This window comes from Tasmannia lanceolata, unplaced genomic scaffold, assembly GCF_043159265.1.
Source record: "Tasmannia lanceolata isolate RefF3 unplaced genomic scaffold, GAP_Taslan_0.1 ptg000008l, whole genome shotgun sequence".
Taxonomy (NCBI): domain Eukaryota; kingdom Viridiplantae; phylum Streptophyta; class Magnoliopsida; order Canellales; family Winteraceae; genus Tasmannia; species Tasmannia lanceolata.
The window spans coordinates 5,581,836-5,653,530 of record NW_027518685.1 but is presented as its reverse complement, the minus strand read 5'-3'; the positions used below and the strand labels follow the sequence as shown (position 1 = coordinate 5,653,530).

Here is a 71,695-nt window from a genome sequence, read left to right as displayed (position 1 = left end):
AGAAAAAAAATACAAGAAGAATAATAAGAATAACTAGAATTACGGAGTTATTGTTTCTAGTAAGATGTAAAGGGGTTGCTGAGTCCCAGTCATAGTAACTTCAAATGGAACATGGTTTATGTAATGGAAAGAAAATGCGTGCCGCATATAACCCAGTTCTTCTTTAAAAATAGAAAGGAAAGGAAAGGAAACTTACAAATTGAATGGCAGCTCCTAAAAAGAGGTTGGAGGCGTGACATGAGACTTTAGTCTTCCCACTCCAACATTTGAGGAGCTAAAGAGTAGATGTTTCTAATGTATAAGCAAAGGAATACTGAGGAGCTAAAGAGTTGATGTTTGTGGTGGAAAGAAAACTTACGAATTGAATGATTATGAATGGGTTTAGATTTGAGTTATTAAAAGATCAGATTGTGCAGGATGAGCACTTTGGGTAGATCATGGCAGCAATTGATACTGATAGTAATCTGAACAGGACTAATATTGGTCAGGTGAAGGTTGGATTCCTGGTCTTCTATTGTACAACATAGGTTGTTTTGACTCATCAGAACCTCATCAGTCTCAGAATCTCCTCAGTCTCATCGCGGTTAGATGAACATGAGGTAAACTCTATAATAATCCAGTTTTCCCCTATTCCTCAAGCTCAACTCCCTGTCTAAAATATATTAAATGCAGATAGACCCAACAATATATTAAATGCAAGCTCAACTCCCTATTGGATTAAAAATGGTGAGACTTTATTCACATTACAGAGAGACCCAACAGTATATTAAATGCAGAAAACGCATTATTTTGATGCTAATAAATCCAGGAAATGGCTAAAATACAGTGGTAACAAAGCTCTGAAGAAACAACATTGTTTCCATTTCCAAAAAAAAAAAAAAAAGGTCTGAGAGAAATTAATCTTCAAAGGAAGCTTGCATCAGCATCAACTTTTGGTTGAAGTCGAGAGTAGACAACCGGGAGGAGCCATGGACAGGGATGATCGACAGATCTGCTTGGTGAAGGAGCCACTCGATCGTCCGATTAACGAATTTGTGGCTGCGAATCGGATCAGCAGTCGGGGGTGTATCTTCACGGTTGCGGCTGACAACGGAGACATAATCTTCTATCCAAATGGAGAAGATGGTGAGGGGAAGAAGTGATGAAAAACATCAATGGATTAGATCTATCAAATCTACCCGCACGATATCAATGTACTTACATTGGGATTTCAATTATGTCTTCTTATGAAAAGAGTACCTGCAAGAAAGGGAATGCAAAAGGCAGAACTCATTATTAAATAAGAAATGAAAGGAATTGAAACTTCTCTCATACTGATTATGTGGTTTTTTTTTTGATTGGTAAGCTGGGGTTAGGCAGACTCCTACCAGTATATTGATAAAAGAAGGATGATACAATAAAAGGAACAAGACCCCTCTCCAATCCTTAAGACAATGCCTAAAGGGCAGAACAACCAAGGACATGATACCTTTTATAACTAAACTCAAAACAAGAGAGAATACACATGAACTCTAGACTTGATCCCCATACTCATTGGAAATTAAAACCCTAACGATCTAAGAAGTCTTTTATCTTCTGGCTAAACTTTCTTGCTCTCTGACTCTTTCCTCAACTTCTGAACCTGTGGGGATTTTGATTTCCTTTGATGGAGGAGCAGTGCTTTCTTCTGATGAAGTTGGTCTTCTTCACTAGCTTCCAGATCCGACTCATCCAGAGAGGAGGAATACTCTGTCTCAATCCCATAGCCCTATGTTGAGAAAATCCGCTGGGCAATCTGTGGACCCCGATCCGAGGACGGTGCCGAGGGACGCGTGATCCCTCCTGCAATCCTCTAAGATCTCCACAACGTGAAGGAGAGCTCTACCAAGGAACTCTCGAAACTGTAGCCACCCTCACAGCATAGCATGAGTGGCGATATAAAAAGAAAGAGATACATCCTGATCCGGAGCCAGGGCTCGAAACCAAGATATATCTAAAAATAACTCAGAGTCGCCATCCATGGACCCGCCATGGAACCAAAACAAATGCTCTGTTTGCAATGGATAACCAGAGATACAAAAGGTCTGTGCCTGATGACGAATGGAGAAGGTCCGAAGAGCGCCCCCAAATCGCCCGAGTGCGAACACTTGGTCTCTTATGCCATTTATTATTAACCTTGAAGAGTTTCAAGCGAAAATCATATGAAATGGGAACACACATCTCCGAGAAAACGTCTATCTAATCATGCATGTCTCGGAGATGAAAATAAGCACACACAAAAGAATCGAAATAAATGATAACTAGGTTATGAGTGATATGCCTAATGGGTGTCTAAGTTCTGATGTGCAAACACATGCAAGCTACAGCTAAAGGTATAGGATCAGTACAAGAGAATAAGAAAACACATCAAAACATACAATAACAACACAGCAAATCCTAAGACTCTAAATGATTAAGCCCGAGTCCTCGGATGGCCTGGTATTCATCCAAAGAAGCCTACGTATCCCCGCCTCCACGAGAATCAAGGCAACGTAGTTCTTCGCACCTATTCTAAACTATGATGCCTAAGACACCTAGACCTCTATTCTAGACTCGATCTAAAAGACCGGACCAGTTATTAAAGTTTCTTGAACGATTATTTAAATTCCAGTGAATTGTAGATTTTAGGACACCCTATATGCCCTAACTAAATGCAGGTTAACCATAAGCTAATGCAGGTGGTTCCTACAACCTATGTGTAACTAGGCTGTGTTTCCTAAGGAAAACGATGGGATCACTAACGCATCTTATTCTAGTCATCAGTCGGCGATGTGGATCGCCAACTGACCGGACGGAGGCGCCCCTAGAACTCTAGGACAAACCCCTAACTCTAAAACAAACACACAACAAACAAACAAATCAAAGACAAAACCAAAACTCTAAAACTCTCTATCTAGGACAAAGCCCTAACTCTAGAGGAAGATTTTTGTTAAAAATAAAGTTTTGAAGAAAAAAAAGGTTAAAACATTTATTTACAAAGTTTGGCCGGACCTGAGATAAGAATCTCAAGCTGCACTACGTACCTCTTAGAAGAGGATCAAGCCAACGTAGTTCGAAACGAACTTTCCTAATACGCTATAAAACTCAATATTTTAGATTTTTTAAAAGTTTTTGATGTTTTCAAATGTTTTTGAAGTGCTTTTATATTTTTGACGATTAAAAGGTGTGTTAACACCCTTCGGCTAAAGGGGATCCGATAGAAGAGCCTCCTTACCCACCATATCGCGGTATATTTGGAGGGAAACGGGATCCCTAAAGCCTAAGGGGAAAGAAATCAAAACAGGGAGGACTAAAAACCCAAAGAAAAGAACAATCTCGAAGAGACGAAAACAAAACTAAAGAACCCTAATCAATCTCCAAAGGAGACGATATCTGACTCGCGAGGGAAAACCCTAAACAAACAAGGGATGAAAAAGCTTCTAACCCTAAGGGTAAACTTCTAAACAAAAGGGGACAGATAAAAAACTCTAAAAGAAGATCTACTAAACGATCAGCCACTTAAGAAGGGTCCTAACTGGCTAAACACTCTAAGAGGAGAGAAATCCTTAACCTGCGAAAACTCTAAGGCAGGAAGGGGAAGAGGCTGGCTCAAGAAACGTTCCATCGTTGCCAAAGCCCGACAAAGTGTTCCCAAAATCGATGGCGATCCTGAAACTCGAAAAGGATCCCGAGGAACGTGCGAAGAATAGTCCCGAAAAAGGATGAACCCCTAAACACTATAAGCAGAAATGACCCGGAAGAAGATGGAATATCTGAACCTTCTAGAAAAAGGAGGAATCTCTAAACCTCATGAGAAATTCAAGTATGAGAAGGACGAGAAGGGTAAAGGGGTGCCAAGTAGTCCCCTTGCCCTTCCCTAAAATTTCTCGCAAGCTGAAAAAGTGTAGTCGAATAAAACATGACTATGGTAATATCATTTCTCAAAGAAACAGACAAAAGGGATTCTCCTTATCATCTATGGGATTTAGCAATTTGGATTAGGGGCATAACCAGTCCCCTGAATTCCCAGACTTACTTGACATCCGGTTGTGCTGAGAAATTGAAGCAAAAAATGGCAAAGCAATATAAAACCAGAGACTAGCAAGACGGGCATGAATTTCATTAATTTTTAGCAAGGTCCTTGCTATTGAAAAGCATTTCCTCGATCAAAACATCAGTGACGAAATCCAAAATGTAGAATTTGAAGTTCAAAAACCAAAAATTAGCGTACAATGAAACAACAACATTGGTTTTGGAAAATCAAATAACTCGATTAAAAGAAAGGGAATTAACAGGGTGATGAGAAAATTACCTCAGAAATGATATGGTCCTTGGTATTTAACAAACTGTGAAGATATTACCATAATTCTCAAAAATCAGCCGAAGGAATTGACAAGCATGGATTAAGTAAGCATCAGAATGTGATTAGGCTAGGTGAGGAAGCGGTGCTAACATTACCATCATGGTAAACTGAGATTCCTGAGGTGGGATCCTTGGCTTCACGATCAGCTTCAAGGGACTCTCCTTCTCTGTCATTTCTTGGCAGCTTGGATTTCCATCTCGTCGATAGCAATCATGATAGCCATCCAAAATGCATGAATTATCAGAGCCCTCCACACCCTTCAGAATCTCTGCTCGAGCTGCTAATAAACCATAGCGCAGGTAACTGTGAACATAAAGATAATATTTGGTGCCCTTAAGAAACAATTCCTTCACATATGAATCCTCCCCATCTGTCATTCTTGGAGACTTTGCAGCATCCTTCTCTGAAATAGCATATGCCATCTGGACAGACCCACCTCCAAGATCAACCACTCCAACTGTATTTGAGTATCTCTTTCCCAAATTCCCTAACAGATAGTTTATAGTGACCCACTGAAAGGCGCCTTCCTGAGTTCCATCAAGAACAGTGACCCAGTCTGATTGGAATTTCAATGAGCTCTTGTCTTCAAGAAAATCTTTGACCGCTTGCAAAATCTTATCAGATGCATCACCTTCCAATGCCCTCAGACCTGCAGTTGTCCCAACTCTGACTGGTGTCTTGTGACGCAACTCTTGTGGAACAGCATTTTCAGCTTCCACCAAAAGAGACTTAAGTGACTCTGCAGCAACCTGGGGATTGCTAGCATATGCACTCAAACCTGGTTTTAGCTGTTTGAAGAACTCAAGCTCTTTGCCAATAGGAAGTAGATCCAAATTCTCATCAAAGCAATAAATATGAACCCTGCTTCCAGAGCTCCCAGCATCAAATATAACAGCATAGCTCTTGGACGCAGCTCTCCGCAACGGCCTTCGGCCATCGAGGACAGACATGGAATCATCAGAAGAAGAGGAGGAGATTATACCGTCGGGAATGCGGGGTATGAGGAAGATGACAAAGGAGATGAGGAGGGGAGGGATTGAAACTACGAGGATTACGCTTCGGAATCTGTAGATCTTGTTTGGGAGGGGTTCTTGACGAGATCGTTTCATTTTTTCCTGGTGATCGGAGGAGGCGAATGAGGAAGATTGGGTCTGGTTTTCGAGTTCTAAGGAGGAGGGAGATCGGTACCTAATCTGGCCGTTGGATGGAGCCTTTAGGGAATGGGAGAATTCCTGTAGAGGCTCCAGCTTCTTTCTCGGATTTTAGCCAGAGTATTGTGGGAGAAGATCTGGATCTTGAATTTTGAAATTCCAATCTCTCTCGAATCGATACAGAGAGAGAGATAGATTGAAATGAAAGATAGATTTTTGAGAAAGGGGGTGAGATACTAAGATGCGATCTCCCTCTTCTGCTGCAACGAAACGAGGGAGAGGGGTGGGTCGAATTTGGGCGGTATCGTTGCAGGAATTAGGGTTCGGGGAGTTAGGGTTTGGGAGAAGAGAGGAGATGGGAGATCGGATGGTGTGGGTTTGATCGGATTCCGGCAAGCTTGCCGGAATCAATGGGTTTGCCGGAGGTGGAAAGGGGGCAAAAACAGGGGACAGGATTTGAGGGTTACAGATGGGGTGGTGGAGGTGGTGCTGATGGCCGGAGGTTTGGTGGGAGATGATGGTGGGTTTGCAAAGGAAAATGATGGATGGTCGGATTCCGGCGAGAATCCGACCGGAGGATAAGGGGGTTTGGTGGAAAAAAATGTGGCAGAGGAGATGGAGGTGGTGGTGTTCGTGTTGGAGCTGATGGGTGGAGAAGACGGGTTTTCTCCTCTTCTCTCATCTATGTTTTCTGCAGCTAGGGTTTCCTCTCCCCAAAAAAAAAAAAAAAAAAAAAAGAAAAATCAATCCCCCTCCTTTGCAACCCTAATTCGATGGGTTATGTAAGGCAAATGATATATTTGAGCCCCCCCCCCCTCCCCCTTTTTCGTTTGGACAACCCCCTTCAAGGCATTTCTCACTATTTTTTTTATATTAACAGGGGGGTCCAAGTAGAAAATGGGGGCAAGAAACTTCTCTTCTCTCTCTTAATCTAAACCCTTTGATTTGATCTAGTGGCCATAAAAGATTGCTTGTGAAGGAAGCAACGTAAAATTGCTAAGAGTGCCCTCTTTTCACATGGGAAATGACGTATTTAACCCCTCCCCCTTCTGAACTTGCACCAAGACACTGCCTTAGCTCGTTCGCTAAGCAAACGTGCATAGATCTTGACGAAATTTTACAGGGGCCCTAAGCTAGCCTAGGGTGTAATTTGGGGTCCATACACATTGATTTGAAAAAGTTATGCACAAAACAAGGAGGTGCAGGGCACGGTCAAAATGGGGTGTCTACAGATGCCCCTCTTTGGCAGAGTGTGCTTGTCACACGAATGGCAAAGCTGACAAGACAACACATTTTGGCCGGCCCGAAAATAAGAAAAAGCAAATTTTTGGGTTTTGATTTTAAAATGGTATTCACAAGGGTAAAACAACAGAATAACATTACGAGACTCAAAGACTGAAAACAAAAGGGAGATAACCTTTCACCGACTCTTAACTCGGTGCTCACAAAAGGGTCCATACACATTGATTTGAAAAAGTTATGCACAAAACAAGGAGGTGCAGGGCACGGTCAAAATGGGGTGTCTACACAATCCGATCCGATCGTGCACAAATTTAACGGAAAAGATAAAAGTAAACAAATCAAGCCACAAGATGAACACCAAGATTTTACGTGGTTCGGCCAAGCCTACTCCACGGGCAAGAAACACGATCTTCCACTATGAGAAAAATAAAATACAAGGATTACAATGGATTAATCTCAAACCCACCAACCCGCAACCCTTTCCTTGCTTCTCAAACCCAAGACCGTACAAGAGTAACCCGAGAGAAACCCACAAGAGAAAACCCAAGAAAAACCCAAGAAGAAACCCCGAGGAAGAAACCACTTCTCTTCTTCTTCTTCTTCCTTCCTTTCTCTCTCTCTCTCTCTCTCTCTCTCTCTCTCTCTCTCTCTTTCTCTAACCTCTCTTGGGCAGCCGACACACCCAAAAGAGACTTCACTCGTCCTCTCTTGCCGTCCTTCCCCAAGAGAAAACACACGCTTTTGGTATTTAGGTTTTCCCCAAAACCTAAAAAGGTAGCTTTCCTTTTTGCCTCTTGACTTCCCACCCAAGTAACCCACGGTGGGTGGGAAATAAGGCAAATTTCCCAACACCCTGCCTTAGATTTTCCTGCACTGATATTTCAATTTTGGAACACTCACCTCCATTTTCCCCTGTGGTTACCAGTCATTTGCAGGATAAAAAAGAGGTTGGATGCGTGACTTGATGCTTTTGTCCTCCCACTCCAACCCTTCAAACCATGCTTCTTCTCCTACGATTTTTTCAAGTTTCGGTGAGCTTTGGTGTTGGAGGCCTCGTGCTAAGTTCCAAGAGAGAAGATTCTTTAACCCGTGGCACCCTTAGATGGTTAGGCGTCGTAGGTTTTGGAAGGTGAAAGGATGTAGAAGTGTAGTTGAAAAGATAGTCCCGTACCGGATGAGAGAAAAGAAAGAGAAGGGCTTATAAAGCACTACACTTTTCTATTACTTGTTTGATTGCACATTGGGTTGAACCCATGGTTGGACCCGCGGGACGGTGCAACGCACCGTTCGCACACGCGCACGCGCGGCGTGGGCAATGGGCTATAGGGCGCATAGTGGCGCTTTATTGGCGCTTTTTTATGCGCTTTTTTAGGCAACGGTCAAAGAGTGTGATCAAATGGGTTGTGTCCCTTCCCCCAACGGTCAAGAGCCAAGGGGGTGCGATCCACACCATAGATGGTTGATCTAACGATGACTGGGTTGGAGAGAGGTTTTACTCAAACCAACAGTCACATCTAGGATCGATCAGGACCGTTCAATATCAATGGGTGCGATCTAACGGTCAGATTTCAAACATTCTGGAAAGGTGCCCTGTAGAGGTGTTTTTCACACTGAAAAGACACCAGGTGGTCTACAAAATGTGCAGAATTCGGTCATTTCATATAGAAAAACGAATTGACAATTCTGACAGACTTTACACTCTCTTCTACACTCCTACAAAATCCCCAAGTATTTCTACATACTGTTTTTCTTTTCTTTACTGTTCTAGATACTGTTTTTCTGCAGAAACATTATCTAGAAATTTCTCTAAGGCTTGAAATTTCGGAAGGGCATTTCGGGTTTGATTCCGCTAGTGCTACGCGTCATCAAACATTAGTAGGGCTTCCCTACTAGGCTTCATTGTATCTTGGAGGCAATTCGCGGATCCCCTTTGCACACTACTAGTGGGGGCGAATCTTGTCTTAAGGAAAGTGATATCACGCCTTGAAGCAACAAGTTTCTGTTTTCTATCAACAACAGTACCCTCAACTTTTTCCAACAGAAAGTACCTTCAATTGTTGAAGGCTCTGTGCAAGAATAGGGGAGAAGAGGCATCTCAAGTTCCCGCACTCAAATACATGGAGCTTTATTACGTTTTGGAGGGTTCCAGTTGGTGGCATGACCCCCTTCCATAAACTACTAAGTTTGTGCAAAGCTATTAATTCAATTTCTTCCAATGTAGAGAGAGGCGGTGTAGGAATAGGATGGCTCATTTCTATGATCCCTCCTCTAACTTATCCGCTCGACTGATTTTCAAAAATTGCAATCTCCCAAAAGCATTTGGTCGTACGGTGATATGTTCCAATTCATCGCAGCCGTAGAGATAGAGGCACTCCAAGTTGTTAAAACGACGACCTTCCTCAACTAGGAGGTGTGTAATATTGGTGCAAACCCCTTCCAAGATAATATTTTCACTTCTTCCCAGTAACACCTTTACCCACTTACAAATAGGGTTTGACATTATCTTAATATCCATATAATTCTCGAAAGGGAAATGATATCTGCGCCAAGCTGTTTCAACAAACAGGCGCTCCACTTGTTTGTCTTGTCGTAGTGTAAGGGATTTTAGAGGATATTACGGTTCTCAAAAAGCTCTTTAAACCCTTTAAATACTACACGACAAACAAGTCGAGCGCCTGTTTATTGAAACACTTGGCGCAGATATCATTTCCCTCTCCGAAATCATCCATATCCACTTTATCATCCAACACGCAGATACCAAATTTCTTTAGATTCTCCCAAGGGCCCGAGAAGTCTAGAAATACATTTTAAGTCTGCAACATCAATGTATAGAACGCTTAGCCGAGATAAAGATGCCACCTCATCAAAGCTAGCATTACTTCCATCACCAGTGCTACCTCTCACCTCCCACTTATTAAAGCTATTTATCACATATAATTCTTCTAATTTACGCAACTTTGATATCACATTGGGCGGCACCCTTTTCAGTCTCCTGGTGCCTTTAAGATCCAAAAGCTTCAGATTTGCCAAATCCCCTATTTCTATTGGTAGTTCTTCGATCCCAGTTCCTCTTAGGCTAAGGATTTCGAGATTCACCAATTCCTTTATTAGAGATGTGTTATATAAACTATCGCATCCATCTAAACACAAAGTCCTGAGGTTGGATAAGCATGGTAGTGACCGTGGCAGTGATGAAATAGCAGTCCCACTTAGATCCAAAACTAAAAGTTTTGTAATTAGTTTGAAGAAATTATTTGGGACTTTCTCCCAAATGTGATATTTTGTACATAGTAATAAGGTTTGGGGAAGTGGGCATATTGGCTGTTCAGGGAGCACACGAATATAGTTTTGCATCAGTGAAAGCCTCTTGCAATGTTCCAACTTTTCTGGCCATTCCTCCAATTTTACCCCAGCTTTAACTAGAAATTCATGCTCTCTTCTTTATGCGATCGATATGGCCACATCTCTGACCACATCATGCATTTTTACACAGCCCTCTTCATCACTGTTTAACAGCAAGCACAAATCCTTAAGTTTGTCAACCAAAGTCTGTGTTTTATACCATGCTACTTCCAAGTTGTTTACATTTGTGAAAACTCTCCCACCAAGTATCTCATCAAATAATGTACTTCGATGTCATAATCTTCAGGAAAGAGACAACAAAACAAGAAGCAGGATTTGGCTTCCTCACCTTCTATGTAGTTGTAACTCAGCTCCAGACGAGAGTATAACTCTTTATCCACATTTTCTATGTTCTCAGGACAAGATGTTTGTAATTCTCGCAATGCATTTTTCCAAACATGTGAGCCCTTGCCTTTTAGTGCCCTTGCAACCGTGACAATTGCAAGAGGCAACCCCTTGCATTCTTCAGTAACATCCTTTGCCAAACTCTGAACTTCATCAGTTTCAACAACACCGGCTTTCTCTTTGAACAGATTCCATGAATCTTGTTTAGATAAGACTCTGACTTCAATTATTTTCCGGAAATTCATCTTGGTACATACATCTAATCTTCGTGTTGTCATTATAATTTGGCAGCCCTTATGGCTATCTCTGTAGGGGATTCCTACCTTAGTTAAGTCCAATCTATCCCATAGATCGTCCAAGATTAAGAGTATCTTTTTTTCTTGCTTTAATCTATCCAACAACCGACCCGCTCTTACTTCAACATTCTCTTCTTTAAGTCGCATGCCTAATTTCTCAACAAGTTCACCTTGGATCCTCTTTAAGTCTTGGTTCTGGGACACAGTCACCTTTACAACCACATCATAGAGCTTTTCGCTATGTGTTCCACTAGGGTCGTCTTGCCAACATCTCCTATCCCAAATACCCCGATGATGTTGATTCTCTCTTTTAATGCCTTTTTTACCTGATCCATAGCTGATTTTGCGGATTCAAAAGCCTCAAATTCCCCAACGGGCATGGATTCTAAGCTCGGAGAAAGGCGAGGATTTGATACGCGATTGAAATTCCCTCGTTTTAGGAGGTCATCAACATCAGCCATCTTCTTCTTTGCTTGTTTACCGAGAGAATAATGGTAGCCCAAATCGGGACACCACCCCTTGAAACATCTCTTGTTCTCTTTCACTCCATCATCGAATCTCGACACCTCTCCTTCAGTATTAACTACTTCTTGTACCCACAATTGCACTTCACCACTCATTTCTTCTCCTCTGCCACACGCATCATCTACTAATTGTTGTATATCGTTTCTCCTCACCTCTAATATTTTCACTCTGTTTGTAAGATTCTTAACATTCGTTTTATAATGAACAAGATAACCAACATGCCGTGCAATTGGAGTGAATAATTTACTTCCAATATCTATAATTGTAGACAAAATATATGGCGTGTGTTGCTTTTGGGGGGAAATCGAATGAAACGAAAGCAGCAAGAAACGATGCAAAGAACAGAAGATAGACAGCAAAAAGTAAAATAATGGTGGCAGGAATCGCAACAGGTAAATCAGGAACTAACAAAACGAAAGATGAAAGAAGAAAAGGAAGAAAGGTTTTGGCGTACCTATTGTTGTAGATCAACAGAAGAGAATCTTAGAGCATGAGATATAAGAAGAAATACCCGAACTTCACTAGCAATGGAGAACGGTCGCAGGAATCCAAATTAGCTAGAAGAGTCTTGCACCGTGTGAGAGAATGCAAGGATGATGGGATGCTTATATAATATGAGAGGTTCAGCAAGAGGACTTTACGTTTCTTCAATTGCTCTAAGAACAAGTAAAGAACTCTATAAAGAGAAGGAAATCTTCCATGAAGTGCAAGTAAAGAACAGAATAAAGAGAAGAGAAGGCAATCTTCCACGTAGTGCAAGCAAAGAACTACATAAAGAGAAGGAAATCATCTAACGACTGCAAGTAAAGAGCAACTCAACTCAACTCAACTCAACTCAACAAAGCCTCTGTCTATTAAAGTTTACTTTTTGGAAACATATTTTGTTTAGTTTACTTTTAATTTATTTTAACTTCTGTGAGATGTAGTGAGGATGATATTGTAATTTTGTGTCCAAGGGCATTTTGGTCATTTTGTTGACCTATCTTGCACATGTGTGAGTCACACATGTTATCTCCATCCTTTCCATCTTTCCTCTTACTTCAAATTCAAACTCTACTTGAAACTCTAAGCCAGAATCAATTCTCATTCTTTGGAGTGCTTCTATAATTAGAATCATTTTTTCTATTTTTTGGAATATAGTTCTATTCTCTTATAACATGAGAAATTGATTCTAGAGCCCCATACTTTTCACAATTACAAGGCTATAAGGACTAAAAACTTCCATTTATCTGAACTGTTGCCAGCTCCTCTTATAAAAATTTCTTCCCAAAGACGTCACCATTAAGATACCTATGTATCAACTAAATGAGGTGTCTTGCTCTCCTAAAATGTTCCACCCTCTAAGTCATTGATCATAACATTTTATAAGGAGATTTTTATGATGAATGAGCAGACATGCTCATATTCAGTGTATGACAGATGTACTGCCATTGATATTTGATCGAACAGCAGCATCTTAAAAAATGTACTGCTGTCGGATCAAATATCAAGGGCCAGATGATGAATACTAGCGGGTATATGATGCTTCAGTATATGGATTATGTTCAACCATACTCTGTTCTAATTAGTTTTGTTATTTTTCTGAACTCCTAACAATTTTCTTATTAACATATTCATATAAAGACCATAAAAATCAGTTTGATTAAGCTATACATTGTTGGAGTGGTGTAAGTTTCCCTAGTTGAAATCACTGCTAAATATGAATGGAATGCAACAGATGGGATACTTGTGTCCATATCCATGCTCTAGATTTTGGTCGCGAAAAATAGTTTTACTAAGGCTTTGTATATTGGACATAAAACATATTTTACTCCCATTTTCCCATTTGAAAATAGGTGTAAAATTTGTGTTACGCCCATTTTACATTGAAAGAAACAGAGCCTAAGTTAAGAATATAAATGAACAGAAATTGGAATTACCAGACCTCGTGGGAAAATGACTTCAAAAAGAGTCCAGTTTTATGATGGGAACATTCTCATGGCAGCTAATATATTCCTCTGTTGCAGTATTTCAACTATATGGGGATGCTTGCTGTTGAGGGATCATACGATAAGATGGAAACTCTCTTAAAACAGAACATACACCCAGTAGATATCTTGTTGATGATGGCTGCCTCAGAGGGTGACAAACCAAAATTGAGGAGCTATTGAGATCTGAAGAAAATTACAGTGTCAAAGATGATATGGAAGGACCGCAATTCATAGAGAAGAAAGTGATGAGAATTCATCCTTGAGTTTTCTGTTCAGAGTGCATGACTTTCAAGTTTCAGCTTCTATAGTTTAGAGTTTCCTTCTTATTTCTTCTCTTGAGATTACTCTTGTACCATGTAGTTGTTGCTGGGTAAAATGTAGCTGAGATTTTCTCGTACATTCCCACTCTAAATACCAATGTTTCCATTTGTTTTGGAAGGATAAGAATCTTGAAGTTGTTGTTTCTTCAGGAATGAAATGCATTCAGAAAAGGTTTGTGTTTAGTTTCTGTTGGCTAAGATGTAGGGAATCCCTTTTACTTGCTAAGGTGGGATGGGGCTACAAGCACATTGTAGGTTTATGACCCACATGGTTTCTTCGGATCAGATTTGAAATGTTATTCAGATCCTACTTCAGAGTGTCCTAGTAGGTCCAACTTATTGCAGGCATGGTAAGAGGGAATCAATTGGGTGAGTCGACGATGACACATGAGAGTTTTCAAACTATGGTTAAAAGAAGAGGGTGACTCAAGATAGATGACAAAATAAGAATAGTTTGAAAAAAAAAAAAACATAATGACTTATTTTACTAAAATACGTCTCAAATAATACTTGAAGTTAGAAAAAATTGGAGCGAATTTTGTAAAATGGAAAAATAAAATTGGATTTTGTCAGGAGTTTTACAAAAATAATTTCAGATCCTATGATAACGATCCCGAATGTGTCCGTGGATACTGCTATTGAGTCTAGATCCCATACATTTAAGTTCGGATTCAGATGGTCCATCGGACAATTTGGGGCCATTGACACCCCTAATCTAGACGGCACATGTTTAAAACTACACAATATTCATGGTTCTATTCTCCCATTTGATGCTACTGTACTTGTAACAGAGCATTGCTTCTTTGTTTTCTCATTGTCCAGTTCATGGCCACAAATTGGAAGGTTTGAATCTTTAGATGATGCATGTACCATCCATACAAAGACCTTACAGATAAAAGATTTAGATCATTGAACAAGTGAGCCCCACGCGTATTTCTGCCCACTCGAATTCTTTCTACCCTCATGCACCCCATAAACTGATAGTGAAGATCCAAAATCTTAGTCTTTATTTTTACTTCATGACATTTTATTTCTTGTATAAATGCTTCTGAAAGAGGAAACATCCATTCACCAAAAATTGGATCAATTAGATGATCCTCACTGTTGATTAATAGACCTTTGCCTGTTTAATTTGAACTGTTGGCCACTTCTGTAATGCTAGAATTTGGCTCTCATGGTTGAATCATGGTCTAAGTAAACAGCACAGCTTCAAGAGAAGGAACTTGTAAGAAGCAACTTACTAAGCTTGCATTGTTTGTGTTCTAAGAGAGTATTACTTGGTGTTGTCTATCTAGTCTTTAAACTTTTTTTTTTTTTGAAAGGTAACAAAATTTTATTCCATAGTCGAAACAGCGGTAACAAAAGGGGACAAGTTGCCCCAACAGAAATAAGGATTTAAAAAGAAAGTCAACAATACATTCAATGGACACAAAAACCCATCATGGTGGTTCCCCCATAGGGACGGGACCACAACGTGAGTGTGAGGAAGAACAACACCCGCCTTCGCCAATCCATCCGCCATGTCATTAGCAGATCATCTCATATGTGTAAGTTGTGTGTGAAGAACACAATCCAGGTCCTGAATTTCTTCAAGAATATTGTGGAGTCACTAAGGCCTGCAGCACCGATTCGAGGCCCAAGCAATGGTATTGGCAGAATCCCCCTCAACAATTAAAGGCCCCAAGTTCTGTTTCTCATGCCACCGCAATCCAAAGAGTAAAGCGAACGCCTCAGTTTCAATAGCATCACACCCCCCGAGTAAGACATGATGAGATGGCAGTTTGCATCGCGAATCAGACGACCGAATCCCGCCCGACCTAGATTGCCGAGAGAACTCCTATCAAAATTCAATTTGAACCAGCCATCCGGCAGCGGGGACCATCTTGGAGCTCGGAGCAATGCGTGTGCGAGTTTTCTTCTCCGTTATAACCGAACGCCAATGTCGCAGTATGAACTTCTTATGCTAGCTGTAGCTCATGGTTAAATGGACTATTGTGTTTGAGAAACAGTAAATTATATTCACATTAATTAGTTGCATTCAGATCGTTTGTGCTCTGCCTCAGGTGGGATGTTTTCCGTTAACAATCTTGTTTGGAGAAATAGGCCAGTGAAGCTATAGCAATAGAGGGCTGTTGGGTAGATTATTGGGTCAGACTCAATGTAGTATGATGGACACACAGAATCAAGTATTTCATAGGGATTTCACTAGTCTTCTGTGGAGATAATATATATAAAAAAAAGCATGGGAGAGGTTCTTATTCTTCACTCCTTTAAGGAAATTAACACCATGACATTAGAGCTTGGCGTAACAGCACAATGAGTTTCCCAATTTTTGTATATGGCACTCAACCCTCTAGATGGCATTAAGATTGTCCATTCAAACCAACACATTTCAAAATAATCAAGAAACAAAATAATGACATACTGGTCCTGCTTTATAATATAATCAACACTTTGCTAATGAAAATCACCCACTGACTGGAACAATAAAAACGCATTGCAAATTGACAGACATAAGAAATTTACATAAAATAAAGTTGGACAAGCTTCTTCAAGGTGAGAAATAGGCTTGTGAAGGAGTCAAGTTCAATGGGTCTCTCTAATTTTAGATCAGGAAACTGATTTGTTAGTCATGGTTTGCAGAGATTTCTAATTTAGGCAAAAGATTGGATGAATGAAGATGGAGGGCATTGGATTTTATTCCAACAACAAAATCATTGTTCGTCTTACAATGGCAGGAGACCGGAGGGGATTTTATTATTCAGATGATCCAATTCAGATATGAAGGGTTTGTTCTCATAAAACAACACCACGGACTGTTTGGCCTCTATAGCCTTTCACAATGTATCTTCATTTACAATAGTAGAAAATCGTTTTACAGCTATAGTTAGAGCCTCTTTCATTCCAGACACAGACATCATCAAATCTAGGTTGTTAGATGCCATCAGTCTTGTGGAGTGTCTTTGGTCTTACTATTTTGCACTCAAATTTGTCAATTAGGGTTTGCATTTCTCCATGAAGCCACATCCAGGAAAAAGGAAAAGGGATCTGTGACTAATTCTGGAAGATCAATGCCATTGGTTATTCAACAAAGTTAACATAACATGATGCTCAATAAATCATTTTGCTACAAAATGCTAAGATCATGAAAAATGCTAAAAGAGAGAACATTTTAGATTGATTTCAGGTTGAGAATAATGAGAAATTGAAGAGAAAGATCATTTTCCCTACTCAAGCTAAGTGCTTTGAAAGCACAGATACATCTAGTCAAGTTGAATCAAACTCAGGATATTGTTGCAAATATCAGTAGCCTATATTTAAAAAAATAAACCATTATTTTGATGGAAATAAATACAGGAAAATGGTTGAAATAGAGATGTAAGAAAGCTGTGAAGAAGTTGATCATCCGATTACCGAATTTGTGGAGGCGAGAGTAGACGACCCTGGAGGAGCCATGGGGACCACAGCATGCTAGGTTTAGAAGGAGACGAGAGTGAGGGGAAGAAGTAATGAAACATATCAATGGGTTAGATCGCTCAGTCAAAATCTTCCTCCTCTACCGCAGCCGCCGCAGCTAAAACCGCGGCCACCACAGCTGAAACCGCGGCCGCGGCAGCTCCCGCCGCAGCCGCAGCTCCCGCTGCAGCTGCTGCCGCACTGCAAGGAAGGGAGTGCAAAAGGAATAAGACATGATTAGAAAATAATGGAAACGAAATGAAATTTATGCATAATGTCATTACGATCACTTACCGGGCAGCAAAAGAGGTTGGAGGCGTGACTTGATGCCTTCGTCCTCCCACTCCAACGCTTCAAACCATGCTTCTGCTCCTTCAAAACTTTTGAGTTTAGGTGCGCTTTGGGGCCCTAATGGAAGCCTCTTCAAATTGAAGCAATCATATACCACAATAGATTCCAAGGAAGGGAAATCGAGAGATACATGGGACCCTCCTCCTCTATTATTGCGGTGGTAGCAGAGACTCCAAAGCTTTGGCAGTTTCGATAATTCTATAGCCTTTAATCGAGGGAGCAGCTTGTTTACCACTCCCAATTCCTGCTCTTCTTCTGATGCACTTATCATCATCTCCTCATCTGAGATTATTTTCTCCATTTTTGAGCAGAATTCAATATCAAGTTCCTCCAATTGTTGAAGGTTTCGTGCAAGAACAGGGGAGAAGAGACATGTCAAGCTGTCGCACTCCCAGACAGTGAGCTTCTTTAGGTTGCAGAGGGTTCCGGTTGGTGGCATCACCCCCTTCCATAAACTCGTCAATTTGGGTAGAACACATAAATAAATTTCTTCCAAAGTAGAGAGAGGTGGTGTAGGAATAATAGCATGGCTCTTTTCTATCATCCCCTCCTCATACTCAAAAACCTCCTCCAACTTATCCATAAACGAGATACTCAATCGCTGCAATCTCCCGAAAGCAATTGGTGGAAAGGCGATATGTTCCATTTCGTGGCAATATTTGAGTGTGAGGCTCTTCAAGTTGTTGAAACCACGACCTTCATCATCCAGGAGGTGTGTAATATTGGTGCAAACCCCCTTCAAGACAATATCTTCGCTGCTTCCCAGTAAAACCTTTACCCACTTACAAATTGGGTACGACATTATCTTAATATCCATATAATTTCCGAAATCATGCATATACACTTTATATTCCCAGTCATCTGACACGCGCATACCAAATTTCGTTAGATTCTCCCAAGGGACAGAGAAGTCTGGAGAAATACATTTTAAGTCTGCAACCTCAATGTATAGAACGGTCAGCCAAGACAAAGATGCCACCTCATCAAAGCTAGCATTATTACTTCCATCACCGCTGCTACCTCTCACCTCCCACATTTTAAAGCTATTTCTCATATATAATTCTTCTAATTTACGCAACTTTGATATCACATTGGGCGGCACCCTTTTCAGTCTTCTAGTGCCTGTGAGATCCAAAAGCTTCAGATTTGCCAAATCCCCTATTTCTATTGGTAGTTCTTCGATCCCACTTTCTTTTAGGCTAAGGATTTCGAGATTCACCAATTCCTTCAGTGGAGATAAGTTATTTAAATACCAACATCCATCTAAACACAAAGTCCTGAGGTTGGATGAGCATGATAGTGAAGGCGGCAGTGATGAAATAGCAGTCCCACGAAGATCCAAAACTAAAAGTTCTGTCATTTGTTGGAAGAAATTATTTGGGATTCCTTTCAAATAGCCAATATTTTGTTGTAGTAATAAGGTTTGGAGATTTGGGCATATTGGCTGTTCAGGGAGCACACGTATATAGTTTTTCATCAGTGAAAGCCTCTTGCATTGTTCCAACTTTTCTGGCCATTCTCCCAATTGTACCCCAACTTTAACTACAAATCCATGCTCTCTTCTTGATGCGATCGATATGGCCACATCTCTAACCACATCATGCATTTTTACACATCCCCTTTTGTCACTGTTTAACAGCAAGCACGAATCCTTTAGTTTGTCAACCAAGGTATTCATTCTGTCCCTTGCTTCCTTGAAATTGTCGACATCCTTGAAAACCCTCTCCCCCGTCATGTATAAGAACAATTTATCCACATGAATGTTATTATCTTCAGGAAAGACACAACAAAACAAGAAGCACAACTTTGCTTCCTCACTTTCTATGTAGTTGTAACTCAGCTCAAGACTAGAGTACACCTTTTTATCAACGTCCTTTATGTTCTTTGGACTAGATCTTCTTAGTTCTTGTAGTGCATTAGACCAAACTGATGAGCCCTTTCCTTTTAGTGCGCTTGCAACCGTGACAATTGCAAGAGGCAAACCCTTGCATTCTTTAGCAACATTCCTTGCTAAACTCTGCACTTCATCATCAGTTTCAACAACATTACCTGCTTTCTCTTTGAACAGATCCCATGAATCCTCTTCAGATAGGAGTTGGACTTCTATCATTTCCTGGCAATTCATCGCGATACAAACATATTTGTCTCGTGTTGTCATTATAATTTGGCAGCCCTTATGGCTATCTCCGAAGGGGATTCCTGCCTTAGTTAAGTCCAATCTATCCCATAGATCGTCCAAGATTAAGAGCATCCTTTTTTCTTGCTTTAATCTATCCAACAACCTACTCGCTCTTGCTTCAACATTCTCTTCTTTAAGTTGCATGCCTAATTTCTCCTCAAGTTCACCTTGGATCCTCTTTAAGTCTTGGTTCTGGGACACAGTCACCTTTACAACCACATCATAGAGCTTTTCACTCTTAGACTGCTTCGCTATGTGTTCCACTAGGGTCGTCTTGCCAACACCTCCCATCCCATATACCCCGATGATGTTGATTCTCTCGTCTTTTAATGCCTTTTTGACCTGATCCATAACTGATTTTGCGGATTCAAAAGCCTCAAATTCCCCAACGGGCATGGATTCTAAGCTTGGAGGGCGAGGAATTGATACGCGATTGAAATTCCCTCGTTTTAGGAGGTCATCAACATCAGCCATCTTCTTCTTTGCTTGTTTACCGAGAGAATAATGGTAGCCCAAATCGGGACACCACCCCTTGAAACATCTCTTGTTCTCTTTCACTCCATCATCGAATCTCGACACCTCTCTTTCAGTGTTAACAACTTCTTGTAGCCACAGTTGCACTTCACCACTCATTTCTTCTCCTCTCCTACGCGCATCATCTACTAATTTTTGGGTATCGTTTCTCCTCACCTCCAATATTTTCACTCTGTTCGTAAGATTCTTAACATTCGTTTTATAATGAACAAGATAACCAATATGCCGTGCAATTGGAGTCTATAATTTACTTCCAATATCTATAATTGGAGACAAAAAATCCATGGCGTGTGTTGCTTTTGGGGGGAAATCGAATTAAAGAAATGAAAGCAGCAAGAAACGATGCAAAGAACAGAAGATAGACAGCAAAGAATAAAATAACGGTGGAAGGAATCGCAGCAGGTAAATCAGGAACTAACAAAACGAAAGATGAAAGAAGAAAAGGAAGAAAGGTTTTGGCGTACCTATTGTCGTAGCTCAACAGAAGAGAATCTTAGAGCATGAGATATAAGAAGAAATACCCGAATTCCACTAGCAATGGAGAACGGTCGCAGGAATCCAAATTGGCTAGAAGAGTCTTGCACCATGTGAGAGAATGCATGGAGGATGGGATGCTTATATAATACGAGAGGTTCACCAAGAGGACTTTACGTATCTTCAATTGCTCTAAGAACAAGTAAAGAACTCCATAAAGAGAAGGAAATCTTCCATGTAGTGCAAGTAAAGAACAGAATAAAGAGAAGAGAAGGCAATCTTCCACGTAGTGCAAGCATAGAACAACATAAAGAGAAGGAAATAATCTAACGACTGCAAGTAAAGAACAATTTGTGTTAATCTATTAAAGTGTACTTTTTGGAAACATATTTTGTTTAGTTTACTTTTATTTTATTTTTACTTCTGAGAGATGCAGTGAGGATGATACTGTAATTTTGTGTCCAAGGGCATTTGGTCATTTGTTGACCTATCTCGCACATGTGTGAGGCACACATGTTTGCTCCATCCTTTCCCACATTCATCTTATTTCAAATTTAAACCCTACTTGAAACTCTAAACCCACCACCACTTCCCTAAGTATTAAGGGTGTGTTCTTTAACCATTCTCATGATTCTCATTCAAAAAGCCAGAATCAATTCTGATTCTTTGGAGTGCTTCTATAATTAGAATCATGTTTCTTAACTTATTTCTAAAAATCATTTTTTCTGCTTTTTGGAATAGAGTTCTATTCTCTTATAACAGGAAAAATTGATTCTAGAGCCCCATACTATTCACAATTACAAGGTTATAAAGACTAAAAACTTCCATCTTTTCAATGACCGCAAGGCTACATTGACATCTATCTGAACTGTTGCCAGCTTCTCTTATAATAAAATTTCTTCCCAAAGACATCACCATTAAGATACCTATGTATTCTTGCTCTCCTAAGATGTCCCACCCTCTAAGTCATTGATCATAACATTTTATAAGGAGGATATTTATATGATGAATGAGCAGACATGCTCGTATTCAGCGTATGACAGATGTACTGCCATTGATATTTGATCCAACAGCAGCATCTTAAAAGTTGTACTGCTTTCGGATCAAATATCAAGGGCCGGATGATGAATACTAGCATCTTAAAAAGTGTACTGCTGGCACCAATGCGGGTGTATGATGCTTGTAGTGTATGGATTATGTTTAAATATACTCTGTTCTAATTAGTTTTGTTTTCTGAACGCCTAACAATTTTCTTATTAACATCTTCATATAAAGACCATGAAAATCAGTTTGATTAAGCTATACATTGTTGGAATGGTGTAAGTTTCCCTAGTTAAAATCGGTGCTAAATACGAATGGGATGTAACAGATGGGATACTTGTGTCCATATACATGCTCTAGATTTTGGTGGGGAAAAATAGTTTTACTAAGGCTTTGTATATTGGACATAAAACATATTTTACTCCCATTTTCCCAATTGAAAATGGGTGTAAAATTTGTGTAACGCCCATTTTACTTTGAAAAAACAGAGCCTAAGTGAAGAATATATATGAACAGAAATTGAAATTACCAGACCTCGTGGGAAACTGACTTCAAAAAGTGTCCAGTTTTACGATGGGAACATTCTCATGGAAGCTAATATGTTCCTCTTTTGCAGTATTTCAACTATATGGGGATGCTCGCTGTTGAGGGATCATACGATAAGATGGAGACTCTCTTAAAAGAGAACATACACCCAGTAGATATTTAGTTGATGCTGGCTGCCTCAGAGGATGACAAACCAAAAATTGAGGACCTATTGAGATCTGGAGAAAATTACAGTGTCAAAGATGAATATGGAAGGACTGCAATTCATAGAGAAGAAAGTGATGATATAAAAGAATTCATCCTTGGGTTTTCCGTTCAGAGTGCATGACTTTCCGCTTCTTTAGTATAGACTTTAGAGTTTCCTTCGTATTTCTTCTCTTGAGATTACTTGCTAAAGTGGGATGGGGCTACAAGCACATTGTGACCCTTAAGTCTTACTTGGACAACTCTGATGCCTAAGTGGAACCTGTTTTTACAGTCAAATGGATGTAGGTGAAAAAGATCTGTTTGTGAAAAAGGACCTTTCCTAATTATAGGTTTATGCCCCACATGGTTTCTTCGGATCAGATTTGAAGTGTTATTCAGATCCTACTTCAGACTGTCAAAGTAGGTTATCACAGGCATGGTAAGAGGGAGTCACTCCATGATGACACAGGAGAGTTTTCAAACTATGGTTAAAAGAAGAGGGTGACTCGAGATAGATGACAAAATAAGAATAGTTTGAAAAAAAAATACTTAATGACTTATTTTGTTAAAATATTTCCCAAATAATACTTGAAGTTAGAAAAAATTGGAGGGAATTTTGTAAAATAGAAAAATAAAATTGGATTTAGAACAGTCCCACAGATTTTTGCTGGTTGTCAGGATTTATACAAAAATAATTTCAGATCCTATGATAATGATCCCAAATGTGTCCATGGATCCTGCTATTGAGTCTAGATGCCATACATTTAAGTTCGGATACAGATGGTCCATCGGAGAATTTAGGGTCATTGACACCCCTAATCTAGACGGCACTTGTGCCCTGTTCCCCGCAGCAACTAATTTACTGCATGAGCTCCAGCACTGAATATTAAGTCCGCTGCTTGGATTCCGACTATGTTAACCTTGATATTTGCTTGGGTTTATATTGCAATTCGATTTGTTGGACATGCATGTCCATATGGATGCCTTGTTGGTGATGTTAGCAGGCATCGTATGGGTTTAGTTTCATTAGATTTCAGACCATATTGTGTTGTTTAAAACTACACAATATTCATGGTTTTATTCTTCCATTTGATGCTACTGTACTTGTAATTTAGGCTGAGAGGACATGCATATTTCTCCTCTTTGTTTATTTATTGGTATGTATTTTTTTTCTTGGTTACAACAGGTCAGGTGTTGCCCCGAAATGAGGACAAAACCTGGTTCCTAACACTGTATAGGTGGTCCCAAAAGTCTCAAGTACATAATGGATGGTTAGGATTGTCCGATTCACATTGAACCACGGCCATTTACAGCCAATCCAGCATAATGGAGAGTCTGGGTTGTCCAACTATATAGCTAGGTATAAGCTGGTTAAGGACAACAAATCCATGGTGGTTAGTCAAATATGAAATCTTACCTCATCAAAGAAAATATGATTGACTTGTATAAAATGTTGAGTAATGCTCAATTTGTTTCCATTTTATGTACCGAAGTTCTCATTGTAGGGTTTACAGAAGCTGGGCAAACTTAATGTTTGGCTATCCAATCTTTCCCTTGCAATGGAACTGCACTCCCTTAGTCCCTTATAATCAAGATTTTCCATTTCTCTCATTCTCGTTCCAAACATCAAGCAAGTCCGTTAAAAAATAAGGAATAATTCGAATTGGGGCAAAGATGATCTGTGGCATTGCCAAGCAAACTGTGCTTGACCATAATCCAATGGCGATAGGCTCAATGACTTGGTTGTGTTGCCCTCAACCATTGAAGGCCCCAGATCCATGAAAAACCATCGACCGTGAGCATTATTTTCAACCATTGGATAAGTTTTTCCATTAATGATTGATAACAACCCACAATGAGAAGACATATAACACAACCTTTAAGAGCGGATTTCTCATCAAAAGTTGAGATTCAAACCCTCCAATTTGTGGCCGTGAGTAACAGAGCATTGCTTCTTTGTTTTCTCCTTGTCCATTTCATGGCCAAGACCTTAAACAGAAAAAAGATTTAGATCATTGAACAAGTGAGCCCCACGTGTATTTCTGCCCACTCGAATTCTTTCTACACTCACGCACCCCATAAACAGATAGTGAAGATCCAATATCTTAAGTCTTTATTTTTACTTCATGACAGTTTCTTTCTTGTATCAATGCTTCTGAAAGAGGAAACATCCATACACCAAAAATTGGATCAATTAGATGATCCTCACTGTTTATTAATAGACCTTTGCCTGTTTAATTTGAACTGTTGGCCACTTCTGCAATGCTAGAATTTGGCTCTCATAGTTGAATCATGGTCTAAGTAAACAGCACAGCTTCAAGAGAAGGAACTTGTAAGAAGCAACTTGCTAAGCTTGCATTGTCTTTTATGAGAGTTTAAGCAACTAAGGTAGCATTGTGTTCTAAGAGAGTATTACCTGGTGTTGTCTATCTAGTCTTTAAACCTTTTTTTTTTTTTGAAAGGTAACAAAATTTTATTCCACAGTCGAAATTTTGAGAAACAGTAAATTGTATTCCCATTAATTAATTGCATTCAGATCGTTTGTGCTTTGCCTCAGGTGGGATGTTTTCCTTTCACAATCTTGTTTGGAGAAATAGGCCTGTGAAGCTATAGCAATAGAGGGCTGTTGGGTAGATAATTGGGACAGACTCAATGTAGTATGATGGACACACAGAATCAAGTATTTCATACCAGAAAAATGAGTTGCCCATTTTTTTTGTATATGGCACTCAACCCTCTAGATGGCATTAAGATTGTCCATTCAAACCAACACATTTCAAAATCATCAAGAAGCAAAATAATGACATACTGGTCCTGATTTATAATATAATCAACACTTTGCTAATGAAAATCATCCACTGACTGGAACAGTGAAAACACATTGCAAATTGACAGACATAAGAATTTTACATAAAATAAAGTTGGACAAGCTTCTTCAAGGTGAGAAATAGGGGCATTGGATTTTAGTCCAACAACAAAATCATTGTTCGTCTTACAATGGCAGGAGACCGGAGGGGATTTTATTATTCGGATGATCCAATTCAGAGATGAAGGGGTTGTTCTTAGAAAACAACCCCATGGACTGTTTGGCCTCTATAGCCTTCCACAATGTATCTTCATTTACAACAGTAGAAAATCATTTTACACAGCTATAGTTAGCCTCTTTCATTCCAGACATAGACATCATCAAAGCTAGGTTGTTAGATGACATCAGTCTTGTGGAGCGTCTTTGGTCTTACTATTTTGCACTCAAATTTGTCAATTAGGGTTTGTATTTCTCCATGAAGCCACATCCAGGAAAAGGGAAAAGGGATCTGTGACTAATTCTGAAAGATCAGTGCCATTGGTTATTCAACAATGTTAACATAACAAGGTGCTCCATAAATCATTTTGCTTAAAAAGGCTAAGATAGTGGAAAATGCTAAAAGGGAGAACCTTTTAGATTGATTTCAGGAGCAGAATAATGAGAAATTGAAGAGAAAGATCATTTTCCCTGCTCAAGCTAAGTGCTCTGAAAGCACAGATGCATCTAGTCAAGTTGATTCAAACTCAGGATATCGTTGCATCCCAAGAGTGCCATAGGTACCATAATAAGATTGGTATGGATAAGATAGATTATTTGGTTCACCTGAATTGGAAATCTGATCAATATTGAACATGGGCTATATAAAACTGCAGACCATTTTCAAGGAAATGAATGATGATGGAAGTCTTAGCGTGCAACTTATACATAATGATTTCTTTCAAATCAGAATTTGCATTTTAGCGAGAAAATTAAACCAAATAATATTGACATGATTCCCCATATCATCAATGAATTCAGTTGATGCACATTCGAAGATACAACCAAAGTTAAATCTCAGAAAGAAAATGAATTCGGTTGATCATATTCTTCTAGTGTACAACATAGATTGTTTTGACTCAGATTCAGAACCACATCAGTCCAGTTCCAAGGAGATTAAATGAACAAAAAGGGAAATCTATAATAACAACTCATTGAGTTTCTTAGAGCCAGATAAGTAATAATCCAGTTTTCCCATATTCCACAAACTCAACTCCCTGTTTATGATACAACACAATTCCAATCCCTTCTCTGAAGAAGTTGATCATCCGATTACCAAATTTGTAGATGACCCTGTAGGAGCCATGGACTACAGCATCCTAGGTTTAGGAGGAGACATAGAGTGAGGGGAAGAAACATATCAATGAGTTAGATCGATCAGTAAACATCTTCCTCCTCTACAAACACCCTGCAAGGAAGGGAATGCAGAAGGAATAAGACATGATTAGATAAGAATGGAAACGAAATGAAATTGATCCCTAATGTCATTACCATCACTTACCGGGATGAAAAAGAGGTTCGAGGCGTGACTTGATGATGCCTTCGTCCTCCCACTCCAACCCTTCAAACCATGCATTTACTCCATCAATCCTTTTGAGTTTAGGTGCGCTTTGGGGCCCTAATGGAAGCCTCATTAAATTGAAGCAATTAGATACCCAAATAGATTCCAAGGAAGGGAAATTGAGAGATACATGGGACCCTCCTCCTCTATTGTTGCGGTGGTAGCAGAGACTCCAAAGCTCTGGCAGCTCCCATAAAAAAATCTCATAAAGAAAATGAATTCAGTTGATCATTTTCTTCTAGTGTACAGCATTAGATTGCTTTGACTCAGATTCAGAACCACATCAGTCCCACAGCGATGAAATGAACAAAAAGTGAACTCTTCAATAACAACTCATTGAGTTTGTTAGAGCCAGATAACTAATAACCCAGTTTTCCCATATTCCACAAGCTCAACTTACTGCTTACAACACAACACAATCCCAATCCCTTCTCTTTCAGAACATGAAAAATGGTGACACTCCATTCACATGCAAGACAGAACAACAATATATTGAGGCGACTGATGTCGACACTACCATGTTTTGATAATTGCACTAACCCATCTTGACTTTTATTATTTAAACAGCTGACAAATTTTATCACAGTTCCCCAAAAGCACTGATAAGCCAATTAAAAAAGAAAAAGAAAAGCTGAGTTTGTGCAATTATTAAAACATGGGGGTGCAAAAATCAGCAGCCTATATTAAATGCCAAAAAAAAAAAAACCCATTATTTTGATGCAAATAAATATAGGAAAATATTAGAAATACAGATGTAAGAAAGCTGTGAAGAAGTTGATCATTCGATTACCGAATTTGTCGAGGCAAGAGTAGACGACCCTGGTGAAGGGGAGCACAGCATGGTAGGTTTAGAAGGAGACGAGAGTGAGGGGAAGAAGTGATGAAACATATCAATGGGTTAGATCTTCCTCGTCTACCACCGCACTGCAAGGAAGGGAATGCAAAAGGAATAACACATCAATAGATAACAATGGAAACGAAATGAAATTTATCCATAATGTCATTACCATCACTTACTGGGATGAAAAAGAGGTTGGAGGCGTGACTTGATGCCTTCGTCCTCCCACTCCAACCCTTCAAACCATGCTTCTGCTCCTTTAATCCTTTCAAGTTTAGGTGCGCTTTGGGACCCTAATGGAAGCCTCTTTAAATTGAAGCAATCATATACCTCAATAGATTCCAAGGAAGGGAAATCGAGAGATACATGGGACCCTCCTCCTCCTCCTCCTCTATTGTTGCAGAGACTCCAAAGCTTTGGCAGTTTCAATAATTTTATAGCCTTTAATAGAGGGAGCAACAGGTGCTCCTTGTTTACCACTCCCAATTCCTGCTCTTCTTTCGATGCACTTATCATCATCTCCTCATCCGAGATTATTTTCTCCATTTTTGAGCATCCAACAATATCAAGTTCCTCCAATTGTTGAAGGTTTTGTGCAAGAACAGGGGAGAAGAGACATGTCAAGCTGTCGCAGAACCAGACAGTGAGCTTCTTTAGGTTATGGAAGGTTCCAGTTGGTGGCATCACCCCCTTCCATAAACTCCTCAGTTTGGGCAGAAATTTTAATTCAATTTCTTCCAAAGTAGAGAGAGGTGGTGTAGGAATAATAGCATGGCTCTTTTCTATAATCCCCTCCTCATAGTCAAATACCTCCTCCAACTTATCCATACCCCAGATCTTCAATCGTTGCAATCTCCCTAAAGCAATTGGTGGAAAGGCGATAGGTTCCATTTCGTGGCAATTGCCCAGTTCAAGGCTCTTCAAGTTGTTGAAACCACGAACTTCATCATCAAGGACAAGGAGGTGTGTAATATTGGTGCAAACCCCCTTCAAGACAATATGTTCGCTTCTTCCCACTAACACTTTTACCCACTTACAAATAGGGTACGACATTATCTTAATATCCATATAATTCCCCAAATCACCCGCATACGCTTTATCATCCGACACGCAAATACCAAATTTCGTTAGATTCTTCCAAGGGCCAGAGAAGTCTAGAGAAATACATTTTGAGTCTGCAACATCAATGTATAGAACGGTTAGCCGAGACAAAGATGCCACCTCATCAAAGCTAGCATTACTTCCATCACCACCGCTGCTACCTCTCACCTCCCACATACTAAAGCTGTCGCTCATATATAATTCTTCTAATTTATGCAACTTTGATATCACATTGGGCGGCACCCTTTTCAGTCTACTAGTGCCTGTAAGATCCAAAAGCTTTAGATTTGCGAAATCCCCTATTTCTATTGGTAGTTCTTCGATCGCAGTATCTTGTAGCCTAAGGATTTCGAGATTCACCAATTCCTTCAGTGGAGATATGTTATTTAAATACCAACATCCATCTAAACACAAAGTCCTGAGGTTGGATGAGCATGGTAGTGAAGGCGGCAGTGATGAAATAGCAGTCCAACTAAGATCCAAAACTAAAAGTTCTGTCATTTGTTGAAAGAAATTATTTGGGATTTCTTTCAAATAGCCATTATTTTGTTGTAGTAATAAGGTTTGGAGATGTGGACATATTGGCTGTTCAGGGAGCACACGAATTGTGCTTCTCATCAGTGAAAGCCATTTGCATTGTTCCAACTTTTCTGGCCATTCTTCCAAATCTACCCCAGCTTTAACTAGAGATCCATGCTCTAATCTTGATGCGATCCATATGGCCACATCTCTAACCACATCATGCATTTTTACATGACCCTCTTTGTCACCGTTTAACAGCAAGCACGAATTCTTAAGTTTCTTAACCAAAGTTTGTGTTAGATGCCACGCATCTTTCAAGTTGCTTACATTTTCGAAAACCATCTCTCCCACCAAGTATCTCATCAAATGACGTACTTCGATGTCATAATCTTCAGGAAAGAGACAACAAAACAAGAAGCAGGATTTGGCTTCCTCACCTTCTATGTAGTTGTAGCTCAGCTCTAGACAAGAGTATAGATCTTTATACACATTATCTATGTTCTTAGGACAAGATGCTCGTAATTCTCTCCGCGCATTCTCCCAAGCATCTGAGTCCTTGCCGTTTAGTGCCCTTGCAACCGTGACAATTGCAAGAGGCAACCCCTTGCATTCTTTAGCAACATCCTTTGCCACTTCATCAGTTTCATCAACACCGGCTTTCTCTTTGAACAGATTCCATGAATCCTGTGGAGATAATTCTTTGACTTTGATAATTTTCTGGCAGTTCATCTTGGATTTGGAACATACATCTTCGTTTCGTGTTGTCATTATAATTTGGCAGCCCTCATGGTTACCTGCGGAGGGGATTCCTACCTGAGTTAAGTCCAATCTATCCCATAGATCATCCAAGATTATGAGTATCTTCTTCTCTTGCTTTAATCTATCCAACAACCGGCCGGCTCTTACTTCTACGTTCTCTTCTGTAAGTTGCATGCCTAATTTCTCAGCAAGTTCACTTTGGATCTTTTTAAAGTCTTGTTTATGGGAAACAGTCACTTTTACAACCTCATCGCACCACTTTTCTATCTTAGCTTTCTTTCCCACTTGTTCCACTAGGGTCGTCTTGCCAACGCCTCCCATCCCGTATACCCCGATGATGTTGATTCTTTCATATTTTAATGCCTTGATGACCTGCTCCATAACTGATTCTGTGGATTCAAAAGCCTCAAATTCTCCCGCCGGCAAGGATTCTATGCTTGGAGGTGGGTGAGGATTTGATACATGAGTGAAATTCCCTCTTGTTAGTACGCCATCAACATCAACCATCTTCTTCTTTGCTTCTTTACCAAGAGAATAGCGCGAGCACAAATCGGGACAACACTTGAAACATCTCTTGTTCTCCGTCACTCCATGATCCAATCTCTTCGCGACTGCTTCAATTGCATCTACTTGTTTTAGCCATCCTTGAACTTCACCAGTCATTTCTTCTCCTCTCCTACGCGCAGCATCGACTAATTGTTGCACAGCATCTCTCCTCAACCCCAAAATTTCAACTTTGTTTTTATGATTTTCAACAAGCTTTTTATAATGAACAAGGTAATCATAGCGGCTCTTAATATAAGCGAATGAAAGGTTCACAGTTTGAACGATAACACCAATAGTAGGCACAGAAGTACACATGACGAGGATTGCAAAGAGGAAAGTAATGGTGGAAGGACTAGCAATTAGAAATGTGTGTGCACCTGCTTTGTCTTGCTTCTTCTTGCAAGAGATGGCCTTTCTGAATGTAGTAATGCAATAGGATAGCGGGTGCAGAACTAAGAGAATTTTAGAAGGTTTAATTGACCTTTTGAAAGGCAATACACAGCAAAGAATAAAAAAAGAAACGAGAGAAAATGTCTCATAAGGTGTACTAGGCAATTACTATGTCTACCTTAGGTGTGTTGGACGATTTTTGTACGTTGATCTAGTGGGCCACCGTGTTAGAAGACTATCCAGGCGTATAATGTATAATGCAAAGATAGACAGCCTCTTATAAAGTTAGTTGTTGTTGGATTAAATACAAGACCTGGCAAACGGGTGGGTCGGGCCGGGTCAACCCGCGGGTGGTGCGGGTGCGGGTCACACTGGTCAGAATTTTGGTGACCCGCATTTTTGCGGGTCAGAAATTTGGTGACCCGCGCGGCCCACGGGTGGGCCGGGTCAACCCGCGGGTTAATATGATATAATATGGGATTGTAATTCTCCTGATTTGACGTGACCACATAACTCTCTATACCTGTTGTATGCTTTATGTTTTAGGTATTTTTCTCGTAATTTTATAACTTCGTAACCATTTATCCGTAATTTTTCATTTAAAACTTTATAACTCAGTTACTTTACTTTTCTTTTTTGTAATGTAATGATTAGTTATTTTTACTTTTTGCTTTTGGTAGAAACCTTCGCCCATGTGCGCATCTTTGCACAGAGTATTACCACCTATTAAAAAAAAAAACGAAATGTTATCAACACTACTGAGGGCACTCTCACTTTATTAAAAGTATGGTATGGCCCACACCATCGGATGATCCAAACCGTCCATTAGATGGGCCATAGCCAAAATAGGTTATACTCCAAAAATCATTTCCACAGGATGATTTCCCAAGTGCTGATAGCATTCTCCAATAAATTCTTAAAAATTACTCTAAAAATGCGGGTGCCCGCGGGTTGACCCGACCCGTGCGTTAAATTTGACGGGTCACTAAAAGTCAGACCTGTGCCCGCAAATTTGCGGGTGGGTCGGGTTGACCCGCGGGCACGGGTTGCTTTTGCCAGGTCTATTAAATACCATGGCATGTTTGGATTGCTGGAATCAGGCACTGAAATTGGGATCTGATTCTAATCCCACCCTATTCCAGCATTTGGTTCCAAAAAAAGAATTGGAATCAAAAGAGGTAGAATTGACAGTGATGAAGAATTAGAGGGGGGAAATGGCAGAATCTCATTCCCAGCCCAAGAGGTGGTATTCTGATTCTGTCTTGGAGAGAATGGAATTTTTATTAGAATTTCTTGAATTAAAATTTTAACTTGATTTTTTTCTCATTCCAGAGAAGTGGACAAGAGTGCCGCCCTAGATACGTGGGCTGTTTTGAATCAAGTAAGGGTGGGGCCTGGATTACGTGTTGTATGGCAGCCTCAATGTATAGAAATTTCTGCTCACTTGTTTTCCCGAGAAAGGAAAAGAAATCCAGGGAAACTGTGTAGGAAAAGGTTTCCCGCGCCTGTTCACGTGCGCAGGAAAAGGTTTCCCGAGAAATTGCTTGCCCACCTTTTTTCACTAGTTTTCCCGGGAAAGCAAATCCGACCAAAATAGTGGGATTTGGTTTCCCACACTTGTGAGAAAAGAGACATTTCCACATATTTTTGGCAATTTTCATGTCATTAATTGACATTTTCCACCTAGGCTTGTTACTTTCTCAGGAAAGCAAGTGAACACCAGAATTCTGTCTTGTCAAGGTCTTGTCAAGAAAAAAAGAGACTGTTTTCCAGGGATTTGCTTTCTCGGGAACGCAAGTGAACAGAGCCTTAGAGTACTCTCTTATTCTTCTGTCTAATGAAAGTCTCTTTTTTTTTTTCTTTCACCTAATGCTTTGCTTTAATGGTTTATTACCTAGTTTAATCAACAAACAAAAAAGAAAACTATGTTGGTATTTCGAAGAGAAATGCTTATATGTGGATTTTTTATTCTTGCATTTTTAAAGTGGATCGAATCTTTCCACAAGGCATTCTTCGGTGCGGCACCACCTAGCCTTGACAAATGGGGTATGTCTACCATGGCATTGTGGGTCCCACCTTTGATTGATCTGAACCCTCCATTGAATAAGCCTTAGCTTTGATCTCCCATTTCCTATAAACTTGGTGTTCTTCTCCATTCTCTAAATCTCTAGTAGTACTCTTCTTTTCTCTTGTTTCAGCCTTTAACTTTCTTCTTTTTGCCTTTTCCATTCAATCTCTACACAGATGAATACATACTTATAGACACAAGCCACTTCCTAAAATAGCTAACCACATTAAACACAATTGTAGTCCCATAAGTGCAAGGACTCTTCAAGAAACAACCTAGCATAAAGGACCCTAGAAAACATACTCGGACTCTTTCATTTTCAATACATAATAACTACCTTAGAACACATGTACACTGATTATCTCGATTGTCGGATTGATCCACAAGTTCCAGAGCTGATGGAACGATGTTAGGCTGTATGCCCTCTGAACATAAGCCATACCAGGTTAGGTCCCACCCAGTCCTATACCTAGGTGGCCCCCACTCGGAACCGTAACATTCCACCCCACTTCTGCATTTGCCGTCCTCAGTCGCCAATTATGTGACGCCTTTCACCCTGCCTATGATCAATTACTGTAAACAAAAAATGCAAAGACCCACCATAGCCTCCTTTAAACTCGGCTGTTCTTTGATCAAATACCGAGGCATGTTTGGATTGACGGAATCAGGTACTAAAATTGGGAACTGACTCCAATCTGTTAGATACCTAACCCACACCAAAAGTTCAAGAGCTGATGGAACGCGTTAGGTTAGGCCCTTTGAACCTGTCTCATACCAGGTTAGGTCCCACCCAATTCCATACCTAGGTGGGTCCCCACTCAAGACGGCAACATAATCCCGTCTGATTCCCACATTTGGTTCCAAAAAAAAGAATGGAATCAAAAGGGTAGAGTTGACTGGGCGGAATTAGAGGGGGAAATGGAAGAATCTGTTTCCAATCGCAAGAGGTGGTGTTGGAATAGGAATTTGAATATGATGTGATTGTGATTCTTGGGCAATCAATTGACTCTAACTCATTTGGTGAAACTATATTGGGAGGTACCACAAAAGTAAACGCTCTATACTTAATGGGCTGTTGTTGAATCAGATATCAAGGGGACCTGAATCAAACACCTTTATAATAACTCTCTTTTTTGGTAGGCTGTCACACCATTCTCTTTTTTTATTGTTCCGCCTAATGTTTCACTCCATTGGTTGATTCCCTAATTTAATTAACAATTAAAAGAGAAAACGATGTTTGTCTTCCCCTTAAATGCATAGAATCTTTCAAAGAGGAATGCTTATATGTATGTCCTCTCCTTGCATTTTTTTAAAGGAGATCAAATTGATCAAATCTTTCCAGGAGGAATTCTTCGATAGGGTGCGCTTCATCTTAACAAGTGAGGTATGTCCACTATGGCTTTCTGGGTCCCACATTTGATTGATCTTAACCACCCCCACCCCCCTGAATAGACCTTAGTTTGGATCTCACATGGCCCATAAATCATGACAATCAGGCCATCCGCATGATGAAGATAAGGAATGCCTGAAAATTAGAATAAATGATGAAGCTCAACCTCATTGTAATACAGTAGAAAAAAGCTCAACCTCATTGTATTTAAGATCTGCAACAGTAAGTAATGCGTGGGGTCCATTTTTTATCAACCAAGACTCAATTTGCCCACAACCCAAACTCATGTGAGAATCCCTAAACTGCTAGATCAAGATCTTACAGATGGGTTCCATATCTACTGTTGCAGATAAAAGTAGAAAAAAGTGAAGGAAAAAAAGACATTATTTTTAAAATGAATCAATCCCTTTTACGGTTTAGGAGTGCAATTCGGGTTAGGTTGAGTCGAGCTGAGGTAATGCTACATTGGGCTAGGTGAGGGTTGACCTCAATCCTAACCCAACCCAACTAGGGGTGTAACTCGAACTGGGTTGGGTCAGGTTGAGGTCAACCCTAGCCCAACCCTATGTAGTGCATTGCCCCAACTGTAACCCAACCAAGCTTGGGCCTCAAATTGTGGAAGGGCAGCCCTAACCAAGCACACCTCAATAAAATCACAATAAAATTAGGACGGTTGGGTTCGGGTCGGATTTCCCAAGGCCTCATTCCTCACTCGACATGAAATTAAATCGGGTTGGCTTTTTGCAACCCTTACTGAACCCACCCCGAGAACATGCGAACTCAACACGAGCTGGAATTGGTTGAGCCTCGCTCAATTTTCACGCCCACTATAGGTGAAGCTAGATACAAATGATTGGACTGAATAGATTAATACTTGCATTTACATTTCAGAGATCGACCAGCAAGGCAGATAGTCTTGATTAACAAAAAGGGGCCTATATTGCACCCAGCCTTTAGCACACATTTAGAGAACACCAGTCGTTTGTATGGCAGGACTTGTGACCATACCTGATTACATGTAGTCGTGAGTTCCTGGTGTACATTGTCAATTTTCGTTGAGCTCTGACATAAAATGGCATAAAACAAATGCTTAATGCCTATTTTTCACTTTAAAATGGACATAAAATTTGTAACAGAGCCTAAAGGAAAATGTAGACTGGCTAAACAAACTTTCTGATAATTTTACAGGAATGTAGTGCAAGGTCTGCAGATGCACCTCAAGCATGCAGAGATGTCTATATTGAGTGACCTCAACCCAAAATGCAGTAGTTAGGGAGAATTTGATCCTCTGTTTGGCCTGAACTGCAGGAAGCAATCCCAAAAAATTTATTAGGAACATGGCTTTAGATCTGTATCAACTGTTGAGCCCAGCCATTGAATGTGGAGTTCATGGTAAATAAGCTAAATGGGTGGAGAGAGAATGGTTTCCAAGGATAGAGGGGAATGTACTCAGTTCCTGTTAACTCGAATTTCATATGCTTCATTTTTTTTTAAAACTGTAGTGGGTTAGATTAAAAGATATACAACTGGCCTCACAATGCCTTACAATTGACTGCCTCACATTGCATTAAACAAGATGTACACAAACTGACCTAACAGTTTAACAACCTGGAATGGTATGGACAGAATATCAAACAGCTTCAGCAATTCTTCAACCTGTCGTACTTTGGAAGTAGAGAGAGAGGGGGCACCTTTTGGTCATGTGTGGGTACGTATACAGGGGCGATGGCACATGAAAGGGAAGGGGGATAATTGCCACCCTTAATTTTTGGGTTAAAAAAATGAGGAAGTCTAGCCTTTCGGGACTCTATTGGCCAATAGGGAAGGGGGAAAATATGGAGCTATTCGGGACTCTATTGGCCATAATGTGCCTTGCTGGCTTTCCCTTCTAAAACTACAATTAATACATCGGCAAAAAAAATCGCCCATCTCCTCTTGAATCTAAAACTGATAGGCTGGCATTGATTTTGAAATAAATCATTCTCTTAAATACCATCAATAGAATCCTAAATAGTCGGCATTTTCCTCACAATCCAAACCGTTGATTTGTTGCGCCCTTGCCCATAAAATCATCTCCATTGGATGATCCTAACTCTTCAATCTATAGATATTTCTACATGGAATTTATCTACATATTAGAGGGTTAGGATCATCCTATGGAGATGATTTTTTCACCTGTGATTCCTAAATCAAAGTGTACTAATAGGACACACGCAGAATCTAATATTTGCACTGCATTTAATTGAAAGGTCTCAGATCCCTTGAGAGACATCTTTCAGAGAGGAGATTATATGATGGCCGGTCATGTATAAGGGTGCAGCCCAAGCCCACACCAATTGGGTGATCCAAACCGTTCATTTGTTGGGCCCTAATGTATATAAGATGTGCCCCAAAATATCTTCTCCATTGGATGATCCTAACCCTCCAATTTATGAAGGTTTAAAATTGGCGGTACAATATAGAAACCTGCACATAACAGAGGGTAAGGGTTCGGATGAACAGTATGGAGAAATTTTTTTTGGGATACACCCTATCTACATCTACGTAAGACCCAAAAATTAATGGTTTGGATCAGTCAAACGATGCGGGGCGGCCACCATATATAATCTCATTAGAGAGAGGGGTTTTTTTGTTGACTCAAATAAACCCCAAGAAGTTGACACGTGATAACATAGAAGTCTCAAGTAACTATATTTACTCCGTCAATGCCTGTCAAGAATAACGCTATAACGAGAAAGGCGCATTAAAGAATGAAGCAAGGCCGACTATTTTGACCGATTTTTTTGCTGATGTATAAATCGTAGTTAGAGAAGGCCAAACCAGCAAAGCGTATTACGGCCAATAGAATCCCGATTACAAAATAAGTTTAAAATTTTAATTTTACCATTTTTATATCCCTTCCTTATAAAAAAATATCTTCTTCTCTTCCCGGGCGAGGGTTTTTCCCTTCATTCTAAAAAATTATGCCCCCCTTTTAGGGATATAAAAGGATATAACAATGAACATTTGGGGGTTTTTTTTTGAAACTATAACAGTGCTTTCATTTGTTTGGAGAAAAAAAATTACTATAATTTTTGCCCCCCTTGTGCAAAATTTCTGGCATTGCCCCTGTACGGATACATGGTATTGTATTATGGCAATTCCATCCCTTACTAGCCCCGAATTTGACAGAAAGGAAGCTCGACATTGTCACCTTGGTTGCACCATTCTGGCAGGCTGGTCGGTTATCCTCGAATAACTTGAGCATATAAGCATCTTTTATCTGCATTTTTTTTAATAAATTAGGCGAATGGACAATGAACAGTGCAAATTAGGGGTCACGCAAATGACCCAAAGAATCTATTGTTCTATAATAGACATGACCATCAGGACAGCTGAATTCTCGGTTTCTAGGAAGAATCAGGACAGCTGAATTTTCCAGTATATTTTTTTCAGCGACTCTTTCCATTCTAAAATATGGAAAATAAAGCACAATTGTTGAACAAAATCACCAGCAAGACGTCAAAAATATCTGATCCACTTGAGCCCGTATTGTTTTTGGATTTTGAGAACCAATTGCGACTCCAAAACTGATTATTGGACTAAATTTACATTTAATTTTGACTCCAACCATCAGTTTTCAACTCACAATCGGTTCTTAAAATCCAAAGTAAACAGGGCCATGACTGACATAGCTACTCAGGTAAAAAGAACCCTGTATAAACATTAATACCAACCCAAAATTTTAAGCTTCAAAACTATAAAAATTCTTAAAAATTTCGGGTTGAACTCGGGCCGGTTTGCCCAAGCCCTCAACCCAAACTCAGTCCGAGTTGAGAATACCCAAACCCAAACCCGACTTGAACACAACCCAACCCGAGCTTTTCCCAGGATGAACCCGCTGGGTTCGGGTTGAGGCCGAGTTGCACCCCAACCAGTAAGACCTCAAAAATATCTCACACTCGGGCCCTGTTTGTTTTGGATTTTGAGAACCAATTGAGTCCGAAACTGATTATTGAACCAAATTTATGTTTAATTTTGAGTGCAATCATCAATTTTAGACTCACAATCGGTTCTAAAAATCCAAGGCAAACAGAGTATAAACTTCGCTACTTCCTGTAAAAAGAAACTTGTATAAAAGATTACTCATACTAGAAAAGACCAGGGAGTTAAATTTTGGTTTTTGCTTGGATGGAGCTGGCAATAGGATAAAAAACCCTACACGCTTATACATTTCAAGAACAAAGGCGATGCAAGAAGTTATACAAAGCCAATCATCCTGATCAGGGATTGCCAGCAATCTATCGAAAGATAAACCACGACTTTTAGTTTCAACTAGAATATCAGGTAGATCAAGGCCCTGCAGAAAACACAAAAATCTATGATGTCAATGTTTTTGATGAAATTTAATATTTCTAGAATCGAAAGAAACATAATTCGCTATAACTGATCATGACTAAACTGTGATTACTGTGAGTCCTTTGTGGGAATAGATTTTATTCATGCCAATAAGGATTTACGTATACAGGGACAACATCCAAAACACATGCTTAGATACTGATATTACTGAAAAGCATAACTAACTGATGGTATGGGAAACTAATGGGCACACGCCCTTGGTTTGAAAGCTGCTTATGTTATTACACTATTTTCTGATTAACTGTTCATGTCTTTCTTGGAAAGGCAGTGATATATCTACCCCCTATGTGTCTCTCTCTCTCCTCTGGGTTAGAAAGAGAAAGAGGAGAGAGATAGACACATAGGGGGTCAATTTAAGATATATGGGGGTCGATTTATTACTCCCCTTTTGGAATTGTAACAGCCTTAACAGCTAATTGGAAAAGTAAAAAATAAAGAGAGGTTGCCATTATTGAAGGAAGTGCATAAATCATTTCCCTAAAAGGAGACTGAATTGATTTGTTCCTTTTTAAAGAAACAATTGTAATTCAGTGAGGTAGTTGATTGTCCTATTAAGTTTAAACGTGTATCTTTCCAGTCTAAACTGTTTACAGAAGTCTCCATTTCCTTAATAGTGAAATGCCTACTACAGTTTTGGAACTCATTAACCGTATCATTTCTAAGACTATTAAAAGTTTATAACTATGTTGCAAATAATCATATTTTAACCTAAAAACCATTTGCATATAAATAAGATCATACGCAGACAATTTTGAGGTATCCAATGAGACCACTGATTTGCATATCCATTTATATTTATGAATGATGAAGATGAACTTAAGAAGAATAAGAGGAGGCTCCTCAGCAAACAAATGGGAATGACCCAGACTCCCAATGAATAATAAGCAAATTAATAACCACTGAAAATTAAAGGACATAACTTTCTATGGTTATTATGACATACTATAACAGAGGAATGCACGGTACAAAATGACTTGTCTATTTAGAGGTTTATACAACCGTTAATCCCAACATTCTTCTAACTGATATGATTGTTACACAAGCCACTAACTTTTATCTCATCAGTGTTACTAGTTGAATATCATGCATATGCCATTCATTAATTAAAATAGGTGGATGTGTTGTCATCAATATATAATTACCTTCCATAAGAGATGTTTAATGGTAGTTAATCTTTGTACCAGACAGTCTTGATAAAACTATCGGTAAGAATTTGACGTCTTTGTGGGACATCTTGTCCCCATGGATGTAATCTTTTTTCATTAATAAATGTCATCTCTTAAAAAAAAATTTGATTAACTGAATGTCTTTCAAAAACAAGAATTATAAATCTAGCAATGAAAGTTTGATGAACTGAATGTCTTTCAAAAAAAAAAATTCAATGAACTGAATGTGAAATAAATGGTCAAGATCTAATACCTGAGTTCCAAGTCGCTTGTTCGGGGCTTCATTCCACATGTTCGCAGGATATATTAGCTGGATGTGCTTTCACATGGTCATAACAGAAGCAACTTGCAACCGTGAAAATTGCTAGAGGCAACCCTCGCATTCTTTAGAACTTCCCTTGCCAAATTCTACAAGCAAGGAGAGTCAATATCACCTGCTTTCTCTTTGATGAACAAATTCCATGAATGTTGTTCCAATAAGATTTTCTGGCAATTCATCACGTTACATACATCTAACATCCGTGCTGTACTTTTAATGTGGCAGCCCCTTTCGACTACCTCCGTAGGGGATTCGAAGTTGAGTTAAGTCCAATCTGTCCCAGAGATTGTCCAAGATATTCTCTTGCTTTAATATCTCCAACAGCCCTCCTTGCCCTTAGTTCTACACTATTTTCTGTAAATTCCAATACATAATTTCTCAGCAAGTTCACTATAGATCTTTTTCAAATCCTAATTCAGGGAAATAGTCACCTTTACCGCCTCATCACACAGCTTTTTACCCTTGCTAGTGGAAAAACTGGGAAAGCAAGCTAAGGGTGAAAAGGTGTGTGATGAGGTTGTATAGGTGACTTTCTCATAACCAAGATTTAAAAAAGATTCAAGATGAACTTGCTGAGAAATTAGGAAACGAATTTAAAGAAAATAGTGTAAGTGTTGGTAGGCTATTGGAGAGATTAAAGCAACAGAAGAAGATAATCATAATCTTGGACGATCTCCGCGATAGATTAGACTTAATTCACGTTGGAATCCCCAGCTGATGTAGCCGAAAGGGCTACCAAACTATAATAACTACACAAAGATTAAATGTATGTCACATGATAAATAGCTACAAAATATTCGAGGTCCAAATTTTATCAAAACAAGATTCATAGAATCGGTTAAACGAGAAAGCAAGTGATATTGACTCTACTGGCTAGAATGCAAGGGTTTGCCTCTAGCAATCATCCCAGTAGCAACAGTATTAAAACACAAAGGCTACATCAGTTCCGGGCCCCGCTAATGCACTGCGAGAATTAAAGAGGTCTTTTCATAGAAACATAGAGGGTGTGGTTAAAGAGGTCTACTCTCATCTTGAGCTCAGTTACAACTACACAGAAAGAAAGGACGCAATGCTGATTGTTTTGTTGTGTCTTTCCTGAAGATCATAACATTGAAGTGGGTGTATTGATGAGATACATGATGGAGAAGGTTTTCAAGAATATCAATGATTTCGAGGAAGTATGGAATAGAATACATACCCTAGTTGAAAAACTTAAGGACGTGTGCTTCTTGTTGGACGATGACAAAGAAGGTTGTGCAAAGATGATGATGTTAAAGTTGTGGCCATATTAATCGCATCAAGAAAAGATGCATGGGTTACAGTTAAAGTTGGAATGGAATTGACAGAGTGGCCAGAGAATTTGGATGAATATGAGGCTTCCACTTATGGGAGCTTCAATTACCTAAGCTGCCGAATTGCACACATCTCTTAACCTTATTACTACAAGGAAATAACGTTACTACAAGGAAATAATGGTTTGGGAGAAATCCAAAATAATTTCAAAGAAGAATTGAAAGCCCGTGTTGTATTAATGTTATACGAAGATTTCATCATTGCTCCCATCACTATCATAATTAACAAACCTCAAGACACTACGCTTAGATAAATGCTGGTGTTAGATGATATATTCCTATTTGGAGGGTTGAAGAAACTTGAAATACTTAGCCTAGGAGAAGCTATGATCAAACAATTGCCAATAGAAATAAGGTACTTGTCCAATCTGAAGGTTTTGGACTTGATGGGGAGTGATGCTCTTACAATGGTAACACCGAATGTCATATCAAGTTTTGTAAAAATTAGAAGAATTGTACATGGGAAATAGCTTCAATGACTGAGAGGTAAGAGGCAGTCGCGGAGATTGAAGTAAAGCGCTTTGATAAGGTGGCAACTTTGCCTTGCTCACAGTTCTATGCGTCCGAGTTAAAGACGTGAATTGTTCATCTCTAGAAGTCCCTGGCCCTTGGGAGAAACGAAAGAAATTTTGCATTCGAGTGTGGGTGGGTGCGTGGGTGTGGGGGGTGGGGGGGTCAGATACTCAGGTAGTGACTACAAGAAATGTACATAACATCATACCCTATATCTAAGCAGGTTAAGTTATTGGAAAGAAGTGAGGAAATTGACTTGAAGAGGGTTTACCCAAGTGTCTTCAATACTGTATACCTCCTAGATGATAGAGGTTGTGGTATCAACAGCTTGAAGCGCTTCAATATCTATGATTGTGACAAAATGGAACAATTCATCAATATAGTGCAATAATCTCATTGGGTTACACCAGATGCATTTGGGAGATTGCAACAATTGGACCTCATTGGCATGGAGAACTCAACTCAACTAAGACTTTGTCCAAAACTAGTTGGGGGTCAGGCGGTCAGCTAATGAATACTTCAGAAAATTTTCATGAAGACGGTGAAATAATCTACCCGGCTCAATTTGACTAATCTAAGCCTAACACTAGCTGGGTTCGTCTCCGTGGATCATTTTCTTCAATTCTCTCATATCCAAGGTCATGTTCTCTATTATGTTCCTAGCCATGAAGTCTTTCCTCATTGTTTCTACCCAAGTTGTTTTCGGTCTGCCCCTACCTCTTTTTACATTGGCATGGAGAAATTAGAGAAAATCTGTCATGGTTCGTTTCCTATTAGATTATTTGGGAACCTGATAGACTTGAACATTTACCGTGATACAAAATTAAAAAATATCCTTGCATATGATCCTTCAAGAATTGCAAAGCTAGGAGAAACTCAAATTAGGTGAATGTGAAGAGTTAGAGGAGGTATTTCACTACGAAAAGGGGATCACAGAAGAGGGTTATGCTATTCCTACATCGCCTCTCTCTACGTTGAAAAGAATGGAATCATGATGTATGACAAGCTGTCGTGTATGAAAGGAGGTCATGCCTCCAATTGGAACCTTCCACAACCTAAAGAAGTTGTTTGATGCAATGCAAGAGCTTGAGATGTCTATTCTCCCCTGTTCCTTCAACAATTGGAGATACTTTTTATTTGTCATTGCTCAAAATTGGAAGGAGATGACATTGGCGAATAGGCAAGACAAAATTTCTCCTCATTGCCACCTCCTTTAACCTTCCAAAATCTACGAACAATAAACATTGAAATCTGCCCTACGTTGAAGGATCTCTTCCCGTGGAACATAGCATGAGACCTCCACCAGTTGGAACATCTCATTATAGCCGAGTGTGAAGAAATGGAGGAGATAATCAGTGTAGAGGAAGAGGTGCAGGAATTGGGAGTGGTGGATAAGGAGCCCTCTCCCTCGATTATAGACTATCATTTAAGTAAACTCCCAAAGCTTAAGTGTCTTCTGCTGACGCAATAGAGGAGGGTCCCAAGTATTTCTCAATTTCCCTTCGTTTCAATCTATTATTGTGTCTGACTGCCAAAATTTAAAGATTTGGGACCTTGTTTTTGTTCACACACCTTCCAGGACAACTGAAACTCATGCATTTCTCATTGTTCTCCAACAGAGGTTTCCTCCACAAGATTGCAACATCTCAGATTTATCACCCACTATGCCCACTCTTACCAGATATCATCTAATTTTACATGTTGCTAAAGTTATAAGTTGAGACCTTGCTTTTGATGACACCCCCCTTCTTCCAGGATTAAGTGAAACTCATGCATTTTTCATCGATCTACAACCAAGGATTCCTCTACAAGATTGCAACATCTCATATTTATCACTTACTATAATATGAACTTGGAAAAAAAAGGGACTGACAGACATATAACAAGATAGAAGATTAAGAAAGGCCTTAATCAATCTAACCCGCCCAAGAAGAGAAGAACTGCCTTAATCAATCTAACCCACCCAAGAAGAGAAGAAGCAGCCTCCCAAGCTGTGATATTATAGTATTATACTGTAACTACTTCAAAGGGCAAACAAAATCTTAACCAACATTGCCGAATCCAGATCAGATGTCTTTGGGTAGCCCCATTTACTGCTATGATTATTGGCTCTTTCTAATATACTCTAATCTGGTACTAACCATGGAGGATTTATTTTCCTTTATGGTTTTAAAAAACCAAGCATGTTAGCATAGCCTCTTATGGAGATTGATCAAATGATATTTCTGAAGTGATATTTTTCTACTGAACTGCTAGATAAGATCCTAAACATGCCATAAAAATCTGTGATTCTATGTTTTATATATAAAATAAAGTATCATAACAACGACAATCAAAACAAATAAACACACAATCAGATTGAGAAAAGCTCACAAACTATGATTGTGGTTTCACCTAGGGCATCCAACAGGAATCTTCTAAACTGGACAAGGAAATCTTCAATAGAAATTTCTAAGAGGGTAAACTACAGGATAAACTAAGGAATCTCTACGGGTGATTTTGGATTGTAGGAATCAAGAATCGGAATAAGCAGCCCATTCTTATCCGATTCCGATTCAGCCTGTAAACGAAATGTCATTTCTTATTGATAAGAAGGTTCTTTTGGAAACCTTGAGAAAACAATCAAAGATGAAGAAGGGAACATGAACCTGAAAAGGGAAAACAAAATCTCGAGCTAATCCTGCAACCATGAAAGCAAATCCCTTGGATCAGAAACCTCAGGGAAGAAAACTTACTCTGGAACATGTACTTCCTCAGATCTAGGGTTTTGTTATCACCAAAGGAGAAAGCTTCTGAAGCTTGTAAGAGAAGAGGGAGAAAGCTTTTGCAAAGGGAAGATGAGAGTGAGAGGGGTCAGATCTAGGGTTTTGTTTAAATTTCTGCTAAGACAAGTAAGAGGGTCAGATCTAGGGATTTGTTTAAATTTCTGCTAAGACAAGTAAGACGGTCAGATATAGGGTTTTGATAAAATTTCTACTAAGACAAGACAGAGAAAGCTACGAGGAAGAGAGGAGAGGGAGAGGGACAAATCTAGGGTTTCATAGAGAGAGTGGAAAAAATGAAGCTTTTATAGAGATGGCACGGGAACCGATTGGCTTGTAGCTAACCACGTTCATCCTCCCGCGTTCACGTGTTCACCATTGACCGGTACACACCAATCAAGTTGCAAGTATCACGTGCATCCTTCCGTGTTCACGTGATCCGGTTGATCCGCCAACACACCAATCAATGGCGAGTAGTCAGTTATCACGTGATGGCCATGCCCTGCAAAAAGAAACCTCATCTTCTTTCTATCTGTTTTTTATGTTGGCACTCCTAAGAATCTCCTAACTCCTAGGTGTTGATACTTGATAGAAGTTGGAAGGGGTGCAACTTGGGTGGGGCTCAACCCGAACCTTCAACCCGATTTTGGCTTTGGTTGGGTTGGCATTTCTAGGGTTGGGCTGGGTTAGGGTTAGGAAAAGCCAACCCGAATTAATTTAGGTTGGGTTAGGGTTGAGGCCTTGTCGGGTTGAGCCCTAAAAAGAAACCCGGATGCGTGGCTTCTTTCCATCTTGTTTTTTATATTGGCACTCCTCAAAATCTCTTTTTAAAAAAGTTAAAAACTAGGGGTGCAACTTGGGTTGGGTTCAATCCGTCTGGTTTGGCTTGGGTTGGGTTCGCATTTCATTGGGTTGGGTTGGGCTGGGTTGGTCCCAACCCCAACCCGATTTAATGTCGGGATCGATTAGGGTTGAAGCCTTGGCAAACCGAACCCAATCTCTATCCTCTAATTTTATCATATTTTATTTGAATTATATATATTTTTTCTTGTATTGTTCTGTTTGGTCCTGAGTAAACTCAAACCCAACCCGACCCAATTTTCAGGTTAGATGGATTGGGTTAGGGTTGACCATCCTCAGCCCAAGGCTCTGGTTGGGTCAGGTTATGTTAGAGGGAATGCTATCTTGGGATGAGCTAGGGTTGGCCTAACCAATCCAACCCGGCATGAGTTGCACACCTAATATGCATAGCTCATCGGGCTCAAGTTGGAGGGGAAAGAGTGAGATGTCACGATTGAGGGAAATTTTAATGTTTCACGTGTTTTAGAGTGAGAAATGTCTTGATCATTTGTATTTGTAAGGAGAAGTCTAAGATCTCGCCTCAAAAGTACGTCGATTAGGCGAACTCACGACTGATGAATAGGGTTGCAACTATCGACCCGACCCGAAAAATAACTTGGGTCAGGTATAGAAATCATGGGCCTTGGTTTGGGTCAGGTTTTAGGTTGAAAAAATTGACCCAATCTTGATTAGGGTTGGGTTTAAAGAAAAAAAAAAAACTTAAAATCCAAGACCCAACCCGAATCTCTTGAATAACATGGCAGATTTCTTTTCCAATATATTGATATCATTGAGGTGATCATATCTGTGATGTGAAAAATTAGTGTCCTTAAATTTATACACTCAGTGACACAAATTTAGAGATTCCTAGGGTGAAGATTTTTTTGCTTTCTACAATCTTTGAAATTAGTCAAAATCCTGCGCTAAAAAATAAAAAACCGACTAGACCCAACCCTATCTCGGGTAAGGTCGGGTTAATGAATCTTGGGTTTTCCCGTAATACATTAGACCTGACCCGACCCAACCCAAGATAATTTCTTGAGTAGGGTAGGGTAGGGTAGTGAAAAACTCGGCCCACGTGACCCTAATTGCAACCCTAAATGGAACCCAACAAATAGCCTATTCACCCGTTAATAACAACTTCCCAGTGTCAGTGTGGTATGGAGGGATTTGTTCGGTTCCACTCTTGGTTAGGCAGCCGATCTCCGTAACAGCACTCTTTTCAAATTATCACGAGTCACCCTTTACTAAAACTGTCCTCTTCTGTGACTATACCATAAAAATGTGAAAAAAAAAACGAAAAAAGAAAAGAACAAACACGCAAAGGCTTTTTTGGCACCACCAACTAGGGCTGCAACTCGAGCCGGGTTTTACCCGACCCGCATCGACCCGACCCGAAAATAGCCTGGGTCGGGTTCAGGTTTCATGGGTTTCGGGTCGAGCCGGGTTCAGCATTCAAAAGCCCGCATGAATCTCGGGTCGAGCCGGGTTTGAAGGGGCCCGACCCGACCCGACCTGACCCGAGTTACATAAGTTATAGTATGTACATTTTTTTCTATTGTTAGTTAAAAGTTAAATGGATAATTACATTTACACCCCCTCTAGTTTCTGACACATCCACTTCCACCCCTATGGTTTAAAACGTGACAAATACACGCTTGTAGTTTCAATTTGTTTAAGGTAGGCCCCCTCAGCTGAAGGTTCGTCCATAGATTGAAGGGTTAGGATGATCCGATGGAGCTGATTTTTTGGGCACACCCTATCTATGTCAGGACCCATCAAATGAACGCTTTGGATCATCCAAACAATGTGAGCCCACATTATTTGGATGATTTTTTGGTAGTGTTTGGATTCGGGTAGGGGCCCACATTATTTGGATGATCCAAAGCGTTCATTTGATGGGTCTTGTCATAGATATGGTGTGCCCAAAAAATCAGCTCCATCGGATCATCCTAACCCTTCAATCTATGGACGAACCTTCAGCTGAGGGGGCAAACCTTAAACAAATTGAAACTACAGGGGTGTATTTATCACGTTTTAAACTATAGGGGTGTAAGTGGATGTGTCAGAAACTAGAGGGGGTGTAAATGTAATTATCCCAAAGTTAAAAGTGCAAAACCCACGCACCCACGGTATGTGAGTGTAATTTCTGCTTCTATGAGTTGAGTTGATTCAAGTGTTTGATTCAGCATTGTTTGATTGTAATTACAACATTGTTTGATTACAGCATTGTTTGATTCAAGTGTGATGTGAGTGTAATTACATCATTGTTTGATTCAAGTGTGATGTGAGTGTAATTACATCATTGTTTGATTCAAGTGTAATGTGAGTGGAATTGCTACTTCTATGAGTTGAGTTGCCTTGCCAAACAAGAATTTTCCTTAAAAATTTGCGTCAACGTGAAAAAACCCGACCCGACCCGAGATTTATCATGGGTAGGGCCGGGTTTGGGAATCGTGGGTTTTCCAGAAAAAAACCCGACCCGACCCGACCCGACCCGAGATATTTCTCAGGTAGGGTTGGGTTCTCCAAAACCCGACCCGCCCGACCCGAGTTGCAGCCCTACCACCAACCATTAGAGAAAAGTTATTGGAGCAATCAAATCTCGTACTAGATTGGAAATTTTTTCCCTACAGTAAATCGACTCCCCATGTGTCTATCTCTCTCCTCTTTCTCTCTCTAACCTAGAGGAGAGAGAAAGACACATGGGGGAGTCGATTTATCAATTTGGGGAGTCGATTTATCACTCCCCTAATAATAATAACCTTTTTTAAGGGTTGGTAACCCCATTTTCTTCGGCAAAAGTTTTTAAGTAAATATTTTTCACAAAAAAATAACAACCCATGCTTATTTAGGCCATGTTTGTCAACCATGAAAATTTATTCCATGAAATATTCGTGGTCCAACTGTGTCAGAAGGGCTGAGAAGGAAGGAGATGGAGAGAATTGAGCAGGCAGGAGTAGATAAGGTATCTTAAATAGGTATTTACTTTTCACAAGTTTTTAGGCATTTTGACGCCTTATCTACAGAAGGAGTAGATAAGGTTTCAAAATGCCTAAAAACTTGTGAAAAGAATATACCTATTTAAGATTTATTTTTATTTTTTTGTTTTCCGGTTTTAAGAGCTTTCCTCCCATCACTCCCACTCAAGTCAAGTCTCTCCATCTCTCACATCTGGCCCCACAAATATTCCATGGAATATGTTTTCATGATGGACAAACTGTTTTATCTTTTTGCTGAAAAATTCACTGAAAAAACTTTTAACCACAAAAAAAAGAAAAAAAAAAGCCAACCATCATTTTCATATGAATCAATACCTTCTACAGGTCAAGCTAGTTCAAAAGAAGCGACATGAAATATTAAGAAATGCCATTACATTTAGGCCCTGTTTGTTTTGGATTAGTAGAAGAGAGGAATGTAATCTGTCCCTGTAAACTAGAATTTCATATGCCTCATTTTCTTTTAACTGTAGTGTGTTAGATTAAAAGAATTACAACTGGCCACAATATGCCTTACAATTAGCTTCTTCATATTGCATTTAACAAGATCTACACAAACTGAGTTAACAGTTCAACAAACTTGTATACAATATGGACAGAATATCAAACAGCTTCAGCAATTGTTCAACCTCTTGTACTTTGGGGGTAGAGACGGGCACCTCTCGTTCATGTGCGGGTATGGATGCATGGTATTGTATTCTGGCAATTCCATCCGATACTTGCCCCGAATTTGACAGAAAGGAAGCTCGACGTTGTCACCTTGGTTGCACCATTCTGGCAGGTGGGTCAGGTTATCGTCGAATAACTTGAGCATATAAGCATCTTTTATCTGCGCTTTTGAATAAATTAGCAAGTGTTGTAAATGGACAATGAACAGTGCAGATTAGGGGTCAAGCAAATGACCCAAAAAATTCCATTGTTCTAATAGACATGACCATTACTTTTCCCAAACGTCTCGGTTTCCAGGAAGAATCAGGACAGCTGAATTTTCCAGTCTATTTTTTTCAATGACTCTTTCCATTCTAAAATATGGAAAATAAAGCGCAAGTTGTTGAATAAAATCACCAGTAAGACCTTAAAAATATCTGATCCACTTAGTCGCTGTTTGTTTTGGATTTTAAGAACCAATTGCGAGTCCAAAACTGATTATTGGACTCAAATTTGCATTTAATTTTGGGTCCAATCATCAGTTTTGGACACAATCGGCTCTCAAAATCCAAATTAAACAGCGCCTAGAGTATAAACGTAGCTACTTAGGTAAAAAGAATTGTGTATAAACAATTACTCATACTAGCAAAGACCGGGAGGTCACTAGTGTGAAATTTTTGTTTGAGCTTGTTTGAGCTTTGAAACACATATGCTGCAGAGGAGTTTCAGGTCAAAGTAAAGAAAACATATCTTTTGGATGGTAAGGGTGTCTCAATCGTCACTAGAAAAGATAAAGGCTCTTTCATCACTTGAGAGATAAACTTACCGTGAATTCGGTGACTTGAATAGAGCTGGCAATAGGATCAAAAAGCCCCGCACGCTTATACATTTCAAGAACAAAGGCGATGCAAGAAGTTGAATAGCCATCAGTATAAAGCCAATCATCCTGTTCAGGGATCGCCAGCAATCTATCGAAAGATAAACCACGACTTTCAGTTTCAACTAGTATATCAGGTAGATCAAGGCCCTGCAGAAAACACATAAATCTATTATTTCAATGTTTTTGAAGAAATTTATTACTTCTAGAATCGAAAGAAACACTAATTTGCTACAACAGATCATGATTAAAGTGTGAATCCCGTGTGCCCTTTTTAGGAAAGGAATAGATTTTATTCACGTAAATAACGATTTACATATACCGAAACAGCATCCAAGGAACATGCTTAGATGCTGATATTACTAAAAAGCATAATTAACTAACAATATGGAAACCTAATAGTCGCACCCCCTTGGTTTGAAAGCTGATCATGTTACTAAACTGTTTTCTGATTGACTGTTCATAGTTTTTTGGGATTTGTAACAGCCTTCAGCAGTTAATTGAAGAAGTGAAAAATAGAGGGTGACCTTATTGAAAGGAATGCATAAATCATTCCCTTAAAAGAAAGAGACTAAATTGATTTGTTCTTTTAAAGAAATAATTGTAATTCAGTGAGGTAGTTGATTGTCCTGTTAAGTTTAAAGTTTAAACACATATCGTTCTGGTCTAAACTGTTTACAGAAGTCTCCATTTCCTTAAAAGTGAAATGAAATGCCTGCTACCACTTTGCCGCTTTGGAACCCATTAACTGTATCATTTCTATGACTATTATAACTATTATGTTGCAAATACTCATATTTTAACCTAAAAACCATTTGGGCAATTAAAACAAAACACTACATATAAGATCATATGCAAATAATTTCGAGGTATCCAAAGAGGCCCCTAAATTGCATATCCAGTTACATTTATGAATGACAAACAAGATTTTAAGAAAAATCAGAGGACGGTCCTCTGCAAACGCATGGGAATGACCCGGACCCCAAATGAATAATAGTAGGTGCAGAGAGAAAGCATCAGCAAATCAATAACCACTGAAAATGAAGAGGACCCCGCTTTCTATGGTTATTTTGATGTACAATAACAGAAAAATGCACAGTACAAAATGACTTGTCTATTGCAGAGGTTTCTGCAACAGTTAATCCCAACATTCTTCTAAGTTCTAACCAATATGATTATTACACAAGCCACCAACTTTAATCTCATTAGTAGGGTTGCAACTCGGGTCGGGCGGGTCGGGTTTTCCAATACCCAACCCTACCCGAGAAACTATCTCGGGTCGGTTCGGGTTAAAAGAAAACCACGATTCATAAACCCGGCATAACCCGAGATAGTTTCTCGGGTTGGTCAGGTTGGGTCGGGTTTTTTACAGAATTCCTTAATTTTACAATGTACAAACAATAACATACATGGTCATACAGTACATAGATTTTTCACTTTATGTGAATATCCCACAATGCAAAGGTATACCTTGAATGGCCTATCAATTTCTATGGTTCTCTCGCAAGCCTTAAGAACCAAGTAACATTATATGGATCATCCTACATTACTTTTAGTTTTTCCTATAATTGGTTCTGTTGCAAGAGCTGCTTCGGTAATTCTGATGCATTTCAGAGCTTCATCCTTGTTATCCCATCTATGAAAAATCTACCTCCTAAAAAATCTCGCTCAAGCTAACAGTTTGGCAGTGGAAATAATCGAAACCCAAGTTCAACAAACTGCACAAACCTCAAATCCCAAATCCTACAAATTCCATAAGTACATTATTTTGCGTGGAGTCCAAAAATGGCAAACCCCAACATAATACCCAAACTGATATCAAAATTCAATAAAATTTTAGAACAAGTAAATTTCAAATGAAAACCAAGAAAGATCAGTAAGAGGAACTCTTCAAATACCTTTCCAATAACCACATTGAACCCTGAGAACATGTATACCCAAGGTTGTAAATTTCGACCGAAATCCGAAATTTCGGACAGAAATTTCGGGTTTCGGTCAACCCCGAAACCAAAATTGTATATACTCGAAACGTTACCATATTTCTACGACATTTCAAAATTTCGATCGAAATTTCGTTTTCCTAGAAATTTCAGCCGAAATTTAAGGAATTTCACCATAAAATCTAGATTTTTTTATATTATTTAATACTTCCCCGAAATTTCAGCCGAAATTGCAGAAATTTTGGCTGAAATTTTCTATGAAATAAAATATAATTTTATTAGGTTTCGTGGATTTCGCCTGAAATTTTGGAATGGTTTCGGTGAGGACCGAAACGCTTATTAAAACCGAAATTTAAAACGTTGTGTATACCACAAAACCTCCAAAATCCCAATGAACAAATTAGGTTTTCCCATAATCAATCAATGTAAAAAACCTATTTTCCACTAAAAAAATTGAAGAATCCAAACCCCAATAGAGAAAGTAACTAGGATTTCGCCATACTCTCTGTTTATACTCCATCGGTCCATCCAATCACTCATATAACATGGTTCTCAAGTCGTCTCAAACCAAGGTTGCAAGATCGGGAATCGAAGGTTCCCGGGATGGTTGGAAGCGGGAATCGTGAAGTCGCCGGAGAGTCGTCAGGGAATTGTTGGGGAATCGCTGGGTAGTTGGGCATCGCCAGGGAATCTCCGGGGAATCGCCAGAAAATCGTGTTTCACATAACATTAAACCGCGGTTCCCAAAAGTAGAAATCGGATTTCCGGGGAATCATAAACCGCGATTCCCAAAAGTAAGAATCGGGTTTCCGGCGAATCCGAACCGGGATTCCCAGTTTTTCGGGATTCGAGAAGATTCCCGTTTCGAATTCGAGAACCGGGGAATCGAGGTTCCCCCCACTCCCTGGGAAGAATCCTGCTTCCTTGTCTCAAACACCCAACTCTCAAAAAAGACATCTACTCATGTATGAATAAATCTGAAACCGGCGGCCAAACCATCAATCTATCAAACCATCGATCTATGCATGAATAAATATGAAACCATGACTCAAAAAAGACATGAATCCAATTCCATTTAGGGTTTAATCATCAAACCAGCCATATCTGTGGTTACGAGATTTGCGAACATAAAAAATGTAGTGGCAAAATTCTCATGAGACTACGACCCTTTTAGAGTGTGAAAAAGAAGTTATAGGAGAGAGAGAGAGAGAGAGAGAGAGAGAGAGAGAGAGAGAGAGAGAATTGTAAGGCGACAGAGGGAAAGTGGTCTCGTAAATACCAGTTTCTATTTTTACTATTTTTCTAACATTATCCCACTTATCTTCTTTGTTTTGTTAAAATAAAAGAGAATGGAAGTCGGGTCGGTTCAGGTTTCATGCCTTTAAACCCGACCCTACCCGAGAATAGCTCGGGCTTTTGAATGTCAAACCCCACCTTTTTAAACCCGACCCATGGGTTTTTCGGGTTGGGTTGATGCGGGTTGGGTAAAACCCAACCCAAGTTGCAACCCTACTCATTAGTGATACCAGTTGAAAATCATGCATATACTCAACTCAACTCAACTAAGCCTTTGTCCCAAACTAGTTGGGGTTTGCTAATGAATCCTTTAGAAAATTTTCAAGAAGGTGAGAGAACCTACCCGGCTCAAATTGACTAAGTTGGGTTGGGTTCGTCCACATGGATCATTTTCTTCCATTCTCTCCTATCCAAGGTCATGTTCTCTGTTATGTTCCTAGCCATCAAGTCTTTCCTCACTGTTTCTACCCAAGTTGTTTTCGGTATGCCCCGGCCTCTTTTTACTCCATCAACTTGGCACGAGTCACTTCTTCTCACTGGAGCATCCAAAGGCCAAAGTTGGATATGCCCAAACCATCTTTTTTTTTCTTTTTGAAACTTGACAGAAATATATTAAAATCATACGAGGGATACATGCAAGGGGGACCAGTAGTCCCCCTAAGTATTACAGCGTATGAAAACCTGGAAGGTAATTCCAGGCATGGTTTGAAATTTCGACCGAAATCCGAAATTTCAGATTTCGGGCAACACCGACACCGAAATGGCCGAAACGTACAAAATTTCGGTCGAAATTTCGGAAATTTTGGTAATTTCGGCGAAATTTTGGACAAAATATTAATTTTTAATTCCTTTACAAAATTTCAGCCGAAATTACCGAAATTTCGGCCTAGAAAACCGATATTTCGCCCCTCTTTACCCAATTTCGTCCAAAATTTCGGGATTTTGGCTGAAATTTTGGTTTCGGCTAGGTCCGAAATTTCAAACCATGATTCCATGTCCGAGAAAAACAAAAAGGAAACTGTAAAACCAATGATTAGCCCTCCCAATCTTCCTTTACATCCGCCCATACAGGTCTAAAGACCACCCGACCCGACCACGATATGCCCAAACCATCTTAAGCGATGCTCTCTCATCTTCTCCTCAATAGGTGCCACCCCCACCTTTTTACGGATGCCTTCATTTGAAAATCATGCATATGTAATACATTAATTAAAATAGGTGGCTGTGTTGTCATCAATATATAATTATCTTCAGGAGAGATGTTTAATGGAAGGTAATCTCTGACTCTCTGTATCAACCAGTCTTGATAAAACTATCAGTAAGAATTTGATGAACTGAATGTCTTTCAAAAAACAAGAATTAGATGAACTGAATATGAACGGTCAAGATCCAATACCTGAGTTCCAAGTCGCTTGTTCAAGGCTTCATTCCACATGTTAGCAGCATATGCTGGCTGGATGTGATTCCACATGGTCATAACAGAAGCAACCTGTACAGTAAGAGCTATGCATTAACCAAAAGAATGAATGTACAATATTGAAGCACTAAAAGGCAGTAAATCAGTGGCGGAGCCAGAATTTATGCATAAGGGGGCAAGCTTATACAGGCTTATACATAAGGGGGGAATGCCTTCAAATTTTAAAGGGGACTGGGCCCCAATTGAGTTGGGCCTATTAAGGATTTGGCCCAACTCAACAGGGGCAACTGTCCCCCTTATGCTACATGTAGCTCCGCCCCTGCAGTAAATGACAGAAAAATATGCCGAATATATAAAGAGTTCATTACTTTTTTCATCTCAAAGCTTTCATATCACAACTACAGTTGCTAGGGCTTACGAAACTGAAAGACCTGATACATAAAAACAGCCAAAAGGTCCTAGCCTATAGCCTATACAGATTGCAAGACAAGCCAAGACATACAAATGAACAACACTACATATATAAGATTGTCAAGAACAAGCCCCCTCTCCTAGGTGGTCTCTGCCTCCTCTTGGGTTCGTTAAGTTGAATTTTGTTGGATCTAGATTGAAGAACCCGGATCCTGGGCCCTGCTGGGATTGGGGGTCTCTTTCGAAGGTTGTGAAACTCGAGGGGTCTCCATCCAGATTTAGCAAAAGATGCATTGGAGCATGATAGGATTCTGCTCTTAAACTTACTGTTCACTAGTCCATATGATTTATGTAGGGCTTCAACGACTTCTAACACTTGTTCTTTCACACAAGAAACAATAGAAATCAGTAGTTCCGTTTCAAAACCAACGAAATATTATTATGAATTGTACTTGGTAAAACTATCTTCTAATGCTTTATCGAGAGAGAGAGAGAGAGAGAGAGAGAGAGAGAGAGAGAGAGAGAGAGTACAATCCGTTATTTTTATACAAGTTTCCAGTATAAACTAAGCAGCTAGTTTTTTGGCTTAGTCTTACAAGTCCGACTTGTAGTTGTTTTTCCAAGTCCTACAGAAATATCCTTTCAGAATCTATAGCCTGCAACCACAAGGTCTGCCTATGACTCATGATAGAGACTGACTCACTTCATCATAGACGGCCATAAAAACAAATGGTTGCAAGATGGATGGGCCGATTTAAGAGTTTCAAAGAGGGTTTAAGAGAATCTCATGAAAGAATAATCAGAGTCAAATGGAGGTAATGTTATAGATGAAAAATTCTAAAGAAAGCTCGTCATGTTCAATGTACCACATTTTCACTTTATCAGGCTACCAATATTTAGCCTACCTTCCAATATTTAGCAAATCTCTGTCATCTAAGGTAAGGCATAGGAAGTCCCACTCAATCCGGTTTACCTACTAAAAATAACAATAAATCGTGTAATTTAAACTAAGATACCTATTAGCTTTATTATAAAGGTCATGATACCAATTTATGATGAATGTAATTCTCAAAACCATCAAAATTCAAGATTTTATATAACTGAAATTTTTGTGAATTCCAAGAAAAATATATTTAACTGCAGAACTCTCGAAAAATGAAGAAACATCATGCAATAGAAATTTTGTGAGCCACCAACCTATTTACAACTAATGTTTTCTTCAGTAAAGATGGTTACATCTCTCCAAACACAAATACTCGTAGTCTACTTCAGTTCTTAAAACAAAATCTAGCAAAGAACTGAGGCTTACTGCAGAAAAAATATCACAGCTACTAACCTAATATAAATGACAGATCTCAGTGCTTACAGTCAAAACACGGTTTAATCCAGGTTAATTACAGCCATAAATTAGCCTTTCAAACCCCCGTCAAAATCTGTAGCAAAAGGTCTTCTAGATGGAAGCTTTCTACTCCAAATCCCTATAAGAGAAAAATAGCAAAGCTGCACAAGAGCAAAGAAAAGAACTCCCAAAACCCTTTCTCATTTAACTTTCAAAATTTTCCTAAAGTGGGCTTTAGGATGATATTTATATCTCTTCCACCTTGACATCCAGTTTAAATCCTTAACCCCAAGAAAATAATACTAGAACACTTTCATTTCCAAAAAAACCACAACATAATAGAACACTTCAACAGAATGAAGTGTGCCCTCTACTTATTACAACTTAAAACACATTAAAACATAACATGTGGGCCCTATCAACTTGACTTAACTAATAGGCATAAAAGACATGTGAGCCCTATCAACTTTACTTAACTAATAGGCATAAAAGACATAAAAGAAAGTGGACCCTATCACTTAACTAAACACTTAACTTTTAAAAAAGAAAAGACACCACCACTTTATTGAATATACGTGAATAAAACATGTGAAATTGTGCATTCCTAAAACTTGTATTTCTAATTAGTCGTGAAGTCTTCTTTTCTACTTATAATCCTTATCTATATTAACCCTTCCTCCTTGATCTACTACAATCATGCTCTTTCTATGTACTTATTGTTTACTTCCAATGAGGCTTACTATATACTTCATGTTGACTTTAAATGACGTTTTCCAGACATATTCTCTTTATTTTCTTAAAAAAATTTCACTTCTTACATTTTCTCTTTTCTAAACCCCTCGCCTCTCGCACTCGCTTCCCACTCTGGCAAGAGACAAACATGTGCCACATACAAATGCTACTCTGCATTTTGAGCATACAATGACAATATAAAATAACAAACACAATAACTGAGTGACCAACAAGTTTATAAAATATTTTTAATCTTAGTAGCATACCAGTCATTGTTACTCCAAAAGAAACATGCTAATATAACATATGGAAAGTGTAGACATCTGTGGTTCTACTCAAGTTAGTAAAGAAAGTGTTGTAAGAGGATTAAAATCACATCATTACCAAGTGTGAATCCAAGGGTGGTGGGTAGTTCCCGTCCACAGTATCTATCCAACTAAATATCATATTATGATAACCATAAGGTTTGCCTGACATGCTTTTTGCGTACTCCCAAGCTGCAGATGCATTAAATTTTGCCCGCACATCAGGATGTAAGGGAAGCAATGCAATTTGAGGATTAGAGTCATCTTTTGTCAGCTCAAAGTTCCACCACTCATCCCATGGCAAAAGAGCAATAATGTCTTCCCCCTGAGGACATGATAAAAAGGACACTAGGTCATTGGCAATTTAATATTAATTAAAAATGCCAATCCCATTGTCATGCAAGTATAGTGATAAATATTAGCACCCCAAATTTCAAAACCCTTCTGACCAGAAAGGGGGCCTTAAATATGAATGTGTGAACATGAACCAAATCACATTATTAATTGACCAATAATCTGCTTTCAATGCATATTTAGTAAGTTATATTCTTGTCCATATCGAAGCCTTCAAGCATAATTTTGCTGTTTGAATCGATAATTTGTGCACTACATTAGGTAATGTAGTAGAACCACAATAACAAGGTAAAGGGCTTAAAATGTTAGGATTTTACAACTAAAGAGGGTAAAATCACTGAAAATATTACTTAATCATCACCCGAGTTAATGGTTTTACAGGGAATTAAAAAGCTTCATATAGTTTTGGCTCATTCTCAAAGAAAAGAAAAACTCCAGAAAAACTAAGGGATACAAATTGTGAGAACGGCACAAGGTATATTAAGTCAGCCTACACAAAGGGACCAAATAATTTGCAAATGAAATTGATGTTAGGGTCAAACGTTATTCTGGAACAGTTGTTGAGTGTATCCTTAAAGTTCCTGGGACAGGCATCGAACAAGCATAGACACGTTAGATGGATAGAAATTAACCAACATGTGCTAAAACCAAAAAGATCACAAACTGAAACAAAAAGAATGCATCAAATGAAAGGCATGAAGAACTTGAGCAAAGAGTCGCTTGTAAATAAAGACCACATCCATCAAATAAAGCAATCAGTCTGCTGAATCAATGTAAACTATACACTTACAATTAGTTAGAGTAACCCAAAGTTTTGTTTATTTTCTTTCTTGATTGCTAGTAACAATTATAAAATGATAAACATTTTGATATTGCCACACAGAGTTTTACTTGTACAAGCAGGATGCCTGGTTTAGTTTTCACACGATAAAACTTCCAATCTTAAGGAATACAATGTGGAACACATCGTTAATGTTCTGTCTAAAGCTTCAAATTTGATACCAATCTGTAAATTTCATGAGCATTCCTAAATACAACTCAACTCAACTAAGCCTTTGTCCCAAACTAGTTGGGGTCGGCTATGAGCATTCCTAAATAAAATTGTATATTTCAGTAAAAGCAGATAAGTTTCGATTTATGGTTATCAGTATGCCAAGGTCATGTGAGAATGTAGGAATTGGTATGGAGCCAGTTTTCCTCAATAAAGATATTAAAAAAATAGCTAATAAATATTGGGACAATATCAGAACTTTTTTTTTTTTTTTTTGAGAAGGTGATAATATCTGAGCTTTTGACAACCAACATTGTATTACCTTTTCATTTTCATGTCCAGACTCTCCAACCCAAAGATTTCCTTCAGAATCCTTCAAGCAAACTGCTGTATGACCAGCATAAGCTCCAGTAACCCACTTCTCTAAAGTCTCGAAACCACCCCACCGTCCACGAATTTTTGATATGACTAAGAAATCTCCTGAGTGAATATCATCAACACTAACATTTGAAACCCAAGGCTGGGGACGTTGTTCAAATGTTGCCCCCATGTGATTCTTGAGGAAAGCAAGATTTGAACTCTCACCCCATCCAGTATTTGAAAATAAAGGAAAGACGTCCCACAGAGCTTGAAGGGTTCCCAGCATCCCAGATTCCATGAGGAAGACAGAAACTCCATTATGTTTCACCTAATAGACAGAAAGTAAAGTAGAGAACTTCAAATGCATTCTTCGTACAGAAATTGGAGCTGATAGTAAATAGTCAACAATTGGGAATGGCAACTAACGTATTCAAGCTCAGCTTCTGATTCCCACTCCTTGAAGTCTAAGGTATGCTCTCGAGCCAAGATGTAGTAGTCCCATGTCACACGGTAGGGTGTTGCAAAAACATAGAGATCAATACATGTCCAACTGTGAGCATTGCTAGCCTGAAAGAAATAGAAAATTTTGATACATCCTTTTGACAGATATAAGCCTTGCGAGTGTGACATAGAAAGCATGGTTTGGGGGGTGTAAAAACACAAAAAATGATATGATAACATCTCATTCTTAAACGGAGGGATTGGGCAATTAAGAACTGCAAAAGAAGGTCAAAAACATATTCACTAACAAAAAAATTGTATTTCTATAGGACACCACTCTGATTAAAAAAACAGGAAATTCACCTTTTGATACACCTGGACTGGCTCATATTTTGACACTAAAATCAAGCAAACAAGCACATATCCTAATATATGTACTATTAAGACTTACGAGAACTGCCAGGCACAAAAAAAGGAAAATGAAAAAAAATAAACAATAATTGATTCCATTATTTTAGATGCTTGCAGAAAATTTTCAAACAAATACATAAAAATAATTAGGGTAATAGCAATAAGAACAATTTCTTACCAGAATTAGGGTAATAGCAATATGAGCCAATTTCTTACAAGAGTGAATTGTATCTTGGTCTACCAACTATTGGAAAGAATTGACTGTTGGATAGTTTGTTTCCTACATATCATATAGAGCAAAAAAAAAACACATAATTGAAAAAAAAAAGCAGGAAAATCCTACAACAAGGAGCACAAAGTACTCAAAAGACACATAATAGAAGGTTTTTTTTTTTTTTTGGTATTGTTTTGAGAAATCAACTGTTTGGAACTCTCGAACTGCAGGTTGGCTCGACCTTTTGAACAATTTTACAAACTTTTCAGGATTTTCAGTTGTGTGATCGTCATGTATTTATTCAAAATAAAGGATTTTCCATTTCTGGATGAATCATGGAATTACTTGGCCCATGGCGTTGATGGAGCTTTCTGGTGATGGAGGACTTTTGTAACGAATAAAATCTGCTGCACTCATTAACCAGAAATGCCATGTGAAGAAGAAGGATATTAGGAAATTCCTTGATGGTATATATATGTGAGCGAAAGAGAAACAATGGCTGATGATGAGTGAGGAGGTACTTTATGTGGGTTCCTTGTTTTTCGGCAATGCATGGTTTGTAAGGATGTCATGATGGAGGACGGAGTGACCCAGATTTTTTCCATTTTACTCTTAACTTTCCTGGATCAAGAGTATTGTGTACCCAAAAAGTCAAACGAATCCTTGAAGCCAAAAGACCCAGAAATTCAATTCCTCCTTAACAATACCTAAAAGCCTCCGTAAAGCTCACCAAACCCAAATACCCAATAGTTCATTCCCTCCAAAATTAGTAAAAAAACCCCACAAAAAATCAAACCAATAACAACATCCAAACCTCAATTAAGCCCATGAAGACAAAGGAAATTAAGACGAAAAAAACATATCCAATTTCTCTAGAATTAGCAAGAAATTTCCGGAATATACGCCAAACCCAGAAATCCAATTCCTCCTAAAGAAGACCCAAAAAACCTCCAAAAGGTCACCAAACCCAAATACTCATTCCTTCATTCCCTCCAAAATGAATTTTAAAAAAAGAAACAATGAAAGTAGAAATCCAGATAATACAATTTCCGTAAACTTGGAAAAATAAACATTCAACTACTCGAATAAACCCATGAAGATAAAACAAAGGAAAAATTAAAAAAACACCCTTATCCAAATTCTCCAGAATTAGCAAGAAATGCTCCGAATATAAACCAAACCCAACTACTTATTGTCAGAGAATAAAATGACCGTTGGATGGTTGGTTATTCGATTAGTAATTATACTTAATTAAGTAACTAGATTAAATTTTTATATAAACAAACAATAGGGCTCTTTGCAATTCGTCAAAGAAATCCAAGATTAGTGAAGATTTTCAATATGTATCCCTTATTTCTCCAATTCATCCAATCTCAATAAAAACAAGCCAAATGAATTTATTTATTTTTGTAATTTGGTTCTGACCTTGATATGGAGTGTGCCTCCACCAAATTGGCTTGAACTTTTGTTGTGGAACTCAATCCATACTGTGTTGTTATAAAAACAAGCACCCTTCCATTCGAGGGAAGCGTTTGAAGAAGAAACAGCTCCAACAAAAGAAGGAAGGAGATCCACTGCGCTATGGAGAGAGTTTAGCAAAGGCCATGAAACTTGCCTTGGTAACAAAGGGAGAATGTCTTTGGGATGAAAGGGCACTTTCAAATCAGACCCATATGAGAAAATTAGTCCGAATAACACAAGGAAGGAAAAGATGCGGTGGTATTTTGCTTCCATGTTCTTGTGAGAGAGAGATTTCTCACTCCCTTCTATTCATTTGTGAGGTTTCTTGATAGCTTGAAAAACGGTGGAAGGTAATTTTACGAAAATGCCCTCGTACTTTGTTGAGAACACTTTTTTATAAAATGACAGAACTACCCTCAATATTAGATGATATTTTTCTTAGATGATCCTAAGAGTGCAAGTTTGGCTGACCCGCCAATAGCCCGAACAGGGTCAAGGCTGAATTTTCTAACTCTGAGGGCGGGTCAGGGTTCATTTTTTTTTTACCCTGACTCAGGTTGGGCGGGTTTTGGGTTAATGCCTCGGGTACCCTGACCCGGCCCGACCCTGAGTTTTCTATTATAGAATTGAACCATCTATACATGTTTCTTTTGCTAATGTTTTCTATTATCTTGGATTGATGTTTCTTTATATTATTATTATTAATTGTCTCTGTTGCCCGCATGTTGCTGAATTCATATTGTTTTATTTTGTTCCCTTTCTCTGTTTATTGATCATTTTGTTCCATATGATAAGTGGTTGCTTTATTTTTTGCACTCTTAACAAATATTTGTACTAGGGTCAATTAGGGCCGGCCTGGCCTGGCCCTACCCAATCAGGGCGGGCCAGGGCCAGCATAATACCCTGTAGGGCGGGTAATCGGTTGAGGTTTTCCGGCCCTGACTCAGGGTCAGGGCCGAGATAATGGGATCCAGGGTTGGGCTAGGGTTTTGAAAAACCCGACCCAACCCGACCCTGTTGCAGCCCTAGATGATCCTATAAAGACCAAGACCCCTCAAGGTTAACGAATTTAATGTCGGTAGACTCCTTAGGCCCTATTCACTATTTACTTTGAGAATTGATTTTGAGCCCCCAAACTGATTATTGGAGTAAAAATCAATTCTCAAAGCCAAATTAAAACGAACAAGGCTTTAGAATTTTTTTAGATGACATGATCTTCAGGTTTAATTGTTTTTTTTTTTTTTGCATTCCATTTATAGGTGAATCAGAATAAGAATCAAAGTAGAGCACCGATTCTGATTGATTCTACAACTCAAGTGCAACATTAGAGTGGTGGTTGCCGTGGATTTATGGTTTTATTGCTACAATGGGTATGCCTTAAGAATATGAGAAACGCATCATTCCGTAGGTATTTACACACACACACACACACAAAAAACGAACGGAAGGAGAAGAGAAAGAAGAAGTTAGAACTCCCTAACCGTCGGGCTCTTTCCTAACAGACACTTTATGGGCCCACATGAGCCAAGATGACGTGATCAGGTTTGTTGATCTGAGCAGTGATAACAAATTAAGCCCATCACCGTCGGACTCTCCTTGATCGGATGATCCATCAAGCCTTATTTATGGTTTCTCCAAGAAAATTAATGGGAGGATGAGATTTTATGTGTGGGCCCGGATGAAACTTCTCATTTGCTTCCCTTGATAACGAAACTGTCAAAAGATTCTATGAAAATCATTAGACGTTCAAAAAAATTTCTGTTGAAAATGAAGGGTTCTTTCGGTTTAAGAGTTTTATCTTTTCTATTTAAGAAAAAATTTCCATAAGATGTCACAATCCTAAGCTAGTCCATGAAATGAACGATGAGTCTCTTTCTTGATTTTTCATGTGGTTTAGATGATAGTTAGGAAAAAGTTGCAAGCCACCTAACTCGGAAGGGTGTGGCTCTTTGGCGTAAAGTCATGAGTTTGCTCCCCAGTGACGAGCGTTCGAACCCCCCTTGTTTACCCTATGTCCGTGGTCTTCCGGGTGCCTGCGTGCATTCCTAGGGAATAGTCCCGCCCCACGAAGTGGGGTGAGGATACCCTATGGTACCCAAAATAAAAAAAGTTGCCGGGCACCCAAAAAAACAAGTGGGACGGAAAAATTCGGGTTTAATAGGATACTGGTTAAACTATATTTACTTCATTTTTGTCCCTCGAAAAAGAGATTTTTTATGGTGCCCCCTCTGGCATGCTTACCCCCATATTTGATCCAACAGCAGCCTCTTAAAAACTGTGCTGATGTTGGATCAAATATCAAGGGCAGTGCCTCTTACACGAGCAGGCACCGGCACCATATAATTTCTCCAGGAAAAAAAAACCATTTTTACTTCATTTTTGCCATTAAAATTTCAATTTTACTTCTTTTTATAACCAGTATTGTAATAAACCCGAATTTTTCCGTCCAACCCATGCATTGGGTGGGGCCAACCAATTTACCTCATGTTTTGATGGATTGATGGAGTGGGTCCCACGAGTAGCACCCTAGGGTGGCCCACCATTTTACACCTCATGCTTTAATGAGGTGAGGCCTGTGTTTGACACCCATAGCATGGGCCAAGAATGCTAATGAGCTCTGTAACTCTATTTTTAGGCTTGTCAATGGACCCAAACTGTCTGATGCTGGGATCCGAGCGTTAATGAACAGGATTTGAGCACGATGGCCCAAACTGTCTGATGTTGGGAAATTAGGTCCTACATACTCAGTGTATGTAGGACCTAGGACACACCAATAGACGGTCCTATTTGAAATTCATCGTGACTCAGGAAATTAGGATCAAAGGAACTCCAAAAAGGACCCGGCTGATAAGGGATTAGAACGGATAGTGACCAAAACATAGGATCAGATATAGGCGGATCCGATTCAAATCCATTTACACCCCTATGACCTGAGTATCTAGATTGGCGTCATTATAAATATAAGGTCCCTCTAAATTTCCTTGTAATCAAACAATGAAAAAGTAGGAAATGTGAAACAACCAGTTACTCCAAAAGCTTAAGCTGTTAGAGATGATTTTATTTAATCTTTTATACTGTATACTCCCCCTCACTTGTGGCCCCACTTTTTAGGGTTGGCCCGCGCAACGCACATGTGACCCCTCTTTTGGGTTAGCCATTACAAGTGGATTTTTAATATGAGGACCTTTGCTCTAATACCATGTAAAACAACCAATTACTCCAAAAGCTTTAGTCGTTAGAGACAGCGTTATTTAATCTTTTATACTTTAACAGGAAATTCTAGATTTGCCTTTCAAATTCTCCACGAAATTTCTATTATGCAAACAGCTAAAGATTAAATGCAGATAATAAGAAACCTTTCAATTGCATCATTGGTGTCCAAAGAAAGAAATAATTGCATCAATGTAAAACACGTACATAATTAACATGTGTGATATGCAGTCTTTCTAGAGCTCTCCATATCCGAGTCACCAGAATCTGAGCCTCCTTCAATCTCTTCCTTCTCCGTCCGCAGATTTCTACTCTCAATCTGTTCTTTCTCTTTCTTTTGATGAATTACTTTCCTAGATCTTTTCCCTTTCCTCCGCGGCATTCCCTCTCTACGTTGCTTCGAGGATCTTTTCGATTCCGATTTCTTTATCAAACACTTTGCCAATATCACTCCCAAACAAATAAGAACAGACCCCAAGCTCCCAACTCCAATTGCCAAGAAAGCCACTTGTATCCAAGTCACCCCTCTGCAACTCGGCATGATCACCCATGTCCCAGCTCCATAAGCAAAGCTAACAGTACCAATTAAAATGGCAAAAAACACTATCAAGTCTCTTCCATTTTGTACCCCCTCACTGTGCTGCTCAAGCTGAAGTCTTCCTAAACAACTCAAAGCTTCTGAGGATATCACAAAATCCTTCTTTGTTAGTGGTAATTTGGTTGTTTTATGCACTTGTAGCAATCGGGTCGGCGAATGCTTGGTGCCATTGAGAGTTGTTAATCTGTTGCAGAGTTCATTGTGGAGCTCAATTTGATTTTTTCTGTGAAGCTGGTGAGGAGGTGAACATTTTGGAGATTCAGGAATTCTATTCACTGATGGTGAAGGCCCCATTTGATCACTTTCATGGAGATTTACCAGGGATTGGGGTGTCAATTCACTGCTTCTTTTTCCTCCTACTCTTTCTAGCATTTCTATGAGCTGAAGTGTGATAGAGTTTTTGTTGGTAGCTCCGTAGAGGAGGTCAAGGGCTGTGAATCCATTGGTGTTCAGAGCATTGACTTTGATTTTTGTTTTATTGACCAGGTATTTTGCCATCTGCTCACAAATTCATTCAATAATCAAATGTAAAAATATTAAAAAAATGCATATGCAAAAGAAGTCTTCTACTTTGCTTTATCTGCAAAAAGAGTCTCCTAGTTTGACAATTTGAAAACAAAGCCAGCATATTTGAGGGAATTTTGCAAATAAGGTCATGCCATAAATTTGTCACCAAAATACCCATGAAAATACTCTTACTTTGCTATCCACATATATGAAAAGAGGGATTTGCTAGAGACCATCGCAGTAGGCATTTCATAGGCCGGATGTTGAATGAGAGAGCAGCCACATAGGCTCACTTTTCAACGGATTTTGTCTTATTCATGAGGTGGCTGCTCTCTCATACAACAGCAGGACCGCTAAATGCCTTTTCCGATTGTCCCTAGCAAATCCCATGAAAAGATGAAAATTACATGTAAAAAGATCAAAATATTCGATACGCTTCCATCAAAGTAGGTGTAAAATAAAGGGCCTCACCCTGTGCATAGGCTCGGGTAGATATCATGGGACATATCCCATCAAAACATGAGGTAAAATAGCAGGCCCCACCCGATGCACGGGTTTGAGTTGAGTTGGTGGGACTACCCTATCAAAACATTAAAGGGCCCATCCCATCAAAGCATATCAAAGCATGAGGTGTTAAATGATGGGCCCCATCCTTTGCATTATCAAACCATATTGTTGAGTGTTATATGTGGATATTTTGATATTTGTAATATAAGAAACTCTACTTATTTTGGTGAGAAATTTATGCAATGACCTGATTGGTTAAATCCCTCAAATGTGATGAGACTATTTGTAAATTGTCAAACTAGAAGACTCTTTTCTTCATTTGCAAAAACCCCTATTTTTAAAGCAGGTAAATAATCATATTTAACTTTGAAACAGCATATTAACGTTACACTTAAATTATTTTTCAGAGGTAACAAGAGAGGTGGAGAATTCATACCTTTGGGAGTCTTCTCTCAGTTGCAAGATGTAAGACAGTGTTGCCATTGCCGTCCGGCAGGTTTATAAAGTTGGTTATGCTGACGGTCTCCGCTAAATACTTGAGGGCGTAGTACTGGTTATTCGCAACGCTTAAGTGCAAGATCGTCTCTCCTTGTTTTGTCAGCTTGCGAGCGGAGTCGAGATTTTTCGAGAGGATTTCATTTAAGACGGAGACTTTACCTCCGATCGCCGCCAAATGAAGAGGTGTTCGTCCATTATCGTCCGTTAAAAGGCAAAGATGGCAGTCTATCCTTAGAAGCTGTTGTGTTACGGCCAAGTGCCCCTTGGCTGAGGCTAGGTGCAACGGAGAACATCCTCTTGAATCTAATTTCGATGCGAATTCAGGCCCAACTTTCAGTATTTCTTCAACAATATCTGCACAGAAGTTGCTCTGTATTTCATTTCTTAATACATTTTCTTTGGGAATTTCAATTTGCAGACCATTGATCTGATAGCTGGAAGAAAGTTTCCCGAGAGTGCCTATAATACAACTAGCATTCTTGGCCCAAGACATGCATGGGTCTAAAATAGTGGCCCAGCCCCATCAAAACATGTGTAAATCAAACTAATTAATAGGGCAAAACCAAATTTGCAAAGGGCGGCAAACCCGAATTAGTAGTAGTAAAACCTATCTAGCAAGAGAAAATCTTTTCCAATAAAAATTGGGTTTCTTAGGGAAAAAGCTAATGACAAAAGAAAGAAACATGCTTAGTATAGATTATTATGATAGATAGATAGATAGATGGGGCTGCTCACTATAGAGATAGCAAGCTGGGGTTTATTTTATCGTTGAATAGACTTGCTATTATCTATGCATGTCAACCTTTCTTCTTGGATAAAATAGTACCACCACAAGATTAATGAACAACGGACAAGATCATTTTAAGAAAACATTTAACCATGAAGGAAAGTCAATCTAGGAACAGGCAATGGCTGACAACCAATAAGGCATCCAAAATCTTCTTTGCAGCCTAGAAGAAGAAACTGGTGAAAGATTGAAAGTGGCTCTCACATGATAAAAAATACCCAAATTGTGGAGAATTTGCCCTGTACAATAGCTAACGCTTTTCACTTTGAAGTTTAGAGCTTTGAAGTTTAGAGGAATAAAGGAGATTGAGAAAGGGAAAAGAAGAGGGGCGTCGGCAGGGGCGGAGCTGCATGTAGCATAAGGGGAAGCTGCCCCTGTTGAGTTAGGCCAAACTCCTTAATAGGCCCAACTCAACTGGGCCCAGCCTTATGTATAACTTCGCCCCCCTTGTGTATAATGCCCTGGCCCCGCCACTGGGCGTCGGCCATCGGGTTTGTTCGGTATGAGGGGAGTCTTCGGACACAATACCCATGATTTCTGAACCTGACCCAGGATATTTTCGGGTCAGGTCCCGACCCAAGTAGTAACTTTATCTTTAGTAATTTTATGACTAAATATAGAAACTTTAATCAGTCACAAAAAATTTAAAACCTGAATATCCCATGGATGCAGCAACATGGAGAGAAGTGGAAGGACTATCCTGTTCCGCGACAAGAAATTGAGGCTTGTTCAAAAGGCGCTTCACCACGTTCTTGTGCCCGCGACTACAACCTACATAGAGCGCGCTCTCATTATTGCAATTAAGCATATAAGCAATCCATGGATCAGTCTCTAGCAACATCCTTAGCACCTCAACATGACCTTCACGGCATGCTTCATGCAAAGGCGTCTCCATCTTCTCGTTCTCCATCGACACCATGTCCGGCCGAAGTCTAATGATCTCCGCTACCAATTCCAAGTGGCCGAGCCTTGACGCTAGGTGTAATACCGTGCTTCGCAATGGACGTGTAGTTTGTTCGAGAATGTGTTTGTCTTCTTGGATGAGACTGAGGAAGGCGGCAACATCGCCTCTCAGGGAAGCTCTGTAGAACCTCCGATCCATTCCTGGTCTTAGAGTTCAGGAAGAGTTGAAGTTGCATTGGTAGGGATGTTTGAATGATGGGAGAAAAGTTAAAAGGAATTGCGATATGTTCAATGAGTTGAGAGCGACTAAAATGTGTCTTCCTAGAAGCTCTCTTGTTATATAAATAAAGAGCTTTGCCAAAAAGCCTTGACTTGACCCATTGATTTTTCTAGTTTTATTTTCCTCGATGATTCCACAACAAAACAAATGACCGTGGTTGTCGATTTTGTGGACTACGGGCCCGTTTGGATTCCCCTTTGGATTTGGATTTGGATTTGGAGGTGAATTTGGATTTTTAAATCCACAAGATTTACAAATTCCTCATGTTAGTGTAATCTTTTGGATCTATAAGTCATTTCTGCGAAAGGTTATTTATAAATCTAAATCTGACCCGTAATGAGTTAAAATGACCAAAATATACCAAAAAGTGTTAAATGACTCAAGTACCCACATGACATTAAAAACTGATCAAAATACATCGTATTAGGTAAAATGACTAGAAAACCCCCGTCAGGCAAAATGACCGAAATACCCCTATACCATGTAAAAATGATAAAATACTCTCGAGTCGTGCAAAATGACTAAAATACCCTTATGATATAAAAATGATCAAAATAACCTCATACATGATAAAATGACTAGAATACTCCAATATGATGGAAAATTACTAAAATACCCTAGATCAAGTAAAAATAACCCATGGCTCATAAAAAATTGACTAAAAATGGATAAAAATGATAAAAATACGCCATATTAGCTAAAATGACTAGAAATACCCCTATACCATGTAAAATGACAAAATACCCCCGAGTCGTGCAGAATGACTCAAATACCCTTATGACATAAAAATGATCAAAATAACCTCATATAGGGTAAAATGACTAAAATACCCCAAGATCATAGAAAATTATCAAAATACCCTTATATCAAGTAAAAATGACTTATGGCTCATGAAAAATGACTAAAAATACCCTAATGAGATAAAAATACGTCATATTAGGTAAAATGACTAGAATACCCCCGGGTCATGTAAAATGACAAGAATACACCTATACTGGGTGAAAATGACCAAATACCCTGAGTCATGGAAAATGACTAAAACACCCTCATGACATAAAAAATGTTCAAAATACCCCATACAGGGTAAAATGACTAGAATACTCCTGGATCATGGAAAATGGCTGAAATGCCCCTATATCAAGTATTTTAGGGCTATTTGGTTTTGTTAGATTTCAAATTCAAATCCAAAGAGCATCCAAACAAAAAAAAAATTAGATTTGAAATCCAAATCTATAAGTGGTCATCCAAACGGCATTATTTATAAATTTGTGAATTTTAAACTTCTTGATTTCAAATCCATGGATTTTGAAAATCCAAATTCACTTCCAAATCCAAATCCAAGGGGTATCCAAACGGGCCCTAAGTGTCGGCTGACATATCTACGCTGGAAGGGGCCAATATCAAATTTTTAGCCTACATAGCTCTATATATTGAACTATAATGTAGGGTGATCGGGGCCATTGGTTTGGAAGCAAACAGATGGTCCTTAACCTTCAATGAAGAATGGTGTGTGCGTGTGCGGGGGAAGTATAAGTGTGTAAGAGTGTGTGTGTGTGTGGGGTGGGGGGGTGGGGAGTGTTCATTGGCACCATTGACATTTGCAAGGTTGTGAAATTAGGACCATTGATTCAAATGCGAGATTCTACCAGCACTGGATAAGTTCGCCAATTGCAACAGACATGTCTGGGCGACTGGGCCGTTTGGATACATGTATTTAACCCTAAATTTTATAGGGGAGTGATAAATCGACCCCATATATCTTAAATCGTCCCCTTTTAACGTAAAATGCTAGGGCACATGAGTTGTCCACCTGCACGGCGTTTAACAGCAGGTGGCAACTTTATTCAACGCCCTAAAGTTTTACATTAAAAAAGGGTCGACTTAAGATATATGGTTGTCGATTTATCACTCCCCAAGCATGAAATGTTTTTGGTGGGTCCCACAACTAAAAAATGCAATGCCAATCGTCTAGTCTTCATTAGCTAATTTTCTCTTTTAAGCCGTTTAGTTTAGCAATTATCCTAGTTTATTCTTGATTCAAAACTTTGTTTGGATGTGCCATGACTTAACTTGACCCTTCCTACTGAACTCTCACAATCCTAATCATCCGATTATACTGGAAATGAACGGCTAAAAAATTGGCAGATAACACATTCCCGGACCTATCACCACGTTAGATGTAGGGGGGAGATTTATAGCAGACAGACCATTCAGGTGGTCCACCAACTACCTTCCTTTTCTCATTATGATTGAGAGAGAAAGCAGCTAGAATTGCAGGAAAGGGGGTACTAGTTGCAGATAGTTACCTCCCAGAGTAGTGGTGTAAGCATTCAATAGAGAGGCGACAAGCATTGGAGTTACCTCGAACTTACCTTGTAGAATGGTAAATAATGGTTGGCTGTTGACCTCCTAGCGTAGCTATAGGGACTGTCATTATCAATAGAGATTTAAGAGAGGAGAGAAA

The 71,695-nt window shown here is 39.3% G+C and overlaps 4 protein-coding genes, 2 long non-coding RNA genes and 1 pseudogene across 9 annotated transcripts; all 7 read right to left on the bottom strand.

Moving 5' to 3' along the window:
* Window positions 1-691: 691 nt before the first annotated feature.
* Window positions 692-17,180, bottom strand: LOC143884089 (uncharacterized). Its single transcript, XR_013252731.1, has 3 exons — window positions 17,026-17,180; window positions 1,202-1,239; window positions 692-1,102 (listed from the first exon to the last, which is right to left on the bottom strand). It is a non-coding gene; the product is annotated as an uncharacterized LOC143884089 (long non-coding RNA).
* LOC143885575 (putative apyrase 1 pseudogene) lies at window positions 4,423-5,601 on the bottom strand (annotated as a pseudogene).
* A 173-nt stretch (window positions 17,181-17,353) lies between the features above and the next one.
* On the bottom strand, window positions 17,354-20,230 carry LOC143882483 (putative disease resistance protein At4g27220). Its single transcript, XM_077385961.1, has one exon. The coding sequence runs from the start codon at window positions 20,228-20,230 to the stop codon at window positions 17,354-17,356; it is 2,877 nt and encodes a 958-aa protein (XP_077242076.1).
* Window positions 20,231-26,230: 6,000 nt separating this feature from the next.
* On the bottom strand, window positions 26,231-30,985 carry LOC143884086 (putative disease resistance protein At4g27220). Of its 3 annotated transcripts, none has more exons than XR_013252729.1 (4): window positions 27,799-30,985; window positions 27,572-27,705; window positions 26,722-27,180; window positions 26,231-26,628 (listed from the first exon to the last, which is right to left on the bottom strand). XR_013252729.1 is itself a non-coding variant. In XM_077387474.1 (2 exons), exons 1-2 carry the CDS (start codon window positions 30,860-30,862, stop codon window positions 27,695-27,697), a joined length of 3,075 nt encoding a protein of 1,024 aa, XP_077243589.1. In that variant the 5' UTR covers window positions 30,863-30,984; the 3' UTR covers window positions 27,226-27,694. The 3 variants fall into 3 exon arrangements, 1 of the variants encoding a protein (XP_077243589.1); XR_013252730.1 differs by having other exon boundaries at window positions 26,722-26,961; XM_077387474.1 differs by lacking the exons at window positions 26,231-26,628; window positions 26,722-27,180 and having other exon boundaries at window positions 27,226-27,705; window positions 27,799-30,984.
* A 4,263-nt stretch (window positions 30,986-35,248) lies between these two features.
* On the bottom strand, window positions 35,249-45,208 carry LOC143884083 (uncharacterized). 2 transcript variants are annotated; one of them, XR_013252728.1, is made up of 3 exons: window positions 40,213-45,198; window positions 38,597-38,734; window positions 35,249-37,657 (listed from the first exon to the last, which is right to left on the bottom strand). It is a non-coding gene; the product is annotated as an uncharacterized LOC143884083 (long non-coding RNA). The 2 variants fall into 2 exon arrangements; XR_013252727.1 differs by lacking the exon at window positions 35,249-37,657 and having other exon boundaries at window positions 38,541-38,734; window positions 40,213-45,208.
* Window positions 45,209-49,168: 3,960 nt separating this feature from the next.
* Window positions 49,169-62,276, bottom strand: LOC143884081 (uncharacterized). The gene is made up of 7 exons (XM_077387469.1): window positions 61,906-62,276; window positions 59,841-59,981; window positions 59,377-59,742; window positions 57,789-58,034; window positions 54,902-54,994; window positions 50,219-50,419; window positions 49,169-49,573 (listed from the first exon to the last, which is right to left on the bottom strand). Exons 1-7 carry the CDS (start codon window positions 62,212-62,214, stop codon window positions 49,358-49,360), a joined length of 1,572 nt encoding a protein of 523 aa, XP_077243584.1. The 5' UTR covers window positions 62,215-62,276; the 3' UTR covers window positions 49,169-49,357.
* Window positions 62,277-65,280: 3,004 nt separating this feature from the next.
* Window positions 65,281-69,241, bottom strand: LOC143882605 (uncharacterized). Its single transcript, XM_077386073.1, has 3 exons — window positions 68,700-69,241; window positions 67,200-67,615; window positions 65,281-66,247 (listed from the first exon to the last, which is right to left on the bottom strand). The coding sequence occupies exons 1-3, from the start codon at window positions 69,148-69,150 to the stop codon at window positions 65,363-65,365; spliced, it is 1,752 nt and encodes a 583-aa protein (XP_077242188.1). The 5' UTR covers window positions 69,151-69,241; the 3' UTR covers window positions 65,281-65,362.
* Between the last annotated feature and the right edge of the window lie 2,454 nt (window positions 69,242-71,695).

Bases quoted from the DNA above. Each gene is read 5' to 3' on its own strand.
- LOC143882605 (XM_077386073.1), bottom strand. From the start codon at position 69,150: ATGGATCGGAGGTTCTACAGAGCTTCCCTGAGAGGCGATGTTGCCGCC. The intron at 67,616-68,699 runs GTTTTAAATTTT...ACTTCTGTGCAG, and splicing joins TGCATCCATGGGATATTCAG to ATATTGTTGAAGAAATACTG. The intron at 66,248-67,199 runs GTATGAATTCTC...ATTTGTGAGCAG, and splicing joins CTGAGAGAAGACTCCCAAAG to ATGGCAAAATACCTGGTCAA.
- LOC143884081 (XM_077387469.1), bottom strand. From the start codon at position 62,214: ATGGAAGCAAAATACCACCGCATCTTTTCCTTCCTTGTGTTATTCGGA. The intron at 59,743-59,840 runs GTTAGTTGCCAT...TCTGTCTATTAG, and splicing joins CAGAAGCTGAGCTTGAATAC to GTGAAACATAATGGAGTTTC. The intron at 54,995-57,788 runs GTAATGATGTGA...CTTACTGTACAG, and splicing joins CACCCTTGGATTCACACTTG to GTTGCTTCTGTTATGACCAT.
- LOC143884086 (XM_077387474.1), bottom strand. From the start codon at position 30,862: ATGTGTACTTCTGTGCCTACTATTGGTGTTATCGTTCAAACTGTGAAC.
- LOC143882483 (XM_077385961.1), bottom strand. From the start codon at position 20,230: ATGAGTGGTGAAGTGCAACTGTGGCTACAAGAAGTTGTTAACACTGAA.